Source organism: Dryobates pubescens, chromosome 12 (assembly GCF_014839835.1).
Source record: "Dryobates pubescens isolate bDryPub1 chromosome 12, bDryPub1.pri, whole genome shotgun sequence".
NCBI classification, from domain to species: Eukaryota; Metazoa; Chordata; class Aves; order Piciformes; family Picidae; genus Dryobates; species Dryobates pubescens.
Genome location: NC_071623.1, coordinates 169,858 through 240,641, shown reverse-complemented (window position 1 = coordinate 240,641; position 70,784 = coordinate 169,858). Strand labels below are relative to the sequence as shown.

The window sequence follows — 70,784 nt, the reverse complement described above, 5'->3', positions numbered from 1 at the left end:
GCATGTACACTAATGCACGAAGCATGGGAAACAAACAAGAGGAGCTGGAAGCCTTGTTGCAGCAGGAAAGTTATGACGTAGTTGCCATCACAGAGACGTGGTGGGATAGCTCACATGACTGGAGTGCTGCAATTGATGGCTACAGGCTTTTCAGGAGAGATAGACAAGGAAAAAGGGGTGGAGGGGTGGCCATGTACATCAGGGAGGCACTAGATGCCATTGAGCTAGAGATTAGGGACAATCAGGTTCAATGCTTGTGGGCAAGAATTAGAGGGAAGACCGGTAGGGCAGACATCCTGGTTGGAGTCTGTTATAGACCACCCAACCAGGAGGATGATGTCGACGAAGCATTCTATAGACAGCTTAAGGCTGTCTCAAGATCTCCTGACCTTGTCCTTATGGGCGACTTCAACCTGCCTGACATCTGCTGGGATCTCAACACAGCAGAGAGGAGGCAGTCTAGGAGGTTCTTAGACTGCATGGAGGACAGCTTCTTATCCCAGGTGCTGCGTGAGCCTACCAGGGGCAAGGCTTTGCTTGACCTTCTCTTCACCACCAGGGAAGGGCTGGTGGGTGATGTGGTGGTCGGAGGCCGTTTAGGGGCCAGTGACCATGAAATAATAGAATTTTCGGTATTTGGTCAAACTAAGAGGGGCAGCAAGAAGACCTCCACTCTGGACTTCCGGAGGGCGGACTGCAGGTTGCTCAAGGAAATAATTCAGAGGGTTCCTTGGGAGAAAGCCCTTAAAAATAAAGGGGTCCAGGAGGGCTGGACCTGCTTCAAGAAAGAACTGATGAAGGCTCAGGAGCAGGCTGTGCCAATGTGCCGGAAGAGGAGCCGCCGGGGCAGACGGCCAGCCTGGCTGTGTAATGAACTTTTAATAGAACTAAGGGAAAAAAAGAGGGTGTATCATCTTTGGAAGAAAGGGGAGGCAACCCATGGAATGTTCAAAGAGGTTGCTAGGGCATGTAGGAGGAAAATTAGGGAGGCAAAAGCACATTTGGAACTTGAACTGGCCTCTGATGTGAAGGACAAAAAAAAGTCCTTCTACAAATATATTAATAGCAAGAGGAAGGGCAGGGACAACCTCCACTCCTTGGTTGACATGGAGGGAAATGTTGTAACACAGGATGAGGAAAAGGCAAAGGTACCTCAATTTTTACTAGCTGGAAAGAACATCTACCAGACAGCTGGCCTGCAGAGCTGGCAGAGGGAGCCAGGGAGCTGCATGGTTTCCCTGTGTTCCATGAGCAAGTGATAGGAGCTCTCCTCAGCAGCTTAGACCCCCACAAGTCCATGGGACCAGATGGGATCCATCCTAGGGTGCTGAGAGAGCTGGTAGATGAGCTGGCCAAGCCACTCTCCATTATTTTTAATCAGTCCTGGCTCACTGGAGAGATCCCAGATGACTGGAAGCTGGCCAACGTAGTACCCATCCACAAGAAGGGCCGGTTGGATGAGCCAGGGAATTACAGGCCTGTCAGCCTGACCTCAGTGCCAGGAAAGATTATGGAGCAGGTCATCCTGAGTGCAATCACACAACACTTAGAGGATGGCCAAGGGATCAGGCCCAGCCAGCATGGGTTTAGGAAGGGCAGGTCCTGCCTGACCAACCTGATCTCCTTCTATGATCAGGTGACCCGCCTGGTGGATGTGGGGAGGCCTGTGGATGTAGTGTACCTGGACCTCAGCAAGGCCTTTGACACCGTTCCCCATAGCAAACTCCTGGCCAAGCTGTCAGCCCATGGCTTGGATGGGAGCACACTGCGATGGGTTAGGAACCGGCTGGAGGGCCGAGCCCAGAGAGTGGTGGTGAATGGTGCCACATCCAGCTGGCAGCCAGTCACCAGTGGTGTGCCCCAGGGATCAGTACTGGGCCCCATGCTCTTTAACATCTTTATTGATGATCTGGATGAGGGCATTGAGTCCATCATCAGTAAATTTGCTGACAACATCAAGCTGAGGGCAGGAGTTGATCTGCTGGAGGGTAGAGAGGCTCTGTAGAGGGACCTCGACAGGCTGGGCAGATGGGCAGAGTCCAACGGCATGAGATTTAACACATCCAAGTGCCGGGTTCTGCACATTGGCCTCAGCAACCCCATGCAGAGCTACAGGCTGGGGTCAGAGTGGCTGGAGAGCAGTCAGGCTGAGAGGGACCTGGGGGTGCTAGTCGACGGTAGACTGAACATGAGCCTGCAGTGTGCCCAGGCAGCTAAGAGGGCCAATGGCATCCTGGCCTGCATCAGGAACAGTGTGGCCAGCAGGAGCAGGGAGGTCATTCTGCCCCTGTACACTGCACTGGTTAGGCCACACCTTGAGTCCTGTGTCCAGTTCTGGGCCCCTCAGTTTAGGAAGGATGTTGACTTGCTGGAGCGTGTCCAGAAAAGGGCAACAAAGTTGGTGAGGGGTTTGGAACATAAGCCCTACGAGGAGAGGCTGAGGGAGCTGGGGTTGCTTAGCCTGGAGAAGAGGAGACTGAGGGGTGACCTTATTACTCTCTACAACTACCTGAAGGGAGGTTGTAGACAGACGGATGTTGGTCTCTTCTCCCAGGCAAGCAGTACCAGAACAAGAGGACACAGTCTCAGGCTGCGCCAGGGGAGGTTCAGGCTGGATGTTAGAAAAAAGTTCTATACAGAAAGAGTGATTGCCCATTGGAATGGGCTGCCTGGGGAGGTGGTGGAGTCGCCATCACTGGAGGTTTTTAGGAGAAGACTTGATGGGGTGCTTGGTGCCGTGGGTTAGTTGCTTGGGCCGTGTTGGATTGGTTGATGGGTTGGACGCGATGATCTTGAAGGTCTCTTCCAACCTGGTTTATTCTATGTATTCTATGTATTCTATGTTGTTGCGTCCAGCAGTCATGAGACAGTGGCATCTGTTGACCCTCTGCTTGCTGACATGGGTTGAAAGTCAGTCTTAGAATGTAGCTTTTTTGCAATCAGGATATCATCCATAGACTTACAGGTGTGAAAGTCACAATAAGGCTATCTAAATGAGAGCAAAAGCCAAACCAGAGAATTCTGGCATGCCTGGGGCTGTGCATTGATACCGGTGGGTGGAGTCTGCCTTAATCGATGACTTTGTAGGCGTAGGCTTTGTTGAAAGCTCCGGATGTAAGTGAATTGTAAGGAAACAATCTTTCAGATGAATAATAATCAGGTCCCAATTTGAGGGGACTGGAGTTGGAAGGCAAGGTTGCAAGGCACCCATCTCCTCCAGGATCGAGGTGATTGCTCTCAGACCATGTAATAAACACCATTCGCTAACAGAAGTGACAAAAGGGATTAACAAATGCGCTGGAAACAACTGATTGGTTACAGCAGTTGTGTATCCTGACTGTAACCCATAGGGAGCTATGGCTTGTCTAGCTTCCATTAGCATTTGTCAGTCCAGAGATTGTTACATTCATTGTTGACCTGTACCACAGGAAATGCATATACAGGCTGTGACTACATTTCCCACAATACCTTTCCACCAACGCAATGGGACAGTTCCCATCCCACCCACCCCCCGATGGTCCCATTGGGACTCGATTAGAACTGCTGTTGAAGTGCGGTTGAGAATGTCTCTTTGTTGAGAATGTCTGGAATGTAGGAGGCGGGGGGGTGTAGCACAGCTGAAACTGCTTGAGGGGAAGGGACCGCTGGTGCAGGCCGCTCCTTCTGGGGTCGCTGGCATGGGCGCTGGTGTTGATATGAAGCAGTCTGGGTCGCGTCGGTCGGTGCTGTCTTGTTCGTAGTCTCCAGTGGCCGCGGGGGCTTGCAGGAGTTGTTGCCAAGAGGACTGCCGGGACGGGGGGAGGGTGGGCCCCGCCGGGATGGGCCCCGCCAAGATAGGCGCTGCTGGAATGGGCACCGCTGGAATGGGCACCACTGGAATGGGCGCCACCGCTGCTGGTAGGAGCCACTGCCGGGGTGGCCGGGGCGCGGTGGTGAGTGGTGCAGTCGTGAGCCTGCAAGAGCTGCATATTTTTTTTTCTTTTCAGAGGAGTTGTAAACTCGGCAATGTCCGGTCTCCCGGTACCGGTCCTCCCATCTTCCAAGTCCAAGCCGTCGCTGGTGGCATTAGAGGAAGATGTTCATGATGAAGGGGAACGAAAACGCTGAACCACAAGCTTCGCTGCCTTTTTATGGCTTTTTCTCTGCTTGGGGCAGGCAGCAGTGGTGGCAGCTAATAAAGACGGCGTGGTCGCCAAGATGGCGGACATGGCATGCCGTGCAATTTGTGCTGTGTAGCAACCCCCATTTTGATTTCTCATGCCTTATTCGGCCAATCAGGATTCACTTCTGCCGCCATTGACGTGGCAGGAGCAGGTTTTTCCGTGCAAAAGAATGGTAGTAAGAGAGCCGCGATTCATGTAGAGAAGAGTAGCAGGCAATTGAAATTGTGCGGATGCTGGCGGACAGTATGCAGGGAGAGAGGAGGGGGGCGGAGGGCGGGGGATGCCTTCCGAATCTCCCTTGTTCGCCGCTGCAGCTGAGTCGAAAGTAAACTGCTCTGCTTTCATTGATTGCAATGTACGTGACAGTCCGTCACACGGTGCTATTGCGAAGAGCTTCTGTTTAAGTATTCAAGCACCTCATCCCACAGCTGGGCTGCAATCTCGTCCCGCGCTTCGGAAGTAAAAGCGTAATTGCCATGGGGTTCATTCCACGCACAGGCTAATAGCCCGTTAAAGATCCCAGAATCGCCAGTAATGCCTCTCACAGAGAGAATAAGTTGGAGGGTGTTTTTGCACAGCCTCTTCTGTTTCACAGAGTGCTTCCCCTTCCCCCCCCAGCCGCTCGCCGGACCCAGGCGAGATTCACTTCCATTGTGAGCACGCGCTCCTTATTTTTCAGCACCAGGGCAGTTCTGTGTGTGGCCAGACTTCCATATCACTTGGACGTACCTCTTTATGCTGAGTCATGCAGCATCAGGGGCCGAGGATCCCAATCCACGTTGGGCACCAGATTTAGCCAGATTTGGCGGCGACGGAGGTGATTGGAGTCAACACGGCTGACAATGTGATCGGGTATTGATCCTTTATTGTTCCAGTATTGCAGGCCTATGGCTCAGGCCTATGGTGAAAGCATGGCACAGTAAAGCATGGAAGGAGAGGAGATAGGACAGGCAGAAAAAGAAGAAGAAGTGCATAGCAAGGAAACTGCTACAATTTATATAAACTTGGTGTGCCTTGTTGGCATGGACTCATTGGTTCCCTATGAGTGACCACACATCACACTATTGTAGATTATTGGTCCAACTACTGATGACATGTGAGGTTTGTTGATGCAGGTGCATGTCCTGTTGTCCCGAGATAACTCACTATGTTTCTAGCTACCAGCGTCTTGTTTTAGTTACAGTGCTGCAGGCACAGCACTGTTTTGGCATACTGGTAGCTGCACTTATGCTGAGCATGGCCTACCACCATGTCAGGCTCTAGGCCTGCAATGCCAGATTGCTCACACTGCGCATACCTGGCATTCCCACAGCTAGCACCAAATTGCATGTTCCGAATGATCTGCCTTCTGGACTCAGTGAAAATGAGCATTTGAATTCTGGCCTACCTCTTTCCTGTGCTGAGAAACATGCTATAATGTGCAGTGGCAAACTGCACTTTTCTGAGAGAATTCGAATATAAGAAAAACATTGTTGGGGTAAAACCCAAAGGGAAAAGGCAAGCACCAAATTGCATGTTCCAAATCATCTGGCTTCTGGAGTCAGTGAAAATGAGCATTTGAATTCTGGCCTACCTCTTTCCTGTGCTGAGATACATGCTGTACTCTGCAAATGCAAAATGATTCGAGATTAATCGAAACTGATGAAAACAGTGTTGGGGCAATACCTAAAGGGAAAAGGGTAGCACCAAATTGCATGTTCCAAATGATTTGCCTTCTGGAGTCACTGAAAATGAGCATTTGAATTCTGGCCTACCTCTTTCCTGTGCTGAGATACATGCTGTATTCTGCACAGGCAAACTGCACTTTTCTGAGTCAATTGGAATATTACCAAAACATTGTTGGGGTAAAACCTAAAGGGAAAAGGCTAGCACCAAATTGCATGTTCCAAATGATTTGCCTTCTGGAGTCAGTGAAAATGAGCATTTGAATTCTGGCCTACCTCTTTCCTGTGCTGAGATACATACGGTACTCTGCAGTGGCAAACTGCACTTTTCTGAGACAATTCGAATATAAGCAAAACATTGTTGGGGTAAAACCTAAAGAGAAAAGACTCGCACCAAATTGCATGTTCTAGATGATCTGCCTTCTGGAGTCAGTGAAAATGAGCATTTGAATTCTGGCCTACCTCTTTCCTGTGCTGAGATACATGCTGTTCTCTGCAGAGGCAAAATGCGTGATTTCGAGATTAATCGAAACTAATGAAAACATTGCTGGGGTAAAACCTAAAGGGAAAAGGCTAGCACCAAATTGAATATGTTCCAAATGATTTGCCTTCTGGAGTCACTCAAAATGATCATTTGAATTCTGGCCTACCTCTTTCCTTTGCTGAGATACATGCTGTACTCTGTATTGGCAAATTGCACTTCTCTGAGCCAATTTGAATATAACCAAAGCATTGTTGGGGTAAAACCTAAAGGGAAAAGGGTAGCACCACATTGCATGCTCCAAATGATCTGGCTTCTGGAGTCAGTGAAAATGAGCATTTGAGTTCTGGCCTACCTCTTTCCTGTGCTGAGATACATGCTGTACTCTGTATTGGCAAATTGCATTTCTCTGAGCCAATTTGAATATAACCAAAGCATTGTTGGGGTAAAACATAAAGGGAAAAGGGTAGCACCACATTGCATGTTCCAAATGATCTGGCTTCTGGAGTCAGTGAAAATGAGCATTTGAGTTCTGGCCTACCTCTTTCCTGTGCTGAGATACATGCTGTAATCTACAGTGGCAAACTGCACTTTTCTGAGACAATTTGAATATAACCAAAACATTGTTGGGGTAAAACCTAAAGGGAAAAGGGTAGTACCAAATTGTATGTTCCAAATCATCTGGCTTCTGGAGTCAGTGAAACTGCGCATTTGAATTCTGGCCTACCTCTTTCCTGTGCTGAGATACATGCTGTACTCTGCAGATGCAAAATGCTTGATTTTAAGATTAATCGAAAGTAACGAAAATATTGTTGGGGTAAAACCTAAAGCGAAAAGGCTGGCACCAAATTGCATGTTCCAAATGATCTCCCATCTGGAATGAGTGAAAATGAGCATTTGAATTCTGGTCTACCTCTTTCCTATGCTGAGATACATGCTCCCTAGGGAGGTCCCAGCTCTGGATCCCAAGCAGATCCTGAGCTCTTGCCTCTGGGCAGTTTCTGACTGGCCTTCAGGCAGTTCCCCAGCTCTGGCTCCTCGGAATTCCCAGCTCTGGATTTCAGGCACTTTCTGAGCTCTGGATCCCAGACAGCACCGAAGCTCTGGTTCCTGGGCATTTCCCTGATCTGGGTCTCAAGCAGATCCCCACCTCTGAGTTCTGGCCAGAAAAAGAGTGAGGAAGAAAGTGTAGAAAGAAGTTGAATTCTGTAGGTCTTAGGAGGTACAGAAGGCTCTTAGGGTAAACTCTTCCCCACTAACAAACCCAGGAGGCCCTTTCACTGAAACCTTGGCCTAGGGCAGCTTGGACACAGGTTTACTCAGTGCGAGTGAGCCCTTGTAGGGCAGTCCTGGTTTGCCCACAGTGCCAGGAAAGGCTGCTGTGATATTTCCCTTAGTCACCCAGGGGACTGCTATTTATTCCCTTGTCATTTATGTGGAACAACCTGAATCTACTTGATTTTTCTCCCCTCCTCTCACTGCTAATGCTCTGAATGACCTTTATGAAGTTGTTTGTACTTCAAAACCACAAAGGTGCTGAAGTCAGAGGCACAAAACCACAAAGAACACTTCTCTCTGAGGAATGGAAGGGCGAGAGCAAGTGGGGAGCAAGGTGCTGCCAAATTCCACCAGCTGTTTGCTGAATTCCATGCCAAGTGATTTTCTTGCTGTGCAGAACAAGTTTTCCTCCCCTCCTTCAAAGGAATGCAGAGATGGGAAGTGGGCATTTGATGGAACTGGGTGGTGTGGTCGATGTGCTGGAGGGAAGGGAGCTCACCCAGAGGGACCTGGGCAGGCTGCAGATCTGGGTCATCAACTTCAGCAAAGTGCAAGGCTCTGCCCCTGGGTTGGGGGAATCCCAAGCATAAATCCAGGATGGACAGAGGATGGATGGAGAGCAGTCCTGTACAGAAGGACTTGGGGGTGCTTGGTGAAGAGCACTGAGCGCTGCCAGCCCAGCTCCAGCCTGTCCTGGGCTGATCCCCAGCAGTGTGGGCAGCGGGGGCAGGGAGGGGATTCTGCCCTTCTGCTGTGCTTTGCTGAGACCTCCCCCTGAAGTGCTGGAGCCAGCTCTGGAGTCCTCAACACAGCCAGGGACCTGTTGGAGCAGAGCCAGAGCCACAGCAATGCTGGCAGGGCTCGAAGCCCTCTGCTGTGAGGCCAGGCTGAGAGAGTTGGGGTTGTGCCGCCTGGAGAAGAGAAGGCTCCAGGGAAACCTTCTGGTGGCCTCTCAGTGCTGAAAGGAGCAGACTTCTGAGCAGTGCCTCTTGTGACAGGACAAGAAGTGATGGTTTGAACTGAGAGAGGGAGATTTAGGCTGGAGAGAAGAAGGAATTTTTTATGCCAAGGGTGGTGAGAGCCTGTCCCAGGTTGCCCAGAGAGGTGGGAGGTGCCCCATGGCTGGAACCATCCCAGGTCAGCTGGTTTGGGGCTGTGACCACCCTGGTCTAGTTGCAGCTGTCCCTGCTGGCTGCAGGGGGTTTGGACTGGGTGAGCTGGAGAGGTTCCTTCCAAGCCAAGGCATTCTGGGACTGTACAATTGGTGGGTGCATGCTGAAATCTTTCACATTAAACAAGAGTGGAAGTTGTTCTTGATCTCATTCAGTAGAACTCAGGACTTTTTATCACAGGGTGTGGAATCACAGCCATGTATCCAGAACATTCAGCAGCAGCAAAGATTTTCCCCCTTGCTCTTTTACAATACCTGCCACCCACCCCTTTCCTCCCACTCACTTCCCATCTTCATCCTGGATATGACCTTTCTGGTGCCTGGGGTTGTTCAGTCTGAAGAATAGAAGGCTCCAAGGATACCTTCTTGTGGCCTTCCAGTATCTGAAGAGGGCTACAAGAAAGCTGGGGAGGGACTGTTTAGGGTGTCAGGGAGTGATAGGACTGGGGGGGGATGGAACAAAACTAGAGGAGGGGAGATTTAGATTAGCCATTAGGAAGACATTTTTGCCCATGAGGGTGGTGAGAGCCTGGCACAGGTTGCTCAGGGAGGTAGTGGAAGCCTCATCCCTGGAGGTTTTGAAGGCCAGGCTGGATGTGGCTGTGAACAACCTGCTCTAGTGTGAGGTGTCCCTGCCCGTGGCAGGGGGTTGGGAACTGGCTGATCCTTGAGGTCCCTTCCAACCCTGACAGTTCTGTGATCCTGTGAAACTCAATGGCTCTCATGTGCCCTGTGAGTTCAGCCTCAGATGGCTCTCAGCTGCACTGCAGGTTAGGGTTTCTCACAGACAAATGCAGGAGATTGCTCTTTAACTCCTATTTGAGTGTTCATTAGAGATGCAGTTTCTGTCCTCACATCAGTCCTCTGCTACCAAAAGCTTTACCAGCACAGCATCGAGAGGGAGCTGGACACAGGGCTGAGGAGGGGCTATAAAGTCCTTCTGCTTGTGGCCTCACCTTTTTGTTTTGGCATTGCCCAGATCAGCCAAGTCCACTGAACACTCAGGACAGTGGATACTCACCTGAAACCACCCTCAGCCTCCAGAGTTTTCTGCTGAGTTATTACTGTCTCCTGGGAAGATGCTTCAAAGGCTGAAGAAAACTGCAGAGCTTTTAACAGGATTTCATTTCCTTCACCGTCAGTAGACTATTCCCCAGACTCTAGAAGAATAAACCTCCTGCATGCTTTGCCCCGGCATGCATTAATGACCTCTTCTGAAAGATCTGACACGTGCCAACACAGCTCCAGAGTCACTGAATGGTTTGGGGCTGACTGCAGGGGCATTGGACTAGATGAGCTTGAAAGGTCCCTTCCAACCCAGCCTAACCCATGCCATGACTTCTGGTTCTCCTGCTGGCACTAAGACCTCAGCAATAAAAGCCCTGGGACAGAACAAGTTGTGTGAGATGCATCAAACAAAACTCTGCACCAGCTTCCTCTTTTGGGGCCCTGCTTTTTAATTCATAGATTCACAGAATGGTTTGGGTTGGAAGGGACCTTAGAGATCATCCAGTTCCAGCCCCCTGCCACAGGCAGGGACACTTCCCACCAGCACAGGTTGCTCAAGGCCTCATCCAGCCTGGCCTTAAACACCTCCAGGGAGGGGGCATCCACAGCCTCCCTGGGCAGCCTATTCCAGAGTCTCCTCACCCTCACTGCAAAGAATTTCTTCCTACTCTCCCATCTCAATCTCCCCTCCTCAAGCTTCAATCCATTGCTTCTCATCCTGTCACTACAACTCCTTGTAAAGTCCCTTCCTGGCTTTCTTGTAGGCCCCCTTCAGGGACTGGAAGGCTGCTATAAGGTCTCCCCAGTATTTCTAAGCTCCTGTCAGTGACCTTAAACCATCTTGACCTCAGCCTTGCTGGCTGTGAATCCCTTCATGAGGTGAGGACTGTGTTATTCTAGAGCTCTCTGTGTCCTTGCCTTGCACACACTCTGCTCCAGACTCATTTCTGTAAACAGCTGGAAGAAAGGCTGAGGGAGAGACTTTTTTTCCCCATAAAACTCTCTAAGAGCAAAGCTCTTGTCCTGAGGAACCTCCTGAGGTTGGCAAGGATGCTCTGCCAAAGCAAAGGTCCCTCCACTCTCAGCTGAGGCAGACAACAAATCTCAGGGCTGTGAGCTTCTTGCTCCTTTTTCTGAGAGCACTCAGCAAGAAAGAATAATCCTAGTGGTCCCCAAAGCTCATTCAAACCTCTGGCTGTTCCATAAGGAAATGGGGGGCCAGGGGCTGCCTCTGCAGCCAAACTGCTCAGGTCATGTATAAAACACTGCCCACAGGGAGTGTAACAGAATCAGCAGTGTGTGACACACTGTGCCTCTGGACCGGGCCCTGGGGAGGCCACATCTCAAATCCTGGGCTCAGTTCTGGGCCCTCACTCCAGTAAGGACATTGAGGAGCTGGGGCAGGGCCAGAGAAGGGCAACCAAGCTGGGGAAGGGTCTGGAGAACAGGGCTGGGGAGGAGCAGCTGAAGGAGCTGGAGGTGTTCAGGCTGAAGAAAAGGAGGCTGAGGGAGACCTCATTGCTCTCTACAGCTCCCTGAGAGGAGGCTGGAGCCAGGTTGGTGTTGGTCTCTTCTCCCAAGGAACAAGTGACAGAATGAGATGCAGTGGCTGTAAGTTGCCCCAGGGGAGGTATATGTTGTGCATGAGGAAGAATTTCTTCCCCAGAAGGACTGTCAAGGCCTAGCCCAGGCTGCCCAAGGCAGTGGTGGAGTCCCCATCCCTGGAGGGGTTTCAAAGCTGTGCAGATGGGGTGCTGAGGGCCAGAGGTTGGTGGTGACCTGGCAGTGATGGGTTAAGGGTTGCACTGGACTTCACCATTCTGTGGTTCCATATTCCTGTGGCTGTCACCACAGTGCCAGTGTGTGCTAAGCTTTAACAAGCTCCAGGTTCCTTCAGGGGAAAAGTCTAAGTGCCTGAGAGACACCAGACCAAAGCATTTCCAGGAGAGTCCACCAGGGGAAAGATTCATTCTCCTGACATTTCCACACTTTGGAATCTCCACTGCTTCTTCCAGAGGGATGCACTTGAAACAGTTTGCAACCAAGCTCAGCAATGTGGGAAGGAAGCTTTGGTGTGGCCTACAGTGCCCAATGGTTGGTGTGACACACCAGCACTGCTTGCTGCCTGGGAATGGAGGAAGTTCACATCCTCGACAAGGACTTTGCTCCCCTCCCTCTGGCTGAAGACCAAGCGAAAGCTCTTTGGCACCAAGGCTGGGCTGTTCATTCTTCCAAGATGAAAGCATAGAGACAGGAATGGATTCAATTCAAGAAAGATGTTGAGATGCTGGAAGGTGTCCAGAGAAGGGCAACAAAGCTGGGGAGGGGTCTGGAGCACAGCCCTGGGAGGAGAGGCTGAGGGAGCTGGGGTTGCTTAGCCTGGAGAAGAAGAGGCTCAGGGGAGACCTTATTGCTGTCTACAGCTACCTGAAGGGAGGTTGTAGCCAGGTGGGGGTTGGTCTCTTCTCCCAGGCAACCAGCACCAGAACAAGAGGACACAGTCTCAACCTGTGCCAGGGGAAGTTTAGGCTTGATCTTAGAAGGAAGTTCTTCCCAGAAAGAGAGATTGTCTACTGGAATGTGCTGCCCAGGGAGGTGGGGGGGTCAGCGCCCCTGGAGGTGAGCAGAGATCAGCAGCAGCCTCTCCACAACCTCCTTTCAGGTAGCTGTAGAGAGCCAGGAGGTCTCCCCTCAGCCTCCTCTGTTTCACACTAACCATCCCCAGCTCCTTCAGCCACTCTCCATCAGATTTATTCTCCAGGCCCTTCACAGCTTCCTTGCCCTGCTCTGCCCTGGCTCCAGCACCTCCACATCTCTCTTATGCTGAGGTGCCCAAACTGGAGACAACCCTCAAGGTGTGGCATCCCCAGAGCTGAGTCCCAGGGCACAATCCCCTCCCTGCTGCTGCTTCCTCTTTGCTACAGCATTTATTTGAATTCTTCTTCTAGAATGAATTTTAGAATCCCAGCCTGCTTTGGGTGGAAGGGACCTCTCAAGGTCATTGAGTCCAAACCAGCTGCAGTAGGTCAGCAGGCACACCTGCAGCTAGGCCTGGAAAGGTACTGGGTGGTGTGACAGTGGTCTTCTGCAATAATTGGGCTAGCTAGCTGGGACAAAGACTATGCTGATCTTCTGTACACAAGCTTGGCTGGATACAATTTTGCTTTCCAAAGGCAGGTGAAGAGAACTGAAATGGGAGAACTATGAAATGTATAGTTAGGAGCAGATGGGGTGACTGGGAACAGAGAAGCTTCTCTTCCTGGCTAGTGAGGCCACAGCTGGAGTACTGAGCCCAGTTTTGGGCTCCCCAGTTGAAGAGAGACAGGGAACTGCTGGAGAGAGTCCAGAAGAGAGAGTCTCCAAAGCTGCTGAGGGGCCTGGAGCAGCTCTGTGAGGAACAAAGGCTGAGAGCCCTGGGGCTGACAGCCTGCAGAAGAGCAGCTCCAGAGGGCAGCTGAGCAATGCTCAGCAAGAGCTAAAGGACCTGTGGGGGGCAAGAGGCTGGGGCCAGGCTCTGCTCAGTGGTGCCCAGGGACAGCACAAGGGGCAAGGGGCACAAACTTGAACCCATGAGGAGAAAGTTGTTTGGTGTGAGGGTGCTGGAGGCCTGGAGCAGGCTGCCCAGAGAGGTTGTGGAGTCTCTTTCTCTGTAGAGATTCCAACCTCCCCCTGGCCATTGTGCTGCTGGACAAGGTGCCCTGCTTTAGCAGGTGGGGTTGGACTTGATGACTTCCAGAGGTCCCTTCCAACCCTCACCATGCTGGGGTTCTGTGTGATCTCTGTGTGTAACTGAACTCCCTTCTGCTAGGAAATCAGAGCTGATCTGCATGGCCACACTTTACCCTTGAGCTCGCTCAAGTGAGCACGAAGCCATCACATTTGTCACACCTGTGTGTTTGCAAGGAAGTCTTGAAGCTTTTGATGGTGATTTTAACACCAGCTATAACAGAGACTTTCTCTGATTTCTGATGATTGGAGGTTGAACTAGATGACCTTTAAAGGCCCCTCTCAACCCAAACCATTCCACAACTCTGTTGTAGTTTGAGCTGGGTGCCCCCCTGGTGCATTCACTTCCTGTGTCCAGAAGTCCAGCCCAGAGGGATGGACACAGGAAATTGTGTATTTCCTACCATAATTCTTTGCACCACTATAAGATCCAGTGCGGAGTCTGGCACTTTCTCTTTCCTTCCCTCTCCGAGACTTGGTAACTGGGGGAGAGATCTCCCGGCCATGGGCCTGATTGGGCCCAAGGCCACAGGGGGATGGGCAGTCTCAGGCCTGGCCAGCTGAGACTAGCCCAGCAGAGGGAGGGGGAAGAAGGAGCCCTGGGGGTTTTGGATGCACCCTCAGGTGGGGATGGGATCTTTCTTTGTCACTGCGCTTTGAGTTTTCTGTAACATTTACTGCTTTCTATTTAAACTTTCATCACTTTTGCAATCCGTTTGTCTGAGTCGTTATTTCTGCCTGTGGTGGGGAGGGGATCTGCACCAACCCATTACAAACTCTGATTTCAAGGAATCTCGACCAGTTTAGGGCACATCTGACAATGTGACCCCTGTCATAATTCTCCTTTGACACAGATAGATCAGTTAAAAGACACTTGCTGAGTGAAACCCAAGCATTTCAGCTGAGTTCCCAGCAGATGAGCTACAAGCAGCATGTTTTGGCATCGTGTTTTGGTTTTCTTGAAGTGTTTCTGATCAAACTAATGACAGAGAAGCTGGAAAGTGGGCAAAACTCAACACTCCTGGTTCTACCTGCAATGCTGGGCACAAAGCCAGCACCCAAGAGTGGCTGTCAATGGCCCATGGCCAAGTGGAGGCCAAGGACAAGTGGAGTCCCTCAGGGATCAGTCCTGGGACCAGTCTGGTTTAACATCTTTGTTGGTGCCAGGGACAGCGGCACTGAGTGCACCCTCAGCAGGTTTGCTGATGGCACCAAGCTGTGTGGTGCAGCAGACAGCTGAAGGGAAGGGATGCCATCCAGAGGGACCTGGACAGGCTGCAGAGTTGGGCCCAGGACAACCTCAGGAGGTTCCACAAAACCAAGGGCAAGGTCCTGCAGCTGGGTCAGGGCAATCCCAGGCACTGATATAGGCTGGGCAAGGACTGGCTTGAGAGCAGCCCTGAACAAAAGGCCTTGGAGGTGCTGGGGGAGGAGAAGCTCAACAGGAGCCAGCAGTGAGCACTTGCAGCCCAGAGAGCCAAGCAGAGCCTGGGCTGCAGCAGCAGAAGTATGGCCAGCAGGGCCAGGGAGGGGATTCTGCCCCTCTGCTCCACTCTGCTGAGACCACAGCTGCAGCTCTGGGTCCAGTTCTGGAGCTTCTGTTCCAGGAAGGATCTGGAGGGGCTGGAAGGTGTCCAGAGCAGGGCCAGGAGGTGGAGCAGAGGGCTGGAGCTGCTCTGCTGTGAGGACAGACTGAGAGGGTTCAGTCTGGAGAAGAGAAGTCTCCAAGGAGACCTAAGTGTGGCCTTCCAGGATCTGAAGAGGGCTACAAGAAAGCTGGGGAGGGACTTTTGAGGGTGTCAGGGAGGGATAGGACTGGGGGGATAGAGCAAAACTAGAAGTGGGAGATTGAGATTGGCTGTTAGGAAGAAGTTGTTTCCCAGGAGGGTGGTGAGAGCCTGGCACAGGTTGCCCAGGGAGGTGGTGGAAGCCTCCTGCCTGGAGGTGTTTGCAGCCAGGCTGGAGGTGGCTGTGAGCAACCTGCTGTGGTGTGAGGTGTCCCTGCCCATGGCAGGGGGGGTGGAACTGGCTGAGCCTTGAGGTCCCTTCCAACCCTGACAGCTCTGTTATTCTATGATTCTAAATAGAAAACCAAGCAGACTAGCTTTCATCTTTTAGATGAAAAGTGGAGACTTAATCTTTCCAACCCCTCAGTTTGCTTATTTTTAAAGTGCTGCAGGTTCTTGCTTATTTCCAGTGCTTCACAGAAGCTTCAAGAGAGCTTCCTGAAGAGGATGTGCAGAAGCAGAGACTTTCTGAAGCTGGTTTTTTTTCAGCCCTTTCACCACAAGAAGAATTGTGCCAATATCCAGACAAATGGCTCGAAAGGAGGGGCAGCAATGCAGCACCCCTTCTGCTCCAGCATTTTCTGTGCTCCTCCTCTCTACCAGAGGTGAGGTACAGAAGGAGCTGGATGTAGCTGTCACTGCCATGTGGGGCATGAGAACCTCTTGGCTTCCAGTTTTATGAGGAAGGTGAACATCTGCCACATCTCACTGCAGGCTGCCTTGGCTGGTGTCAGTGCTCTCAGCACGTGGCTCTGCGTGGCAGCTGCCTCAGATCCATCCCACCCAGTATCTGCCCTCCAACAGAGGGTAACATCAGACCTCCAGTGAAGACAGAGGTCTGGCTCTGGCCAGCTTCTGCTGCTTATGGACAGCTAAGGTCCAGACCCAGGGTGCTTGGTGTGGAGCATTGACTGTAATCCTTCTTTTGTATGGTTTGGAAGCCCTCTGAGAAGTGCTGAGCAGTTGCTTTTGTAGGAGAACAGTGTGTTGCCTTGCCCTGAGTGCAAAGGCTGCTCTGGGGGAATATTTTAGTGCCTACAGGATATGCCTCTGACTTGGGGACAAAACCAGAGCAGGTTTGTTCTGAAGTGCTTTGAAGTGTCACAAGATGCCAGTCCTTATTTCCAGAACAGGCCAAGGCCTCTTGGTGTGCAGCCTGCAGGCCAGCCACTTACAAGATGTTTACATTCTAAGTCCCAGACCACACAAAACCTTCTCTAATCCAAGCAAAGGCGAATCTTCCCCTGCGTTTCCCTCTTCCTCTCTCAGTTACTGATAAGGTGTGCTTTCCTAACTCAAGGGCAAAACATAGCTGTTCCAAAGCTATCAGAAAACAGCCCTTCTCCTACACACAACCCATAAGGACTCCTCTGCCAGCTCCTCACAGGGTGCATGATCCAGCAGGTGAAGTTCAAAGCCTGCCCCTGAGTGCTTCTCTTGCTCCTGCTCTAGTTTCTATGGTTCTCTAACACTTCAGAGACGTTGAGAGCTCCACCATAGCTGCTGGTGGCTGGGGAGCAGGGAGGGAGGAGGAAGCAGAGGATGGAGGCACTGGAAATGCTTGTCTGGGCCTGTGGGAGGGCTTGGATCCAGCAGCAGGATCTGAAAGGGAGGGGAAGTACAAAATGGGATCTAAATGCACAGAGAGCAGAGGAGGCAGGCAGGGGTTGTGTCTAGAGAGCAATTGGTGCCTTTATGTTTTAGAAAGAGTTTTCTTCACCTCCTGAAGCCCAGAGCTGGCCCCCACCTGTGGACATCTGTAGGAAAGCAGAAAGTATCTATGGAAGGTTTCAGGACAAGAAAGAACAACAGGCCACTGATACTGGAAGGATGGCTTGATGATAAAGAAGAGCTGACTGTGGTAAATAGCCTGAAGTGCGAGACAGGAGGACACTTGTCTCCATGCTGGAGAAGATCAACCTGATATGGGATGAAGATAACAATGGACAGCTGCATATCAAAGGAGAAAACTGGGTGCAAGAATGTCAGGGAATTGCTTACCCTGCTCGATTTTTCCTATCTAAGCTGCTTGTTCTGTACCAATAAAGGATTCCTGCCTCACCAGCAAGGGAGTCCCTGCCTGCTTTCCGACAGACATCACCCACAGCGGGGCCACCAGGTGCAAAATTTGGTTCTGGCCAGGTTCTTGTTGGCAATTTAGAATAAAGAGGTTCTTTGGCTCCCTTGGTGTTTTCAGAGACCTCTGCAGGGATTTGGTACCCTCTGGTTCTGTTGAGTAATGTCAGGGGGCAGGGCTGGGGAGGAGCAGCTGAGGGAGCTGGGAGTGTTTAGTGTGGAGGAGGCTGAGAGTAGATCTCATTGCAGTGAGGTGGAGCTTGGGCTCTGCTCCCTAGTCTCAGGTGCTAGAAGGAGAGGAAATGGCCTGAAACTGTGCCAGGGGAGGCTTAGGTTGGGTATCAGAAAACTTCTTCACTGAAAGGGCTCTCAAAGCCTGATACAGCTGCCCAGGGAGGTGGCTGAATGCCCATCCCTGGAGGGGTTTTGAAGAGACAGAGCTGTGGTGCTGAGGGCCGTGGTTTGGCACCAGGCTTGGGAGACTTAGAGAAGGGTTGGGCTGGGTGGCCTGAAAGGTCTTGTCCAGCCCAAGCCTTTCCATGCCTCCAGGCTGTGCAGTGCTGGAGCCTTCACCCCTCCCCAGAGGCTGGCTGTGTGCCCTGGCAGGAGCAGCCGCTGGGATGCAGGGAACCATCAGCCAGGGAGGGACTGGGGCAGTCCCTGCAGTGACTCTGCCCCAGCCCCAGGCTGGTGGCAGCTCAGCAGAGCCTCTTCTGGCCCCAGGGCTGCCCCCTGCCTGCTGGGGCCTGCTCGGAGCCAGCAGCCTGTGGCAGTGTGAGCAGAGAGCCCAGGGCAGAGCTGAGCTCTGCAGAGTTGTGTCTGGCACAGGGGGAGCACAGGAGGCAGCTTTGGCTTTGTGTCATGGCCTGAGCCCAGCCAGCAGCTGAGCACCTCCTGCACTGCTCCTGGCTGCTGGAGGGCTGGGGAGGGGAGCTGAGAGGAGGGAAAGCTGGTGGGGTAGGGTGGAGTGGAGTGGGGTGGAATGAGAGCAGGTTAATCAATGAGGCACAGGAATCATACATCAGTGATTACAGCAAGGAGAGGAACACACCAAGGGGAGGGGGAACTAAACCCCAGAGGCAAAAGAGGCACAGAGCAGTTGCTCAGCAGCTGCCCCAGCAGTGATCCCACCCTGGCCAGGGTGCTCTGTGCTGTGAATTCAGCTCTCCTGGCCATGCCCCTCCCAGCTCCTTCTGCTGCTTCTTGCTGGCAGAGGAGGAGACCTGGAACCTCCTGTGCCTAGGACAAGTGCTGCTGAGCCTCGGTGTGAGACCACCTGGAGCAGAGGGGATCCCAGGATCTTCAGAGTCCCTGAGAGTTTCCACAGGGCTCTTCCCACCTGCCCCTGCCTGGCCATAGCCTCCCTGCCCATCAGGAGGGCGTGGACCAAGCCTGGAGATCCTGTGATGGTCAAGGGCAGCAGCAGCCCTTGGCTGTGTACAGCACAGAGCTAACCCCAGGTTGTGTCTGACACCACCTTGGGTCCAGCTGGGTCATCCTTGCCACTGTCCATCTCTAGCCCCCTATGCTCTGGGCCCTGTCTCTCTTTTATTCCCCTCTTCCCCCACCCTCTGCTCTCATCTTTTCTCCTCCCTCAGCCAAGGTGCAAAGACCCCCAGGGGTGTTCCAACAGGAGCCAGGAGGGCGGGACCCCACCAGGACTGCAGCAGCTGCTGGCTGCTGGGAGCAGTGGCGGGTGTTGGGGGGCTGGGACAGGCTTCAGCAGCTTCAGGCTCTGGGCAAGAGGAGAGCAGGAGCAGCTTCTGCAGAGCAGCTGCCCAGCTGGTACTGACACAGCTGCTGTGGAACCCCAGAGCACCTCTGGCTGCTGTTAGAGCTCAGGAGAAGGATTCCTCCCACAGCTGAGATGTTCAGCACTCCCTGCACTCCTGGGCAGCATCACCTCTGGGGTTTGGCTTTTATCAGCTCCAGGCTGTCAGCTGCAGCTCCACAGGGACAGCCTCCAGGAACAGAAAGCAAGCTGGGCTGGTGGAGGTGTCCCTGCCCATGGCTGGGGATTGGAGCTGGATGAGCTTTACAGAATCACAGAATGTTAGGGGTTTGGAAGGCACCTCCAGAGCTCATCCAGGCCAACCCAGGGCAGGGACAGCCAGGGCAGGGCACACAGCAACACATCCCGGTGGGTTTGGAAAGTCTGCAGACACCACAACCTCTCTGGGCAGCCTGCTCTAGGCTTCCAGCACCCTCACAGCAAAGAATTTTCTCCTTCTGCTCAGATGGAACCGCCTGGGTTCCAGTTTGTGCCCCTTGCCCCTTGTGCTGTCCCTGGGCACCACTGAGCAGTGTCTGGCCCCAGCCTCTTGCCCCCCACAGCTCCTTTATCTCTTGCTGAGCACTGCTCCAGGCCCCTCAGCATCTCCTCTCTTTGCAGCCCCAGAGCATCCTTCAGGCCCTCTGAGCAGCTGATGAGCAGAATATTCTTATTTTTAACAGAGTCAATAAGGAAGTTGCCATTGTTAGCTGGAATGCTGGAATGCAGGAAGGGGGAGAGGAACAGACAGATAGCATTTGCATAGATAAGGAATAACAGGATTTTTCAGTAGTTTACTTCTGTTAGTCTTAGATGATCTTTTGTATAGATAGAAGACATCTGGATATTAGGTATACTTCTGTTGTTTATAGATAGATGACCTTTTGTACAGAAAGAGGATATCTGGGCTTTTCTGTGAAATAGTTAACATGCCTTTGTCATTTTTTGATGGACAACTTTTTGTATAAAAGCCTGCGCAAAACCCTCTGAAGGCACACAAGGAAAGATCCAACTTGTGTCGGGCGCCAAAATAGAAGCATAACACAAGAAACTTACTGAGTCTCTTGTCTTGCTCTAAGTCAATGCTGTGCTGTCTTGGAGCAGCAGAGCAAGGTGCAGTCAGATGTAGAATTTATTTCTTTGAGGCTGTTGGGTGTGCCAGGTATGTGTGTGGATGCTGCACTGCCGCTTGAGGAGCCGCAGCTGCCTGCCCAGGGCTTTAGTGGGGTTAAGGTAGAGTGTCCTCTCCACATATGCACAGCAGGTCTTGGGAGGGCGAGGTGGGCTGCACCAGGCCCTCTGCCCTTGCTGGGGCTGCTTCTGCTGGGGGCCCTGCTGGGGCTCTGGACACTGCTGCTGCGGCAGGAAATGGCAGTGCTGCTGGAGCGGGAGCTGTGCCTGCCAGGGGCTCGGTGGGTCTGGAGCTGCCTCCTGGAGGAATGGGGTTGTTGAGAAATGTTAACATTAGAAATGTTTTGTAATCTGAACACTTAATCAAGACTGTGAAACCAGAACACTTAGTTATTTATGATTGATGCATAACTATCTGCACTTAGCTTTGCAGTACTTGGTACGTACTGTAACCTCTATGTACCAATATTCAAAGACATGGCAACTTCTAATGCCAGATAAGAAATTGTGCTTAGCACCAAGTATCTGTAGAATTTCATGTAATCCTATGGAATGTGTTTTGAAGATACCTATCCCATGATCTTAAAGGTTACTGCTGAGAATGAAAATTTTTATGGTAATAACTTGTATCCAAAACTGTATAAATGCTGCTTAAAATTGATGGTTCAGTGGAACAGTGCTTTGGACACTAGTCCCCTGTTCCCTGGCGGCAGAATAAAGCACCTTTGCATTATCCTGTACGTTGGCGTGATCCGTCTGCTTATAGGTTGCCCCCCGTGTAACATTCACGGGACCGTCTCCTCCAGCCCCGGTGCCGCTTCTCGATCGCACACCGCGCAGATCGGCTGGTTGTAGTCTGTGTAGTGTAGGGTGTGTGCCCCGGGCCGCGTCTCTGGCTAGGCGCTCGCCGCTGCCCCTCCTGTCCCCACTGTTGCCTGCCCCCGCCCGCCGCCGCTGCTGCCCGCGGCGCCTCACCGCTGTCCCGCCCCCCGCGCCCCAACTTGCCGCTTCCCACGTTGTACCCTGGAGGGGAGAGGTTGCAGTCCGCTCCCGCCGGAGCCGGGGCACGAGCAAGGGCGCCGTTAGTCCACCGGCTCGGTCGCAGGAGTTAGAGACCTCCTGGCAGCCCGAGAGGGATCGGGGACCCGGGGTCGCGGTCCGGAGGAGCGGACTGCAATCTCCCCTCATCTAGGGTAAAATGTGGGAAGCGGCAAGTTTGGGGCGGGGGGGGGGACGGCGGCAGCGGAGGGGAAGCGGCAGCGGGGACCGGCAGCGGCAAACAGAGCGGGTGGTGGGGCAGAGCCCAGCAGCGGCAGCGGGGCGGGCAGTTGCTAGCGGTAACGGGGGGGGGGGGGGGGGTTAGCAGCACGGAGGGGAAGCGGCACCGTGGCCGGGTACCGGAGACGAGAAGTGGCAAGCCTCAAGAACCCCCAGGACCCCTAACATTCCTCAATCACCCCCACTATTTTCCCATTCCAGTCCATCCCAGTTGCTCCCAGTCCCTCCCAGACCTCCCTAGGACGCCCCAAGACCCCCTCATGACCCCCCAATGCCCCCCAGGACCCTCAACCCCCCTAAAATCCTCACCATTCCCCCCCTATTGCCCCTTCCCAGTCCTTCTCAGTTCCTCCCAGTCTCTCCTAGTCCGTCCCAGTCCCCCTTAGGACCCCCCAAGACCCCCTCATGAGCCCTTCCAAATCCCTTCCACGAGTCTGGGGATTCACTTCTCCAAGGTTCCTTCCCTCACCTTGGAATTCTGGGAGCCTGAACTGGTGAAAGTAAACTGGGAAGGACTGGCAGGGCACTGGGAAGGGACTGGGAAGGATTGGGAGGGGATTGGGAGACACTGAGAGGGGACTGGGAGGGACTGTCAGGGGGTGCCCACGGCGTCCGACGCTGCGTGTGAGAGGTCCTAAAGGGCTGGAGCTTGTAGTGAGTGGGCGGGGCTTGGGCTGAAAGAGGGCGGAGCTTGTCAAAGGCTTTACTACGCGGTGGGCGTGGTTTAGCTGACTGGGCCGTGGCTTGGGGACCAATAGGACCCCAGTAAAGATTGGGGCTGGGTGGGGGGAGGGAGGGCTGGGCGTGACGTTATGGGTTGGGTGTGGCCTGAGCTGGGTGGGCATCGTCTAGGCTTGGTGGGTGTGGCTTTCTCGGACCGTGAGCGTGGCCTGCGGGCCAATAGTGGCCCCAGTAGGGACTGGGATTGGTGGTTAGGGAGTAGGGGGGAATGGGGATGGGCGTGGCCTGAGCTGGCTGGGTGTGGCCTGGGGTTGTGGGCATGGTCTGTCAGACCGGTGGGCGTGGTTTATGGGCCAACAGTGCTCCCACTAGAGATTGGGCTTGGTGGTTTGGGTGGGTGGAGTGGGCAGGTCCTGGGGGGGCAGGTTTGGGGGAGGTGGATCTAGGGGGGTTTCCCCATCCTCTAAAGGACACTTTGGGGACCTCCACCCATAAATTAAACCCCATTGGACCCCCGCTGCCCCACCATCTTCCCCCCGCTGATGCGTGAGCTGGGGAGCTGCAGCTTCAATGGCATCTATGAGGCCAGGCTGGAGGAGATGGGGGGCAAGAGACCCCTCTCCAAATGCTCCCAGTGAGAGACACCCCCCCAAATTAATCCCCCCTCCCCCAAGAACCCCCCCACAAAAAAAAACTCCTAAATGAAACCCATAACAACTAACCCCCCTCCCAAGAACCTCCTCCAAGCTCCTCAGTCCCCCCCCAAGACCCCTCCCCAAATTAAAGCCCCCCCAAATTAACTGCCCCGAAGACCTCCTCCAAGCCACCCAGGATTCCCCCCAGGACCTCCCCAAATTAAACCCCGCCCAAGACCCCTCCTAAAATTAACCCCTCCAAGACCACCTAGGACCCCTCCCAGTGCCTCCCACACCCTCCCAATCCCCCCCCACCAGGACTCTTCCCAGTCCCCATAGGACCCTTCCCAGCCCCTCCCAGTGCCTCCCAGTCTCTTCCAATCCTTCCTAGTCACTCCCAGTCCCTCCCAATCCCATCCCAGGCCCTCCCAGTCCCCTCCCACTCCCTTCCAGTCCCTCCCAATCCCCTCCCAGTTACTCCCAGTCCCCTCCAGGTGCTGTGTGCCGCAGGCTGACTTCGACTTTGGTGGCCAGCAGAGAGTGTGGCTGAACACCCTCCAGACCTGCATCGCTTCAGCCTTCACCCAGCACCCCCTCCAAGACCTCCCCAGCCTAGTAGGTACCCCAAAACTTCAACCTGCCCCTCTGGCCCCCCCAAAAGTAGTCTAGGAAAAGGTTGGGGACCCCAAAATCATCTTGAGAGACCTCAGAAGGCTTGAGGGGACCACAACAATCTTTTTTTATCCTATTATTAGGATATCAGTCAGCTAGAGTTTGCACATCCTAATTAAGTCAGTTATATTTAAAATCCCGACAACCAAATTTTGCTTCCAAATTTCTGTTAGTAGCTCATGGCAACGCTAAGATTCCTCACCATGCTCATACCCTCGGCACCATCTCTGCTTAAAACATTCAACTGGTACTAGAATAACTGCTGAAAATATTACAAAATTGTATTAATTCTGTAAATTGAGGCTTTGTACTCAGACTGCTCTATAAGTAGAGTAAGCTTTGGTTAAACAAAGTGTTCCAATATTGTTTTGCTTTATTGAAAATTTCTGGGTTTCTTTTTGCAATAGAAGTTGTTGAAGTTGCTAACTTGTTTTTGTGGAAAACCATCTAAGTGAAAGTAGATTGAATTTGTTTCCGTTTTCAAAAGCCTGTTTAATGTTTCCATTAAGCTTTCCAAAATGTCTGTCAGTTGGCCAGTCAAGAGAAACACATACAGCATTGAATCCTATCTAAAATGGTTACAGGGTGGAGCCTGTTAGCAAGAACTGAGCTAATTAGCCCAAATTCAAACCTCTTCATCATAACTTCTGCTCTAGATGCTTTGGTTTAATGGGAGTCTGTTTTCTCAGTGCTCTGCTGGTTTCTAAAATAGCATACAAAAGGTTAGAAAATTGAAAAACAAAAGCCAGGATGTTGTTCCACTGTAATGAAGCAGCATCTGTAACAGACCACTTTGGATTATTTGTCAGGACAAAGACACCTTTCACTTGTCTTAAGGAGATTTTTACATCTAGTCCAAGGCAGTTGGTGATCTGAAGCTACTGCCAATCTCGTGCAATAGCAAGTGAGATCTTGGAAGGCAAGCTTTGGTATGTATGGTTAGAGAAAAAAGAAATTACTGCTGTTCTGTCTGAAGTTCTAAACCAGCAACCAATAGAATTGGCAGGATTGCTGTGACTGGAGTTCTGCAAGCTTCAACAGGGACTAAAGGTGCAGCAGTGCACTGAGTACCTGTGTACTGGTACACAAGGACAAGCAGCTACCTGCTATTTAATTTTGTCTGTTTATTCAAATAGGGCTCATAGCAGGTGGCTACAAGACAGGGTTGTAACGTAACAGAAGTGCGTTTCTGGAGAAGCTAATTGCACAAACATCAGTTGTTGCTAAGTATCTGTCTCTCTCAATCCAGCAATAGCTAGGGAAACAGCTACAGAAACAAAATTGGCAGGTTACTTTTGTCTCTTTTTAGCAATTATGTAGTATTACTGTAAATATCTGGATTAAAAGAAATACTGAGAAAGAGATACTGTCAAACTCTGCCTGTGAAAGGAAGCCGAACTGAATTGGCTCCACTAGAAGTAGTTAAAGCATGCTTACACTATTGCACCCACTGAGTGAAGGATTTCTGGGCTGCTAGAAGATGCTTGGCACCTGCCTGAACCTAGGGCATCTCAAGAAATTCTAGAGCACCTAAGGGCTGGTCATGTTCCAATACTTTGTAAAATGCTCCCTCATTCCATTAAAAATCCTTATAAAGCACTTACATCAAGTGAGCCATTTGGCATAATAATTTGGAATAGCTCAGTAATAGTTCACTACATTTGGGAGAGCATTAGCACAGAGTAAGAAATGCAGCATAGCTTCAAAATATACATGCACTTACAGGCATTGACCAGCTTTTTGATTACTATTTTGATTACTATTTTGATCACTTTACATCCTTTGTCTAAAAGGCTTAGACATGTAGAGGACTTTCAAGGAAAGATGGAGAAGGCTCTTCTTCTGTGCACCATATAAAAGCTTTTTCAACTTTGTAATTCAGTGCCTTCCTCACCCCAATTTAGATTTAGCATCCTTTGCCCTGCTAGTAAGAAAAAGGCATTCATGCTCTCTACTAAGATCGTGGTCCAGTATAAGTTCCGCTTGCCGGTAGCTGTACTGCGAGTCACTCCCAAGTAACTGGTTTGTCTACTCAACTTCCAAAGATTGGCACTGAAACCGAAGAGGACATTTTAAACTAAGACAATGAACCTTTTTTTTTCTTTAAAGCATGCATGACAAACCTGCAGAACTCCTACCTTCCTGAGAACAGTGGAGTTCAGAGGTCAGTATTGGCTATTTAAGTTATAAATTAATACATCCACAGTTGTACCAAACAGGATAAAAGAGTATTACAGAAAAAAAAGGTTTCCCGTTTTAGGATGTAAACCAAACTTGAATAGGAATTTGTAATAATCCTCTCCCAACAGAGCAGTTGTATTTTAACTAACCATTCTTGCATTTCAAATGTGCAGCACTTCTTCTCATTGACAGGATAATGGACAAAGCTATCCACTGACTAGATTAACAATCCCTATTGCGTTGTCTTCCTTGTGTATTTAGATGCACCATTTAAGTAGGTGAAATCCTCTACTGAAGTGCCTTTTTCTTAGCGTCAGTTACAGATTGACTGAACATAGACAAGGTGTATGCCTGGTATGTTCCCTACATTCATTGTGAGTTCTATGACAACGTATCTCTGAAGTCTACAGCAGGGTTAACAACAGTCCATGACATACCACTAAGTTCACAAATCGATTGTCATTTTTACAAGAATACAAAATAGCTGTAAACCCAATATGTAACACTGTATATATGCATGAATATAAAAATAAACCACACCATCAATACATAAAACTTCACAATGATGATAACAGTTTTCTTCTCAACCGTCTTCAGTATTGATGAGTTGGTTCTCATTGTCATACCCATCAGGCAGGTATGCTTTCCTTAGCTGGTCTGACTTAGGTATTGAGCCACCGTTCTTGACGTAGCGGGACAGGAAGGCTCGCACAGATGGATGATCCGCCTTCTCAAGTGGAATATTAGCTTCCAGGCACATTTTCACAAAGTCCTGGATGACGCTGTTTTTCTCTGTCTGGGCAGTACTGTTGCATTGAAGGGAGGCAGTCAGAGTCCTTTGCTTCTTCCTGACATTCTGTTCTTCAAACTCTGCCTTTCGCTTTGTGTGTGTTTTAGACTTGAGGTGGTCATTGATTGCAGACTTGCGAACATGATTCAGAACCACATTGCAGGAAGTACAGAAAAGTTTTCCTCCATCTTCATGCAGCTCGCTGCCAAACTCAGTTACACGATCCTGAGGAGTTACATACAAAGCAGTCTTCGAGCGGTTACGTGATGGAGCAGACTTCACTCCAAATCGTTCCATTGTTGCCTTCAGTGAACTTTACCTGAAAATTAAAAGAAAAAAGGTAAGTTGCAAAAGGGTGCAAGTAACTTCAACCAAATAGTTCCAGATGCAGTCCTTTCAATAGCCAACAAAACCTACAAGTATGAAACTGTTTTTGAAAAGGAGACTGAAGTTCCTCATGGATCACAGCAAAATACTTTTTTAGTTTCTACACCTACAAAGCTCAACCCTCAAATCTCAAACTGTTCATCACTGAAAGCAAAATATAAAAGCTTTTTGGTTTTTCTTGAAGACAACTTTTATTCTTTACTCTTTAGAGTAAAAGGTTCTTAGTATTTTCAACATATTTGACCATTTATTCGTTATGCAGAGTCCATATTTTTCTGTTTACTTCCTGAAAAATGTGTATTTATTCTGACAGCAAAAGCTCAGCTGTCCAAATATCAGGCAACAAATCACAAAAGCCAGTAAGAAAACAAAGCATCAAAGAACTCAAACCAAATAGAAAAAACAAGCCTAAACGTAGATTGCATTTCTTGGGGAACACCCCACTTTTGCTCCAGCTCAAGTCACAACTATTAGATTGAATCTTTGGTTCAAAAGCAAATCATTTTGTCATTGCAACTAGAGACTGCTGAAACAGAAAACTACAGACATTTTCAAGTCAAATAGGAACCCGTATTTTCAAAGACAACTTTTATAAGAAAACCAATGAGACACTTTCTAATTGCCATGGGTTTAGCCAGTTAAATCTACTGCTGAGTATCTGATACCCTGCTAACATCACGCCAGCTTTAAAACTAGAGTACTGGCAGGACCAAAGCATCATGGGGCTCGTAGTTCAGATTGTAATAAGAGGCCGCTTCTTTCTGGTTGCTGCTTCCAGTTTCTAGTTTTGGGATGATGGTCTTTTCTGCTGGACTGGCCATGGGTTTGGGGGGTGGAGTAGTGGTTTTATCACTGGCTTCTGTTGCTGCTTCTGTACTTGCTGTGCTTTTCTGCAAAACAGGTTAAAGTAATTGTATGTTGTATCAGTTCACTAAACACTCCTTATCTCAACCCAGGGTTTTTTTGCATTACTTTTCCTCCCAATCTGGGGAGGGAGGGCAGAACTGGGAATAGACTGCTAAAACCAGGGACAGTCTATTTGGGTACCCAGTGTGGAGCAAAGGGATCAGAGAGTGAGACAAGACAATGAGAGGATTCAGTTAAGGCTCAATAAAAGACTTTTGTATACTTTTCCACAGTATTTGCTGTGTTGATGTATCTGCTTTCTGGGAGTGGCTGTAGCTGAAGTGCCGGGGCAAATGCGCTGGGTCCTGACTCTCATTACCTTACAACACATTCTTATGCACCTGTGCTTGATGTACTTTTTCTAGTGGTGCTTATCATCTCATGGAAATGGCTTAATGCTATGGTGTTGCTCTGCTGGTTACTGGTATATTGTGATATGGCTATTCCACTTGGTGTAGATGTAATGTCACCCAACTGGTGGTCAGACTGATGCAGGTTTTTCCCAAGAATACCACCTGGAGATCTGCCTTGCACCTGGATAGTTATGAGGGGCAGTGTGTGCAGGACAGTGTGCGCAACTGCCTAGGATGGTAGTCACCTCCAATGTCCTGAAATTTCACCCCTGAACAAGAGCAAAATCCTGACAAACTGTTAAAATATTTGGAAAAAATATGCTGTCAGTCTGGAAAGTCCTGAGAGACAGAAGTCACTGTGATGTGTTTGGGCCTGGCCCATACTTATTGAACCATTCTCATCACTGTTCAAAGCGCTTATGGGCAGACCAGCAGGCACCATGGCTACTCTGACCCCAACAGCAGGCATGGCAGCTGCACCAGAGAACCAGCCTGTGCCAGCGTCAGTCACCTCTGTATGGAAAAAGAAACCTACAAGGAAAACAGTTTATCTTGCAAATGATGAGGATGAATGAGGGTCATCAGGAAAATAAGAGGAAGAAACAGATGTAGTCATTCAATCTTTATCCCTGACCCTGAAAGATGGCCCAACAGTGGATGGAATGGCTAACAGGCTTCTGCAATACAAGGCAATTTTCTCTTCCTCTGTACAGGCCTGCGTTTCAGCTATGAAAGAACGGTCCCAGAAGGTCATAAACTTCAGAAAGAGCATGTCCTAGTTCCCACCTGCATGGTCCCATTACAGCAGGCACTTCCATGTCTGAGAATCTGGGAGGTACACACCATCGTGTGCCCTATGATTGTATCACAGTCTCACAATATAACTAAGGTTGGAAGAGACCCCAAGGATCATCGAGTCCAACCTGTCCCAACAGACCTCACGACTAGACCATGGCACCAAGTGCCACATCCAGTCTCCCCTTGAACACCTCCAGGGACGGTGACTCCACCACCTCCCTGGGCAGCCCATTCCAATGATGAACGACTCGCTCAGTAAAGAACTTTTTCCTCACCTCAAGTCTAAACCTCCCCTGGCACAGCTTGAGACTGTGTCCCCTTGTTCTGGTGCTGGTTACTTGTACTTACGTGACCATGGGGAAGTGGAATGGAAAACCCACAGCAGTCCTAGCTGCATGAGTCTGTGAATTACGAAGCTCTCCCTAGAAGAATGCTGCCCCAATTTCCAGTGGAAAATTACCAAAATCCCAGAACTACTGATGCTGCTTCTGATTCTCCTGAAAGGACTTCCAAAGAATCTTTACAGGACTCAAGTGATTCCAGTCAGAATTAGAGGAGCCCAGCCTCCAATCAGGTGGAGTAGAGAGATGATTTGGTCTACTGGACTGTGTGGATCAGATGCCTTGACAAGTTGAACCCAGGAGAGTATAAAGCTTTAGTAGATACAGGTGCACAGTGTATTCCAATGCAAACAAACTACAAGGGGTGGAACCCATCTATATTTCTGGTGTGACAAGGGGATCCCAACAGCTGAGCGTGCTGGCAGCTGAGCACTGGAATGCAGGCCAGAGTTGGCTTTCACTTGGACAGGTGGCTAGAATTGACTGCCCCAGGCGTGGAAACACAGCCCCACCATTGGGACTGATCACAGATTGATTGAGACTGTACTGGAACAGGGTGGAGTTCCAGAGCATCTACGGTCTGTTGCGTACCACAAGGAAATCTCATTTCAAGTGAGAAAGGATAGTGAATGGTGTATATGTTGTATGATAATTGCTACTGAGCATGATGCAGATGGTATAAGGGGTGGAAAATGTCATGGGTTGAGCCAATTTAATCTACTGATGGAGTATTTGATACCATGCTAATGTTATGACAGCTTTAAAATGAAAGTGTGAGTAAAGTGAGTAAAGCATCATGGGGCTTGAAGTTCACATTGTTAGATGACAGGCTTCCTGTTTCCGGTTTTGGGGTGTTGGGTCTTTTCCGCTAGGCTGGCTGTGGGGTTGGCAGGGGGTGAGGAAGTCACGTCATCACTGGCTTCTGCTGCTGATTCTGCTTGTACTGTGCTTCTCTGCAAAATAGGTTAAGGTAATTGCATGTTGTATCAGTTCCTTATCTCAGCCCAGATATTTTGGTGTTACTTTTCCTCCCAGTCTTGGTTTGTGAGAGCAGACTGTTGGAACCAGGACACTAATATCACTCTAAATTACACTATATTACCAGAACTGGCAATAAACTATGTACTAAAATGAAACAGGATCTGTTTTGGGGGGTTTTTTGGTGGTTGAGAAATTGAGCTGGTGTAAATCTTAACCAAGATAATTTAAGTCCTTTTCAAAGTTGAAGTCAAGAACCAGCTCTGTTTAGGTTTAAGGTTTTCTGAGCAAACTACATTAAAATCCTACTTCCTTAACAAAACAAATTTGGAAAGTATTTTGAGGAAATGTAACGGGGTGCCTGGGCATTTACTGATGGGTATGAATGACTTTGAAGAATTTTGTACTGACTCTGCTTACAAGACAGACTGAGATGTGAATACTTTTACATGTATTAGTCTCTACACCTATTGTGTTACACAGAGAGCTTGCTGTTGGAATGTTTTAAAAGATCTGCCTTTGAAAGACCAGAACTTCCAAACTAACCATAAGTTGAGCTTGTCCAGCTCTAAGGAATGGAGTTCCTGCTGTCCAGAATGCCTTTCGCTTGCTCTGGAAGTAAAGGAACAGAGAATTCAGTTTTCAAAACAGTCTTGGTTCTTAAACCATTGCTATGCTAAGAAATGACAATCTTTTTTTTGGGGGGAAAAAAAAAAGGTAACAATGACTTTGCTATTAGCTACTTTTCTAGTTAAAATTTTGTACTCTCTGCTACTTTCTAGAATTGTAAGTCTTGACCCATATGGCAGAACACTAGACCAGGATAAACCACCTTTTTTTGGAATCAAAGGAACTTTCAGCATACTGGTTTTTGCTTTATGCAATTTATCACCATGAGTTTCCTAAGTAACTGCTTCCTGAAATCACACAGAAAACAAGTCTTAACATAAACTTGTTATTTAGGGTTCTGAAACATCAAAACAAATCCCTCACCAAAGTAGTTGTTTGCACTTAAGCTGTATCAAAATCCACAGGAATTCTGTGAACAGTACAACTACTGAAACTGGATTTTTGGTGGGTTTTGTTTATTTTTGTTGGTTTTCTTTTTTTCTCCTCAAGCTCTGACATGGATTCTTTGATACTTTCTAATACCTGAACTACCTTCTGGGTTCCCAAATGCAGGGGAAGGTGTGCTTGAGGACAGCGCATCCAGGACAGGCACCAGTTACACCTTCCAATGAGGCAAGCTTTTCCAAAGTGGTGGGAGTCCTGAGGAAGGCAGATGAGCACGCCTTGGCTGAACAGTCACCGGAGACAGAACCACGACGTGCGCACGGTACCTCTTGGTGACCCCGCGAAGTCCTTCACGTGAAGGAGAAAACAACTCTGGCTTTCCAACCGCCAAACAGGGCTCCCTCACCCTAACCAGCATCCAAAACTCGAGTCACTTATTCATTGGCGTTTGGTCACTGGATTGATAGCGGCATTTAACTCGTAAGGGCTTATGAGAAGGGGCAGGGTCCGCGCTCCATCGGCTGTCTCTCTCCTCCCCCTCCCCATAGGGCTCAGGGCCCGGCCCAGTCCCAGACGGTGCAGCAGGTACCCCAGCCCTCCATTCCCCCTCCAGTTTCGAAGCGGCAGGAGACGGGCGCCCCGGGCCCACTCCCCTCCCTCCCCCGCCCGGCACGGCGATTGCTTTCATGGCAAAGCCAGAAGGCGCTGCCGGCCCCACAGCCTCCTGCCCTCGACGACCAGCCCCGGACACTCCACAGCCGGGGCTTCGAAGGAGCGCGGGCGCGGACGGGCCCCGCCGAGGCAGTACCGTCCACCGACCCCCGCCCGCCCCCTGCCGGTCCCCATTACCCGCTCCAGCCGCGCAGTTTTCCCCCACCGCGCCACCGCGGGGCTGCCGCAGCTCCTCCGGGGGTCTCTGCGCCGTGGGTCGGACTCGCTCTTCCACTGACGGCTACCGCGCCGCAGCCAGACGGACCTGGAGTCCGCGGTAGGCGGGACTAGGAACCCGCCTAGCAACCGCCGCGCGCGCGCCCACCTCATACCCGCCGCCGCAAAGCAGCCAAATGGGAGGAATCCCTCAGCGATTGGTTTCCCTTGGCCCAGCGTGCAGAGATGGACGGCAGTTTAGCCCAATTAGAAGGGGGGGGCGGGTATCAGCGTTGCGATGGAGAAGTACTCAGACCAGTCAGGGTAAGCGAGGACGACAGCGACTTCCAGCGGAACGGGGCTTTGGCCAATCGGAGACGGCAGGAAGCAGCGGAGGGAGGTGTAATAGGCAGGATGAGAAACCAATGGTAGAGGGAGGTAAAGTAACGAAAAGTCTTTTTCTCCAATCGAAGGACGTTTCGGAGGAGCCGGGTGGAAGGGAGGAGACAGAGGTCAGAGGTTATCAGCGAGTCCTCTTGTCGTCGGCCGTTGATCGGCACGGTTGCTGGCCCAATAGGATCGCTGCGGGTGGGTGTGGCCGGACATGAGGTGGCGCGGAGTGAGGCGTCCCTTCCGTTGTGGCGGGGTGGGGGTGCGGGGGTATTCGGTACGCGCAAGGCGGCTGGAGCAGCATGGCGGAAGACGAGAGTGATCAGGAGTCAGAGCGGCTGAGTGAAGAGCTGGAGGCGCTAGTAACGCCAGGACTTCCCACCGGTCTGCCGGCCTTTCTCAACAGCCAGTATTACTGCCGCCGCTTCTGCCAGGTGAGTGCCGACCCGAGGCCCCCGCCCCCCCCCCCCCGGCTTGCTCCTTGCCCCTCCCCCACTGAGGCGAAGATGGGGTGCAGCGGGGGTTGAGGGCCTCCTTGTTATCTTGGGGTTGCGGGGGCAGCATGGTGCTGTGGCTGCTTCCTGGTGGCCTAGGGTGAGTGTAGGGGCAGGGTTAGGGGATTAGCGGGGCAGAGGGCCTGATCCGGCCCGGCCGGCTCCCGGGCCTTGAAGCGGAGAAAGGGAGCGAAGGAGACGCCTGTCCGTCCACGCGGAGTGGCCGGGGTACTGGCTCTAAGTTCTCCCGGCCCGGGGGGAGGGTGGAGGCTGAGGCAGGCGCAGGGCTGGCTGGGACTGGCATGGGGGAGGGGAGGAGAGGGAAGGCAGTTCTGAGCTCGGCGGGGTGGGAGCGTCTGAGGGTGGCGAGGCCCCGCCGCTGTTGAGAGTCTTTGGTGTTTTCCGTGGCCGGCGAATTGAAACATGTTTGGTGGTGGTGCGGACAAAACAATTCCCTCTGGGTTCACCTGAGCTGGGGAGTTGGGCAGGTGGCGGAAGGAGGGCCTCGGAAACGGTTCCCGTAATGGTGGTTAAGTTAGACCGGGGTGTGTCTGTGTATATGCATATGTATTTATTATTATTTGCATGTTTTTATATACATGTATGCATTATTACTTGAAAAGCAGTATTTCTTTATGCGGACCTAGAATTCTTGTGCTTTTTGTAGCCTCTTTATGCATGTCTTGCAGAGTAACAGGCAACAACAGGTTGTTTTCCTTGTTGCTTTCATCAGCAGGTGTTGATTAAACATTGGTTATGCTGGGTATATTTCAGCCCGCAGTACTTGATATTTTCGAAACACAGTCTAGAAGTTACTTTGTATGAGATAAATTCATGCTGTCGATTTCTTGTCTGCTTCCATTTAAATGCCTGCACTTCTTCATTCTTTCTTTGTTCTCATTTTAATATTCAATAAAACAATGAAACATCTGTTTGAAATCTCGGGTAACATGCTGCTCAGTAAGCACACAGGCTGCTTTTTGGGCTTATCAGTCTTTGTATTTTCCTTTCTTAGTGGTTTCTTTAAAATGTATAAAAAAAAATTGTGAGCCAATAAAAGAAGTGTAGTGCATAGTACAATGGTGAGAATTTACAACTCTATTTAATTAAGTTGGAAGGTTGGAAAGATGTTTGCTTCTGCTGAGCACAGAGGTATATCTTACATTTTTCTATCTATACGTACCTTGTGTCGAATTTATTATATTAGGAGGAGGTGTGGGCAGAGTGGTAGCTTCATATACTAATGCCATTACTGTTTCTCAGCTAGGAATTAGTAGGGAACAGAAGAGGATAAGACCTGGAAAGGAATTTGCCTGTAAAATAGTTTATCATAGTTATTACTGGTAGAATATCTGAATAACTTGACCTTGACTTCCCCATAATTTCTTTTGTGTAGAAAAATTGCAAAACCCTCTCCCCTGCTTTGGTTTTCTTTGAGTTTAACAACTCTACACATGGGCATCCAGTGTCCTGAGTATATAAAAGGCTCTATTTCTTTCTAACTTTTTGAATAACTCAGATTATTTAAGGCTAAGTATGAGTTATATATTAACACGTTGCCTCTAGGGATACGTTTTTTGGTTTAAATTTGGTCTAGTGTGATCAGCATTCATGCTCACTCAAAATACAATGTTCCTTTTTTCATTTAGGCATTTTTAAACTGATTTAACTGTATAAATACAGGATCTTAATTGCTGCAGTGTACTGGTACAAAACCTTGCGTGATACCTGTATTGATGGATGTGTGCACTACATATTAGCTTGTTTATCCTCATTAAAATGACAGCAGTGTAATTACATTGGTCTGTCTGTATGTATGCATATAGAGGGCTAAAAGGCCCTCAGTCTGTTTAATAAGTGGTGAAGTATCTTTATCCTTCTTCAGAAAGTATCCTGAAGTTTTGGTCACCTCTTATAGTAAAATAAAACTTCTGTAAATGATGCATCACTTCACTAGATTCAGCTGCCTTTTTTTTTCTTTTTTGTCCCCCTATATGTATTTATTTTTTTAAATTTGTTTTCCCTTTAGCTCTAGATTTTGTCAGGGGTTTGTGCTTTTCTATCAAGATCTACTGAAGTTCATATTTGGCTATAGTGCACATCAGACATCTCCAACTTACTCCACTCGTCACTGATAACACATTTTACCTTGTCTTAGTGGTTACGTGGTACTTCTGAATGTTCTATTTTGCTTCCTGTGTTCCTGCTGCTGTTGAGCAGCAGTTGTAGAAATACTTACTATTAAAACTGTAAGTTTGAACTACCTAAACAAAGCATTTTTATTTTCAGAATTACTATCCATTAAGATATATGGCTGTGCTTAAGCCATAGAGAAGAAGCTTGTTGTCAGCTGAAAATAATACTCTTTAGATTGCTTATAGTTATGCTGCTGTGTGAAGTATGCGCACATCCACACTGTCAGGAACAGCCACAGAAGAACTAAGCAAGCCTTTTCAGTCTTAAGAGCCATTTTCTGTAAACAGAAGCAAAGACCTCTTCAATGATCTTGAGTGAGGGAGTGGCTTAGACCTTGGCATGCACATGTCTTTCATTCTTGAAATATGTTTAAAAAGTAAAATATTGCTGTAAACAGACAGATTAAGTACCAAACTGAACTTCATTTTCCAATAACCTTTGCAAAAGTTGACTGGATTATCACTGTATTTTCCTTATATACGTGTAGTCACAATTTAATGATACAAGATGAAGTCAGAATGTGAAGTCTCTAAACCCATGTGTAGTTTCTGGGATCTGTTTTCATATTGAAGGTGTGCATGGTGATACAGAGTCATTACAGCCTGAATCTTCCAAGGCAAAGTGGAGTAAAATTATTTCATAGATTGTTATGAGATTGACAGCACAGGGAAAACAAAACAAAAAAAATGTGTGGTTAGGAGTGAAAAGAGACAGTTGGAAGATAAGTGCCCAGATTATGCATTTCACCAGCTGTTTCTATGTAACTTTCTAAAACTGTTGATCTGGTATTTCTTTTTGTTTGTGAAGTTTGCTGCATAGTAAAACCACTTAGACCTTGGTGAAAAGCTAGTCTACTGTTTCCAACTTCAGCAAGCAGAAGAAGAAAGTGTCTGTAACTGGTTTGTAGGTTTAAAGAAATTTGAGAGGTGCTATCTAGCAAAAAGCTCCTCACTGAACACTGGGAAAAAGTTTCAACTTGTAGAGTTTGAAATTCATTAATGAGATTTCCCAGGGACCAGAGCCATAGAAACGTTCCTGTGTGAATGAAATGCAACCAATGAAGAGCAGAGAAAATAGAGTAGATGGTTACTTTTTGGTATGGAGGAGGTACTTTTATAATTAGAAGGATGAATTTTCAAATGTACTTGGTTTGAAAACATCTTTACAGTGAGCTGGCAAAGGGATATAGCTTACTTTGTTGCACTTAAAGTAGGTACAGTTTCACACACTATCAAAATGTTACAAGTTACTCTCATCTTTTGTGTAAGTGTCCACATGGCTGTAACTGCCTATTGCACGTTGCTTGGCACTGACCGGGATAAACACAAGATGAATCTCATACGATGTAGCAAGGTAATACTGTGAGAAGTAAACACTACTTGATCTGCTCTTACTGTGGCATCAGCTTACTGCCCTCCGGTATGATCTGACTTCCAGAAACAGGTTACCTAGTTTGCTTACATTAATTGGTAGTATCTTGAGTCACTGTTGGAAAATAATTATTAAGCTTGTTAACTCGAAAGCTAAGAAGGAAAAACTTGTAATGGAGTGGCGAAGGTAGTGTTTTCTCCATTTATTTTAGTAGATAAAAATATACAGTGGTATATGACTCAGCAGCTGTCTTAGTTTGTGGGAGCGAAGGCAGATGATATGTCTTTGAATGTTTGTACTTCATTGAGATTAATACATTTTCATGCTATTATGATGTGCTTAAATTTGAAAGTACTTGCTTTTGACTCTAAGCTTCAAGTCAATAGTTAAGGTGCTTTTAAATAATAAATTTTTTTAAAAAGGGAAAGGAAAGGAATCCCCAAACCCTCAACCAAACCTTTAGATTGTGCCAGACTTGGGTTTTATTATGTTTTGGACCTTTGGGATCCATGTTTGATCTCCGTACACTATTTCAAAATTTAGCTACAGAAATCTTGCTCACGTGAGTGATAGTAGTGGAAAGTAATCTCTTCAATGTGTTTGAAGTTTTCGCTGTAATTTTTAAGCACCTATTTTTTTTCTTGTAATGTTTTATATTATTCTAGGGGTTATTTGTATCTTCTGAATAAATTGAGAGCACTGTTTAAAGTCGTGTCATTTATTTAACTGATGGTCTTCAGGTTGTTTTCAATGTGTGATGTTGCTAGCTATGTGAAAGCTTGTAAAGGACAAACCATACATTACAGTAACTAAGTTTACTTGATATCCTTTGGTATATCAAAGAATACCAAAACTGCTTAAACTGGTTTAAATTTAAAAATTAATCTATCTTTGTGTTTTCTATTTTTCCACACTGGGCTGGAGCCAAGCGTGTTCAATTTGCCTCTTAGCAGTTCAGTATTGTGCTGCTTGAGATTCAACTGAAGTTCTGGTTTAAAAGGATATCCTTCAAAATAGCTGTGGCAGGCGCCGGGTTGTTTATTCACAAGCCGAATGCCAAGTATGAGCATTCAGTTCTGTAGGGGATTATTTGTCTGCAAAGAAGAATGTCCTGCGTTAGGTGTTGGCACTGTCCTTCGACACCTGATAAGCCACGATCACGCAGGACTATACGGTATGTGGTATTTTCAGGCAGCTTCTTGGGAGAATTCATGGTCGTAGTTAATTTGCAACCTCTTTATTTGCAGATAGGCTCCAGGTATTCAGTGTTCTTGTCTTGTCATTAACATTATAAAAGCTTTTCTCACGTAGCTCCTCTTTTTGTAGCGGCTTCTTGGGGTTTGTGCCTGCTCTCTTAGCTTTACCAGGATAAATTACCTGCCTGTTTTAAAGTGGGTTTAAGAAGTTAATGTTTGAAAAAGGAAACATTGCCCAAGTGTAGAATACATTGTATACTTTCCTTGATTTGTAGCGTTGTCTTCTTCTGCATCTTTGAAACTTTCCTGTTTCACACTTAAACTTACTGAAATCAATTTGTTGTTGTTACCTTTCCAGTTTTTAACTCCTGATCTCGAATTTTAGCTTTTGTATGAAAGTAAGCTTTTGCCTTTTGCTTGGAAAAATGCATAGACATCTTGCAAAGGAGTCACAGATTTTTATGCCTAAAAAGAAGGCTCTCCATTGAATGATGTATCTCTAGCATAGTCTGTCTGATAGCCTTGCAATATGGCCTTTTTGAAGTTAGAAAAGACACTTGCTGCAGTAGGTAATGCAAAAATCAAAAACCCTCAACTTCTTCTGAGTAGCAGTTCAGATGAGGGAAAGAAGTAATTGTGCTTTGTAATCAAAAGATCTCGAGTTGCGTTTTACTGATATCATTGATCTGGGCATCTGCATTCACGTATGTTTCTTTTCCATATATTATAGAAACAGTTCTTTAAATTGGTTGACTCACTTGGGGAGCAGGGGGACTGCTAATCATACAGTAAAGGGAAATGTAACTTCTTTTCATATGAGTAATATGACAAATAATGGAAAGCTAAATATTTATAAATATTTAATTTTCAGTCATACAATCTTACACATTTATGTGTTTACTACATTGTTACAAGGAGCCAAAACTGCTTTTCTAGGATTAATGTAAAGTTTTCACTGTTGTGCGAGTGACAGACTGTACAAATGTGTGGAAACTGGATCTTTGGTCATCTAAGTGTGATGGGTGTATGCAGCCTGGTTTTAAATAGGATTCTTTTACCTTGATTGGGCTGAGGAAATGGATAAGATTCTGGTGTTTAAGGAGTGGGGGGAAGCATTAAAGTTAGAGCAGTGCCAGAAACCTGTCTCTTAGGATGTGTCATGCTGTTTTTTCTTTTGCCAGAAGTGTGATTTTTTTGGTTAATCCTTATACAATATTAACATGGGAATTGCAGTAAAACCATTGCTAATAGCCTTTAAAAATTATTTTCCATATAAAACTGTTACACTTGTATCTGATAAGTAATGTTTTATGTTACGTTAAGATTTTAAATGCCTTTTGTACTCTCAATTTGGATAATGGATTTTATTTTTTTTAATGAAGAAACAACAGAATTCACTAAATGGCCTAAAAAGACAGTAAAAAAGGGCGTGATTATTTTGTCTGTATTTCCTGGTAGAGCAAATTCAGTGTACTCAAGTTCTCCTATAGAACTGAACTTTGGTATCCCAGCTGCTCTGGTATTTCTGGTGAACAGGCAACTATGGTAGATGTGCTTTTAATTATGGGGTTTAATTTTTAGCAAGCCTTTTTAAGCATGTCCCTTTTCTGCTGGGGATTTAAAATTCTTCTATTTTGTGGCAACTATATTTGCTCAATATAGCAAATGACAACCACTGTATGTGCCTTCTAGCTTTCTTTTTCTGAAAACAGAAGTACTTGCCGAGCTGTTGTGGCTTTAATCCTGTGTTGACTTCCTTTACTGCAAAATATCACAAAATGTTACGGGAATTGATTATTTGAAATCCTGGTAATGACAAAACTTTTTACTTGGTTTGTTTGTTGTAGTGGGAAAGGGCAGAAGAAGCTGTAGCAACTTCAGGCATAGCATTTTGTGAAACATTTTTTTTCTTGTCTCCTACTTATTTGCAACTGCAGTTACTTGCAATGGTATTTCTCCTTCATGTGCTTGGAATACAGTCAGATCACTTTAAATGTATATCTGTTACGTTTAATCACCTAAAATATGTGTGTATTTTTTACATTGGTTCAGGTCTTTAACTACTAACTTGTTACTTTACAGTTTAGCTGCTTTTGCTCTGTACTTAGAAACTTCTTACAGGGCATTGTTAAGGCTGATCTTGATTTTTATACTTCATAGGACACATCTGAACCATGGATTTTCCTCTGAGTTAGCCAAACTAAGATGGGGAAATAGTCTACTGGACTGGGATAAAGGTGGAGTTGAACTTCAGGGGAGGTAGGAGGTCAGAAAGATGCTTTAGGCTCCCTGCTGGTATTTGTATCTACACTGAAAGAGAAAGGGAAAACAAGGCCCTTTAGTTTCTTCATGGTTCGTAGAAATGTAAAAAGTAAAGATTAACTGGGAAACAATGCATGGAGAATCTTTAAGTACATAAAAATTGCACCCTAACAGAGTTGTTGAAGGGAATTGTTGCAGGAAGTAATGCAAAAATGTGATTTCCTTTTAATGCACTGTGTATTGGATAAAGAACAGGCCTCTTTGTTTTGACAATATCATGTGCTGCTGATTTGTCTGACTTCGTTATATTGAAATTAGCATGGTTGTTAATGTACTGATAAGCTTTAAATAAAGCTTGTAGTACTTAAGCAGCATAATCAGATTTTCAGAAGTGCTCTCATGACACAATATGGCAGTGAACATATGCATGCCCTTTGACTTCTGCTTTCCTTAAAATCAGTGTCAGAAGCAGTCAAGTTTGGTTTAGTCTTTTATTAAAAAAAATAAATGTGTAGCTATGTTCTCCTTTACAGTCAGGCTTCACAGCGTGGCTGGGGAGTGGTTTGAATGGAGGAGGAGTTAGTTTCTGTTACAGAAAAAGCTCTTCCGGGGTTTACTTAAAAAGAGTCATTGATACAGACATAGGTTTATAAAACACACATACACATTATTTCCCCCCCACACACATTATTCCCACATAGAATGTGTGTGGAGTGTGGTTTGGAATTTTAGTACTTAGTTGATTTTCTTCCCTCCCTGCCTCATCTTTCATTTGTGATTATTGCAAGTCCACAGAGAATTTACCAATTTTTATCCCTGAGACTGATGAATGTGTGGTTTCAAGTATCCTTACTAAAAGGGAAAAAAAAAAAAGTTACCCATTTTCTTCCTGATCAAAGCTGTTGCTGTGAAAATTTTGCAGATGAACTACCTAAATAAGGGAATGTTGTTCCTCTGGTATTTCTGTTGCAGGTTGACAGGCCACAGAGAAATGATGTGGTGACTGATGGCTTTTTTGCAGAGAGATGTCTGTTTTCTGCCAATTAGCTCCTGAATTAGATTGCTTTGGGTTCAGATAGGTGCTGTAGGTGTAGCAAGAGCAATTAGTAGGACTTGTTTTAAAGTGTGAGTGCTAGGACCTTCCAGAAACTACAGTGCTGTCCTGGGTTAACACAGCCTGCTTTCACAAGCCCTGCCACCTTCTCTTCACAAATGGGAAAGTTAAAAAAAACCCATCCCACCCACACACAAAACAACAAAACCAACCAACCAAAAGCACACAAAAAAGGCAAAACAAACAAATGAAAACCCCAAACACTGGGTTGAAATAAGGATTTTCTGCTTAGCAAAAGCAGCAGCAGAAGTCAGTGAGAAAGGTTCCCTCCACCCAGGCATGCAGTGACCACCCCAGCAGAAGACCAACACCCCAAAAGTGGAAACTGGAGGCAGCAACTGGAACAGGAAGCTTCTTGTGTTACAATCTGCCCCACAATACTTTGCTCCAGCAGCACTTTCACTTTGAAGCTGGCATGATGGCAGCATGGTAATGAGTATCATCAACAGATTCAACTCAACCCATGAAAATGTCTCATTTTCAGCATGAGCTTTTGTTGTATTCCTTTTGAATGCTCATTATTTGCAGAAGGAATACAATAACATCAGGACCAGGATCTTATCAAAATTTGTATATGCCTAACTAAAGAGGGGAACAAGCAAATGCAGTAACTTTTCCCTGTCTAACAAATGGGACACTGGCCTGTTTGTGTTGCAGAGCCTTAAACACCGTTCAGCATGCAACTTTGGAACTACAGATGTGGGCCTCTTCACCTGACTTGTAAGCCCTTTATTTAGTTCATGGGGAATTAGACAAAGCTAAGTGGAATTCAGGCTTTTAAGTCCAAAAGAAATCCTGAAGTGGGATATATATGATTTAATTTTTTTATTTTTTTTTAATTATATAGTCCATGCCAAGGCTTTTGAGACAGGTAGCCAGGTATAACTAAGATGGGCACTTAATACCTTTTTTGGAGTCAGTTACTTGTCTCTTCCCTATGCTGTAGAGTCTCTTTACAACATAGCTGATGACATTGTGCTTCCTTTCCTGCTTCTTGCTTTCTCAGGATGTAGATCTCAGTTAGGTTTCTTCACCTGGAGAAGTGCTCTAGGCTCTGAAATGCAGCCAATCCATCCTTCTGATTATATTGAAGCTGTGCTGTTATGATGGGGAAAAAAAAAGCAAGAGTAGGTGAGCATAGGGAGCCTGACTGTAGCACAATTCTTTGCCTCAATGTTTAACAGCAAGGCACGAGTAGTTCGGGATGAGTGGCCTCCTGAGCTGGGTGATGGGGTCAGGGAGCAGTGTAATGCCCCAGAAATCCACGAGGAATTAGTTCGGGACCTGCTGGGCCACTTGGACACCCACAAGTCCATGGGACCGGATGGGATCCATCCTAGGGTGCTGAGAGAGCTGGCAGATGAGCTGCCAAGCCGCTCTCCATCATTTTCCTCCAGTCCTGGCTCACTGGAGAGGTCTCAGATGACTGGAAACTGGCCACTGTGGTCCCCATCCACAAGAAGGGACGGATGGAGGAACCTGGAAACTCCAGGCCAGTCAGCCTGACCTCAGTGCCAGGGAAAGTGATGGAGCAGGTTATCCAGGAGGCAATAACTGTGTACCTGAAGGATGGCCAAGGGTTTAGGCCCAGCCAACATGGATTTAGGAAGGGCAGGTCCTGCCTCTCCAACCTGATCTCCTTCTATGATCAGGTGACCTGTCTGGTGGATGTGGGGCAGGCTGTGGATGTGGTCTACCTGGACTTCAGCAAGGCCTTTGACACTAAATGCTAATCCTAAAGCTCACACTTGAGTGAAATAATTTCAATTATGAGACTCAAAATACTTAACATGCAAGTAATTGAAAAATTATTAAATCCATGGAAGACATGCTTTAGATCTCTATTATAGAAGTCCACACAGATTCTAGCGTCTCTTAGGATTAAAAGTAAAAATAACATTCATGGGTATAAAATGCAATAATGTTGCTTTGAATATATCAAGTGCACTCAGAGGTGTTCACAGCATATTGACATTAAAGTAATATACTGGACAATGGGGCCTGATTTTCCTCTAACATTCTCAATAGCTGCCTTTTAATCCAGTTTCTAATGAAACCACCAAGCAGAAGACAACTGCTAACTCTAGTAGTATTTCGCCAAGTCTGATGGGGGGGACCATTGGGCTCAGTTGGTAGTACATAAGCCTTTTATTGGGAAGGTTGTGAGTTCAAGCCTGCAGTGGGCAGGAGCGTTCACACTGGGCAGCAGTGTCCTCCCTACCTTGCAGAGGGACCTCGACTTCAGCAAGGCCTTTGACACCATCCCCCACAGCAAACTGCTGGCTAAGCTGTCAGCTCGTGGCTTGGACAGCAACACTCTGTGCTGGGTTAGGAACTGGCTGGAGGCTGAGCCCAGAGAGTGGTGGTGAATGGTGCCACATCCGGCTGGCGGCCAGGCACCAGTGGTGTCCCCCAGGGATCAGTGCTGGGCCCCATCCTCTTTAACATCTTCATTGATGATCTGGATGAGGGGATTGAGTCACTCATCAGCAAGTTTGCAGATGACACCAAGTTGGGAGATGTTGGGTCAGTTAGAGGGCAGAAGGGCTCTGCAGAGGGACCTTGACCGACTGGACAGATGGGCAGAGTCCAGTGGGATGGCATTCAAAAGTCCAAGTGCCAGGTGCTGCACTTTGGCCACAGCAACCCCATGCAGAGCTACAGGCTGGGGTCAGAGTGGCTGGAGAGCTGCCAAACAGAGAGGGACCTGGGGGTGCTGATTGACAGCTGCCTAAACATGAGCCAGCAGTGTGCCCAGGTGGCCAAGAAGGCCAACAGCATCCTGGCCTGTATCAGCAATAGTGTGGCCAACAGGAGCAGGGAAGTCATTGTGCCCCTGTACTCTGCATTGCTTAGGCCATACCTTGAGTCCTGTGTCCAGTTCTGGGCTCCTCAGTTTAAGAAGGACATTGAGACACTTGAAGGTGTCCAGAGAAGGGCAACAAGGCTGGGGAGAGGCCTTGAGCACAGCCCTGTGAGGAGCGGCTGAGGGAGCTGGGGTTGCTTAGCCTGGAGAAGAGAAGGCTCAGGGGTGACCTCATTGCTCTCTTCAACTCCCTGAAAGGTGGTTGTAGCCAGGTGGGGGTTGGTCTCTTCTCCCAGGCAGCCAGCACCAGAACAAGAGGACGCAGTCTCAGGCTGTGCCAGGGGAAGTTTAGACTCGAGGTGAGGAGAAAGTTCTTCACTGTGAGTCGTTTGCCATTGGAACGTGCTGCCCAGGGAGGTGGTGGAGTCCCCATCCCTGGACGTATTCAAGAGGAGATTGGATGTGGCACTTGGTGCCATGGTCTAGTCATGAGGTCTGTGGAGACAGGTTGGACTTGATGATCTTTGAGGTCTCTTCCAACCTTGGTGATACTGTGATACAATAAGAAAAGTTATGTTTCAGTGTGTGGAAGATACATGATTTTCAGCTTACAATACTGTGTGAGTCTGGCTGTTGGTAAAAGGAGGAGAGACAACCCAAAACTCTCAGCCTTCTATTTGCTGAGGGATTGCAGCATAGTGACTAGTCTGTCACAGAACTGGTAGGTGCCTTACAGACATCAGTTTTATTGCTGTGCTTCAGGTAGAACTTGGTTCTATGTGTTATACATAGAGTGCTCTGAATGAACTAGACCTTTCAGAGGGCTTCAGTGTAGAGATACCTAGATGGTGCTGGGTTATTGAGCTTCCCAATGTGGGCATAGGTAGTGCCAGAAATACGTGTTTATTGATACAATAAGATTGAGCAGATGACCAAGCAAGGATTTTTCTTCATTTTTTTCCATTAAAACACCTATATTTCAACCTCCTGTTTCTCTATAAATAACAATGCAGTTTATAACTGTAGAACAGGGCATAACTAACCTGAGTTTCATGAAAGACCAAATCTACTTGTTTGGTCAGATCAGAAAGCGTTAGCAGCATGTTCATGCCTTTTACTGCTGACATACAGGTTAGAAGAGTACAGGCTACTTGCTTCCTTCTTCAAAAGTTTTAGAATGGAATGTCTGGATATTGTTATAGACCTTAATTTCTGTCCTCTTGCAAAATGAAAACTTGTGTTTAAATGTAGAGCATAATATCTACTGTGATATTATGTACGTTTTTCCTGCCTTAACCTCTGAGAAGGACTTTTGGTGGTATAGCTTCCCTAATGTAGGTCAAAGTTGTGATTTATTTTTCCAGTTTGTAATACAAAATAGGTTGTTTTGGTCACAAGTCCTGCTTCTGAGGGAGAAAGAGGACAGATAAAGAGGGTGAAGTATTAACTATGTACTGTTTCTGACTAAAGTTGGTGTTTTCTATTGTAATATATATTTCAATGTTTTCATTGTTAGGTTGTTGAAGACTATGCTGGAAGGTGGCAGGTTCCTTTGCCTCAGCTTCAGGTGCTTCAGACAGCGCTCTGTTGTTTCACGTCTGCCTGCGTGTCATTCCCAGCTGAATGTGAGCACGTACAATATGTATTGAGTAGCCTAGCTTTGTAAGTACTTACTTAATTTTATTACTTCCTTTAAAATATGGACTCTGTGTTACTTTATAATAGCAAAAGGGTCTCCAAAATTCTCAGTGCTTTTAAAGAAGTGGGTTAATAGGTGACACAGGTATGTGGAACCAAGAATCGCTAACTGAGGATATAAAATCAAGAACTTGGTCCTTTTTGTGTGTGTGTGTCCTTGTTAAATATTGAAGTTGGGTGTTATAATGGTGTGTCATAAGGGTTTACTGGCAAAATTAATAATCTTAAGAAGCAAATGATCACTATGCAACTTCTTTTGGGAAGATTTTGTATTATTTGAAGAGCAGCCTTTGGTAGTACGTAATTGTAAATTATCTAGAGTGTCTTACTGTTCTACCTCCAGTGATGGTAACAGGTTAAGTATTTGTTAAGAGAAATTTCTTGTAGGGCTGAAGGAATGAGTCAATTTCAAAGTAAATTTTAATGTTTGAGTCACCAAAAGGCTTATGAGAATTACTTGTTACATAGTGAACTGACCAAAAGCCATATTTAACTTCAAGAACTGCAGAATGTTAGCTCAGAAATCTTGCTATAATATCTTTTCTTTTTTTTTTTTATGATGCAGCAATGTTTTTCCCACATGAAAGCTGAAAGTGTCAGGATAGTGATCAGTAGATAAGTAGGAGTGTTGTTTTATTGAGGTTTTCTCTTGTTCTGAAAACCTGCTTTTCAGTTTTCAGAACCTCAGCATGGAATGGAAGCAGAAAAAATAGATACACTGAGCTGGGCTGCAGCGTGCTTGATTTTCTGTCAGCATATGGGGACAACCTCCCAAAAACTAGCTCGGTTGTGAGTTCAGTGTGAATGAATTAGATTTATTTGTCCAGCTGGTTAAACTTCTTGTTGAGTGGTGACTGGTTAAGTATTTTTGTGGAAGCTCCTGCCTCATCTAGTCATCAGAAGCAAATACTCTCATAGTCTTCCTCTCCTAGTTTACTTTTTCAGGAGAACTGGGTTGCTTATCCTTTCCACTGTTCCTGAGCTATTAGCCCGAATTCAAGGCTTTATTCTGTAATCTTACAGGGTATATGCTGCCTTTAAGTGTTGGTGAAACATTACCAGAGAGACTTACTGTTTTGTGTGTGCACATGCAGCTATTTGACTTGGGACTACTTAATTCAGTCATAAGACCACCATTTTTTACAACTGGCATGCGCAAGTATTGGAGAGTAAGCAGCAGTTACAGCAAAACTTGGTGGCCTTTTTTTTTTCCTTTCTTTTTTTTCCCTCCTAGACTTTCAGAAAAAAAGTTCAAAGTTTAAACCACACTTTTATATACTTTGGAATATCAAAGCTTGGGAGAAAAAATGTAGGACTTCAGGTACTTGTGTGTAGGGTGGTCACTTTCTGATAATCTCAAAGTGGGTTGGTTGTTGAGTTCCTGTCATAGTTGTCTCTCTTGACTTTTGGAGCTGGGTTTACTCACTGAGTTTTTCCTTCATTCCAAAATGGCAGCTTATTTCCCCTTCTGATTCTGCTTGAATGTTTTGTAGTTTTGCATGTGATATAAAGGAATCCTTGGGCTTACTAGTTGCAGTTACCTGGGAAACCTTCAATCTCATTTGAAAATGTCATGTACATTAAGCCTTAGTTCTTTGAGAGGAAAAAATATGCCTGACTGTATTGTCATAATTAAGTAAGATTTCCATGGTAAACAGATGAACTAGTGATAGTAAAGACTGTTGCATTTCCTATTCACACTAGCCTTGTTATTTATCACAAATGAAGCAGTATCTGTATTGCAGTTAATATCAGGAGGTTTTAATAATGGTGCCAGCATGCTCTAGTGTTCTTAGGCAATGTTCTGGTGCCAGTAATAGCAAAGTAGTCACGTGACGAATCTAGAGAGACCGTAATTATAGATGGATGGATGCAAACGGGGGTGTGCAATGCTGTAGACTGGTTTAAGATGACAGGGCACAGCTGGAACAGAATATAGTAATTTTAACTGAATGGAGATTGGTCATTAGGAAATAAAAACATTTTGGTAGCTTCCTTTTATTAATCTGATGAGAGTATGGAGCAGATGATAGGAAAAAACATGCATTCACACTTTTTCACTATCAGTTTCCAGTCTTTTTTTTTTCCCCCCAAGGTACTATTCTCTTCAAATCTGTCCAAGCAAATTAAAATGGATGCATGCATCATTTGCTAGTTTTGTCTTATTTAAGTTCCAGTTTGGCTGCTTTCCAGATCATGATGTGTCTCATGCTTGACCTTTCCTGAGAGTCAAGTATACTTAAGATTTGTTAATCGGCATGAAATGAGCCAATGTTTTTCAGAAAAAAAGTATTTACTTGGGTGCTTGTTGTGGTTTTTAAATTTTTATTTCATTCCATATTTGAGTTGAGATTCAAGGGCCTAATCTGGAGAAAATTTGTACTTTGGGTGTTCAGATATCTTGGAGTTAGACTATAAATTTGGGGACAACTGCAATGAATTTAGTTGTTTGGCAAAAGAGTTCCTTGTTCATAAAATAAAAGGCAGCTGTCACAACATTTCTAAACTCTCTAGTCAGGAAATAAATTGCCATCAATAAGAAAAACCTACAGGTTGGAAGAGTACTGGAAGCTCTTTCATGAGTCATCTTCTACTTTCTCCTTCTCTTCCTTATTATTCTCCTTCTTAATTTAGAAAAAAATGTCTCACATAATCTTACAATTATTAATATTTTCCTTTGTTGCAAGCCTTTGCTGCTGAGTCCTGTTTCAAAAATGCCTTAGATGCTGTTTTTCAGACTTCTTCCAGTGCTGTCTTCCCTTCTGAAATACACTGTTGCTCATGACTTTTGCAAGCAACAACTGCAGACTGTTAGTGCAGTACCTGATAGTTACTTTTTTCCAAGTAGAAATTAAAGTTCTTAGAATCTTAAGGCAGAGCAGTGTTAGGTGTGCTGGTGCTATCTGCAGATCCATGAGATCTAACTACCTAGTTTTTGATTGAAATGACTGAATTGCAAATACTACTTGGAAGTATGCTTCACTAAGTGAAGCCCTAAATTGGCCTCTGCTCTGGAAAGCAACGTCTTACCAAGTTTTCCCATTCTGATTTTAGGATCATAGAATGCTAGGGGCTTGAAGAGACCTCTGGAGATTGAGTCCAAGACCCCTGCCAAAGCAGGATCTCCTAGGGCATGCCACACAAGAACACATCCAGACAGGTTTTGAAAGTCTCTAGAGAACGACTTTCTGGGCAGCCTGTTTGAGTGCTCTGTCAACCTCACAGAAAAGACTTTTTTTCATGTTGAGGTGGAACTTCCTGTCTTCCAGTTTGTGTCTGTTGCCCCTCATCCTATCTCAGAACATCACTGAAAAGAGACTGGTCCCTTCTTGACACCCACCCTTCAGATATTTGTGAACATTTACAAGTTCCTTTCTCAGCCTTCTCTTCCCCAGACTAAACAGCCCCCAGGTCTCACAGCCTTTCCTCATAAGACAAATGTTCCAGTCCCTTAATCATTCTCATGTCCCTCTGAGGACTTTATAGTATTTTCCTGTCCCTTTTGAACTGATGAACCTAGAACTGGACACTACTCTACATGTGGTCTCACTAGGGCAGAGTAGAGGGGGAGAGGAAACTCCCTCAACCCTCTTGACACATTTTTTTAAATTCATCCCAGGAGACCCCTGGCCGCCTTGGCCACAAAGGTATATTGCTGTTCCATGGATAACTTACTGTCCTCCAAGACTTCAAGGTCCTTCTCCATGAAACTGCTTTCCAGCAGGTCAGCCCCTAATCTGTACTGGTACGTGGTGATGTTCCTCCCCAGGTGCAGTACTCCACACTCATCCTTGTTAAACATCATGAGGTTCCCCTTTGCCTACCTCTCCAGTCTATCCATTTCTTGCTGAATGGCAGCATAGCCTTGTGGTGTATCAGCCAATCTTCCCAGTTTTGTACTGTCAGCAAACATTCTGTCCCTTTATCCAGATTGTTGATGAAGATGTGAAACTAGACTGGGCCCAGCACGGACCCCTGGGAAATACCACTACCTACAGGTCTCCAACTGTGCTGTTCATTGGTCATGACCCTCTGAACTCCATTGTTTAGCCATTACTCAATCCATCTCAGTATCCACTTTTCTAACCCACACTTCCTGAGTTTGTCATTGAGGATGTAATGGAAGGCAGTGTCAAAAGCCTTGATGAAGTCAAGGTAGACAGCATCCACTTCACCTACCCATTCAGTCACACCATCATAGAAGGGTATCAGATTAGTCAAATGTTATGTCCCCTTGGTGAATCTGTGCTGGCTGCTCCTGATAACCACCTTCCATGTGCTTGCAGATGACTTCCAAAATGAGCTGCTCCATCACCTTTCCAGGGATGGAGGTGAGACTATGAGGTCTGTAGTTTCCTGGGTCTTCCTTCTTGCTCTTTTTGAAGAGTGGCATGACATTGGTTTTCCTCCAGTCCTCAGACATGTCTCCTGTTTTCCATGATCTTTTGAAAGTGAGGGAGAGTAGTAGAGCAACAACAGCGCTCTCAGTACTTGTGGCTGTATCCCATCAGGACTCATGGATTTGTGTGTTCAATTTACCCAAATGTTCTCTAACCTCATTCTCACTGACTGGTGAGAGTTTGGGATTCTGGAGGGCTTGTCTTACCAGTGGAGACTGAAGCAAAGAATGCACTTGCCTTCTCTATATCTTCTGTTAACAGGGATCCCACCTCATTCAGCAGTGAGCCTGCATTTTACCTTGCTGATGTGTTTGAAGAAGCTCTCCTTGTTCTTTTCATTTCTTTGCCAGATTTAATTCTGAGGGGGCCTTTGTTGCATCCCTATGTAGCCTGATGATGTTTCTATAATGCCTGTCTCTGTTGCTGTATTAAAAATAAATAAAATGCTAGGCAAATATTCTAGGATGATGGAAAATAAGAAGGCCAACTAAATTTGAGTTAGCTGGTGCTGGAAGGGTGAGTCCTATTTAGTTCTTTATCTGCCATTTCTTTTGAGGTAATGCTTGCAAATTCATGCTGCTGCACGTACACTCAATTTTCTTCAAAAACTTGGTGGTGGTAAAATCTAAGTTTTGCAGTTTAGTTTGACTGCCACATGGAGGATGGGTTAGTTCTATTTGCACAAAAGTTGTCCCTTTGAAAATAATCTTCAAAGGCATTTTTGGAAATACGAAATTAATAGCAAAAGGCTTTTATTTGGAAATTTGAAATGAAGGGCACCATTTAAGCCTGCATCTCCGTAGACAAACCTCACCAGGTCTTGCTGCAAGACAGGCTGAATTGGCATAAAATGTGTTAGAAAGTGCTTATCATACTTCAAAATATGAATTGTTTGGAATCTGCATTCATGTGAAGCTACTGTTCCTTGAATGTAACTCCTTTTGCTTGGTGCATACTATAGTAATTTTACAGTTTTTCCTTTCTTCTTCAAACTTGCTGGATCTCTGACAAAAGTTTTGGCTTTTGAGAAAGGCTTGCTTTCATAATGGTGAATGGGGAGCAGCAGTGTGGAGGACATGAATGTTTGAAGGGAGATGATCAAGCAGGTACTGTGAATCTAAATGTCACAAACTTAAAAACAAGTATGACAGAAGGGATTTTAAGTTGTGCTTAAGTATACTCTGTTCTATAACCGTTTTGGTAGTTTATCTATAGCTGTACTGTATTTGTGACTTGATGCCTGATGAAAAATGTGTTAGGCGTATGTATGCAAGCCACAATCCAGCACAAAGTATCAGACCAATATAAAACTTTTGAAATATGAGTTGCATTTGGAGAGTGTGGGTGTTAGCCAAAATTTTGGAGTGACTCTGGCATGGGCCTAGAACTTACGGTAGTCTTAATTTTGTGTTTAGTGCTGTAACAACAACAGACATAAGTAGTTTCATTTTTTGAATTGACATTTTTAGTTTGACTTAATCACTACTTCTGTGCTTTTTTTCAGGAGTTTTTTTGAATTGCTGCTGTTCTTTGGAAAGGATGAGTTCTATGAAGATCCTTTGAAAGATATTTTAGCTTCAATCCAGGTAGTGTTGCCTAGTTTCATATAAAACTAATATTATTTTAGTACATACGAAGGCAGTTTTTTGTTGATACATAATCGGGAGGAAACGTGCTTGTATAGTGAAAGAGTGTAGCCACTTTGCTTACGTTTGTACTCAAAGGAGATTTAAAAAAAGGATTTTTGAAGGGAAATCCATTTATTCTAACATTGCTAATTGAATAAATGTGCTTCTCTTGTAATACCAGTCTTAAAGACATAATTTGTGCATTCCCCATACAGAAGAGGAAAGCTTCACCTGTTTGTCTAATTAGAACTTAATGTCATCCAGTGTTGCATATCAGTTCATGACATGAAACCTCATTTCCTTCTGCAGTTTTGAACAGTTAGGAAATTCAAGCTCTATCTTAATAAACAAGTCAGTATAAACTCACATTGTTTAATACTGTTGTGCTCCTGGCTAGACTGGGACATAGTTTTGTATGGCTATATGCAACCATAAGATAAACTTTTTTTTTTCCTCAGGTAAGTGTCTTTTGACCTGAACTTCTTTTGATAGTGGCTTTCACTGTATTTGTGTTACCATGAGAGGAAACTTTGTAGGGAAAGAAAGGATGAAAACCAGGGTTGTTTCTTCTATTAATGCTGATCATGAAACTGCAGTTTGAAAAATAGCTATCCTTTTGTTGTTTTGATGTTTATACCTGTTTGTTACTGTGGCTACAAATTTAATGTGTCAGCACTACTTAATTGTCAAACCAGCAGTAATTACATGTTTGATTAGAATTGGTGGAAGAATGGGGTCAAGGAGTGCCTTATCAGCCTCAGGAACGAGTAGGGTCTCTTGCACACAGAGCACTGGGACACTTTGGCAGTCTGCGATAAATGTTCATAGACTGCTTTTTGAATTAAAAGAAAATCTAGGAAACTTCTTTGTGCTTTTGTATTTTAGTTCTCAAATGCATTGACTTCTAAACAATGAAAGTATCAAAACATATCTTTACCCTTTTTTTTTTCTAAATTTCTGAATCAGGTGTGTAATCAAGCTGGTAATGATATTTGCTTCTGTCTCAAGTTGCTCCTTAGTTTCCATTTTTTTCATGTTCATTCAAATCTCTACAGCTCGTCTCTTCACTCATTTCATTCTGCTCTTCAAGTTTCATTTTCTTGGGAGATGTCCTTTTCACTGCTGTGGCAGGGCTAGGCATTTTTGTTGCAACATTTCCTGAAGTTCTTGGTGATGGATTTAATAGACTGGGGAAACAACTCTAGAGATGGTAGGCTTTGGTGATGGAGAAATGGCTGGTTGTGTGGCAGTTTGATGAATGCTTTCATTTGAAGTACCCCCTGAGCTTTCACTGGCACTTCTTGTGGCACAGTGACTTCAGAAGCCTGTATGTTGGTCACAGATGGTGCTGTTACAGCTGGCACAGGACTGCTTCTGCCCTGACACCTTCCAGAACTGTTCAATGCACTTGCGTTCATAGCACTTGTAGGCAAAGGCACAGACGTACTGTTATTACTGTCCATAGGCAAGTCTAGGCTGCTGTCATTCAGAGCATTCAGCCTGATCCCTTCTGTCAAATGCTTTTTCTGAAGCACATGATTAGGTAGTAGTTGAAGTTGCTTACATTTCACATGCTTTGCAGCAATCTGGGGGTACTGGTTGACAGGCTGAACATGAGCCAGCAGTGTGCCCAGGTGGCCAAGAGGGACAATGGCACCTGGCCTGTATCAGCAATAGTGTGGCCAGCAGAGGCAGGGAAGTCATTCTGCCCCTGTACTTTAGCACTGGTTAGGCCACACCTTGAGTCCTGTGTCCAGTTCTGGGCCTCTCCGTTTAAGAAAGATGTTGAATTGCTCAAATGCGTCCAGAGAAGGGCAATGAGACTGGTGAGGGGGTTGAATCACTAGCCCTTTGAGGAGTGGCTGAGGGAGCTGGGGTTGTTTAGCCTGGAGAAGAGGAGGCTCAGGGGAGACCTTACTGCTGTCTACAACTACCTGATGGATGGTTGTAGCCAGGTGGGGATTGGTCTCTTCTCCCAGGCAACTAGCACCAGAACAAGAGGACACAGTCTCAAGCTGTGCCAGGGGAAGTTTAGGCTGGATGTTAGGAAGAAATTCTTCCCAGAAGGAGAGATTGGCCATTGGAATGTGCTGCCCAGGGAGGTGGTGGAGTTGCCATCCCTGGAAGTGTTTCAAATAAGACTGGATGGGGCGCTTGGTGCCATGGTTTAGTTGATTAGATGGTGTTGGGTGATAGGCTGAACTTGATGATCTTGAAGGTCTTTTCCACCCTGGTTAATTCTGTGACCATTATTTCAGTTACTTAAGTATTTTTTTTAATAGCAAACATATTAATCTGAATATAAAAGAAAAAATTAATTGTAGCAAAGAATTTGCAGGAAAAAAGTGTAGAAGTTTGTGCATAGAAGCCATTCTTCAGTTATCTAATTTTGAAACAAAAAGACACACCTTTTTCTTGTGATTAAAAGTCTGCCGTTGATTACCATTAATGTTAACACTTACCAGCAAACAGCAAGAGAGTTGGACCTTGGCACACATGGAAATCATGGGTGGCTAAAATACTATACTCGTGTTGATTTCAGGCAGGCCTCGTTTCTGTTGCATAGAGATTTGGAGGAAAAAAAGACTGCTTGAGGGCTGGTGACTCAAATTCAGACACCATCACTGGATCACAAACCTAGCATCAGCTTGTCTGAATCTGCAGACTGGCATGAAGTGAAGTCGTCTTCTGCAGAATATGCCAGTAATACCTCCTCACTCAAGGAAAGATGTTTTTACCTTGTTAGGAAAATGACAGGCTCTTGCTGCATGCTTCTAGAAGACATCAGCAGTCTGGCTTCCACAATTCATTATTCCTGTTTTTAGGGAATATATGTATTTGCTCTAAGGCTTTGTGTAGGACTGGTGAATAAAAGACTTTGTAGCTTGAATTTTGACTGAAGAAATATTTAAACATGCCTGGGGTTTCTTGTTTCATAACTTGTGGATGGCCTAACTCTCTTTTTACATAACATTTTGTTATTCTTTCTCATTGTTGCTTTTTTTGCACTTAGGAATGTCAGAACCTTCTAAATCGATACAGAAATACAAACTTGGAACTAGTGACTCGCATCATTCGAGATGGTGGCCCATGGGAGAATCCAGTATTGCAAGCAATTCTTAAAACAAAGCCTGTGTCACAAGAATTAGGTATTCATTTTACCACATTAATTTTTTTAAGTACTGAAAATTATGATAGTAGGATCAAATATTGTCGGATGGCTCTGCATAACACTTGACTGTTGTTCTGTTGTAAAGTGTACCTGTCCCTTTTTTTTTTTAATGAAACCTACATTTCTAGTAGTTTAAGTCTACTTTTATAGTGTAAAGATCGCATTAATTCAGATACAAGAGACTACTGAGCAGTTGTTTATTACATGAACATACTGTATCCAGGTGCTGAACCCCTGAAAGAGCATGGAGAGTGACTTGACTTTAGGTACACTACTGAAGTAAAAATACACATTGGTCTTCCCCATTATCATATTATCTCTTGGTATTCTGACTAATTTTATTTTTATTTTCTTTAATTGTAAATACTCTGGCTTGTGTCTTGTCTTGGGTCTGTTTGGAATGAGGCCTATGACTGTTCCTGATAGCTGCTTTATGTATATGTAATTTCTAGAGGTGGGAGAAGGAGAAATATTTCTGTTCAGGCTGCAGAGTAAAACAGCATTTTAGTGCATGGAAACAAACATCACCAGAATGTTAATGCAAGATCTTGAGGAGAAGATACCCAATCTATAGTAAAGTCTTAAATAACATCTTATGCTACATACTTGTTGGCAGAGTTCACAGAGGACCTCTTAAAAATTGTTTTGTTTTGATGGTGGTAGAAAATAGTAGTTCTTCTCCAGCTGTTATGGTGTAATGCATGACTCAAATTCATTACTCTGTTTATGACAGTGTGTTCATTCTATAGATAGAGGAAGAGAGTTATAAAGTCAGAAGAGAGTGCTGAGTGAGCTGCCTCCTTAGCCAGAGAATTTTGATAGCAAATATAAGAAGTTGTAGTCTCTTTCATCTGTTGTGAAGCCACTTAAGTAACATAGTTTACCCATGATTTTCATTGTATATTTGATAAACTTCTAGTCAAATACCTACAGCAACAAAATGAAATCCTTGTTGTTCTGCATCACATGGCAAAGTGTTCAAGTTTTGGTGGTTATGATCTGAAGTTAGGCTTCAAATCTACATCTCTCCTTCAAAGAATTAGTTTAATCTTTGCCTTAATGATCATCATGAAGCCTCTACATGATGGGTAACAGAATTTTTACATAGTTTCAGCCTGACAGAGTAGGAATGAGATTGCATGTTGTTACTAGATGATCATGTTGTTTCAGGTCTTATCTCCTTCCCCTCTGCTGAGGTATTCTTCCTCCTTTTATCTTCTGACATCCCCACACATCTGTTTGGCATATCTCATCTATGATGACAGACATTTATTTCAGATAATGCCTTTTGGAAGCTTTTTTCTTTCTTGTCTCGCTTCTAAAGTCTGATTCTTGTGAAGTCTTACACAGCAAACATTTTGTTCTGCTTTATAGGCTGGCAGTGTTTGGTGTCTATTTTGAAACTTCTTGTTCCCTCCAAGATCACTATTTTAAATGTTCAAAACTGCATATTATTGCTGAGTCACTGACTTGCAAAAGTCAGTTTGATAAATATGTACTGTGTGAACTACAAAATCCTGTCTTCAGTTCATTAATTACATGGAGAAGCCTAGGCCAACATACACACACACCTTGGTGTGTCTCTTTTTACATAGAATATAGCATACTTGGAGATGTTGCAGTCTATTTTGAAATGGCTGGAAAGGCAGTCTTTAGGTTTAAAGAGAAACATAGAAGCAATACAATTTTAGTACATTAGGGAGAATAAGGCAGCCTTCTGTGAACTTCTAGAAGAGCATTGTAGACTGATACAGAGAAATAGAAAAACTCAACAGCTAAGACTTAAGTATTCTTTAATAATTTATGTACAATGCTAGACATAGCACTGGACACATGGGGAGTTTCCCCTCCAAATGTGTGCATCTGAGTGCAAGCTTTACAGAGTTAATATACAGTTAGATACTACATATTCATGCTATTTTCTATTCATTTGCATTTGGTTCCTCTTATCCATGCATGGCAATGTCTTTTGGTAGTGGGCAGGGGAGGGTTTTCCTCTCAGTTACATTTTTCCTCTCCACATCGGCTCTTTTGGTTATGTGGTGTTGGTGGTTTTTTCCCCCTGTTCTTCTGCTCATGTCTGCAGGAACATCTGGTCTGTTCCTGGCTGTTTTCCCATTATCCATACATTTTCTTAGATAAGCATTCCACAGATTGACGTTCTTTGAAGCATAACATAGGTATGTGACAGCTTCTGTCTTGCACGATAAGTAGGCCTTGAGGTTTTTCAACACAGAGTCCAAGATTCATGTCTTCCCCTGTTTCACCTCATACATGGGCATTCTGTCCCTCAAACTCTCTGGTTTCCATACATGCATTTAGTCAATGTAAATGTATAATTATTCTAAACAGATTAATATAAAAACTCTTCTTCATGGCAGAGGTAAACTCATATGTAAGCACCTAATAGATTTCCAAGGTGATGGAAAGCACCACACATGCTGCTTGAACAAGAAGAGATGTTGTTTTCCCCAAGCCATTTTGATGTATCACAGTATCACCAAGGTTGGAAGAGACCTTGAGGATCATCGCGTCCAACCTGTCACCGCAAACCCCATGACCAGACCATGGCACCAAGTGCCACAGCCAATCTCCTCTTGAACACCTCCAGGGACGGTGACTCCACCACCTCCCTGGGCAGCACATTCCAATGACGAACGACTCGCTCGGTGAAGAACTTTCTCCTCACCTCAAGTCTAAACTTCCCCTGGCACAGCTTGAGAATATGTCCTCTTGTTCTGGTGCTGGCTGCCTGGGAGAAAAGACCAACCCCTTCCTGGCTACAACCACCTTTCAGGGAGTTGAAGAGGGCAATGAGGTCACCCCTCATCCTCCTCTTCTCCAGGCTAAACAATCCCAGCTCCCTCAGCCTCTCCTCACAGGGCTGTGCTCAAGGCCTCTCCCCAGCCTTGTTGCCCTTCTCTGGACACCTTCAAGTGTCTCAATGTCCTTCTTAAACTGAGGAGCCCAGAACTGGACACAGGACTCAAGGTATGGCCTAAGCAATGCAGAGTACAGGGGCACAATGACTTCCCTGCTCCTGTTGGCCACACTATTGCTGATACAGGCCAGGATGCTGTTGGCCTTCTTGGCCACCTGGGCACACTGCTGGCTCATGTTTAGGCAGCTGTCAATCAGCACCCCCAGGTCCCTCTCTGTTTGGCAGCTCTCCAGCCACTCTGACCCCAGCCTGTAGCTCTGCATGGGGTTGCTGTGGCCAAAGTGCAGCACCTGGCACTTGGACTTTTGAATGCCATCCCACTGGACTCTGCCCATCTGTCCAGTCGGTCAAGGTCCCTCTGCAGAGCCCTTCTGCCCTCTAACTGACCCAACATCTCCCAACTTGGTGTCATCTGCAAACTTGCTGATGAGTGACTCAATCCCCTCATCCAGATCATCAATGAAGATGTTAAAGAGGATGGGGCCCAGCACTGATCCCTGGGGGATGCCACTGGTGCCTGGCCGCCAGCTGGCTGTGGCACCATTCACCACCATTCTCTGGGCTCAGCCTCCAGCCAGTTCCTAACCCAGCACAGAGTGTTGCTGTCCAAGCCACGAGCTGACAGCTTAGCCAGCAGTTTGCTGTGGGGGATGGTGTCATAGGCCTTGCTGAAGTCGAGGTCCCTCTGCAAGGTAGGGAGGACACTGCTGCCCAGTGTGAACGCTCCTGCCCACTGCAGGCTTGAACTCACAACCTTCCCAATAAAAGGCTTATGTACTACCAACTGAGCCCAATGGTCCCCCCCATCAGACTTGGCGAAATACTACTAGAGTTAGCAGTTGTCTTCTGCTTGGTGGTTTCATTAGAAACTGGATTAAAAGGCAGCTATTGAGAATGTTAGAGGAAAATCAGGCCCCATTGTCCAGTATATTACTTTAATGTCAATATGCTGTGAACACCTCTGAGTGCACTTGATATATTCAAAGCAACATTATTGCATTTTATACCCATGAATGTTATTTTTACTTTTAATCCTAAGAGACGCTAGAATCTGTGTGGACTTCTATAATAGAGATCTAAAGCATGTCTTCCATGGATTTAATAATTTTTCAATTACTTGCATGTTAAGTATTTTGAGTCTCATAATTGAAATTATTTCACTCAAGTGTGAGCTTTAGCATAAGCATTTAGATCAGAAAAACAGAATTTAAAGGTATTTAGGGATTTAGAATTGTGCCCAGTAGCACGTTTTTTAGAGGAAGATAAAGCATGTTTTCCACTCGTCCAAAGAAAAGCAAGGTTTTCAAAGCTACTTAAAGCAAAAGCTAGTTTCCTCTGTTTTAATGGAGTATCCTTATTTCTATTTAAAATATTTATAATTTTTTATTATATTTACATATGTTAATAATATTTATAATTACAGCAGTTGAAGTGAAGGTGGTCCTGTACTTACAACAGTCACCCAGATTCCAGTGCCGAGAGACAGATTACTTTTTTGTTCTTGATGATGTTCGTATCTGCTGCCATATAGTGTCTATTTTACTAAGACTTTGCAGCACCTTGCCTTAGAAATACAGTACAGAATTGTATTCCTGGTGTAGGAAAAACAACTCCAAGCACAAGGACAGACTCTTGGTGGTGTTTAATATATAGTAGGTTTTTTAGCAGGGCCCTCTTTAGTATTTTTTTTGTTGACGTTGTGCTATAAAAAAACCATTACATTTAAATCTGTTGTTTGGACTTCATATTCTAATTACCTTTAAATCTTTCTTTTCTGTACAGTTAACAAATATTTAAGCTCTGAAAATCCACTGTTCTTTGAACTACGTGCCAGATACCTTATTGCCTGTGAACGCATCCCTGAGGCAATGGCTCTGATCAAATCTTGCATAAATCATCCCGATATCAGTCGAGATCTATATTTCCATCAAGCGCTTTTCACCTGTCTTTATATGTCACCATTAGAAGATCAGCTGTTCCAGGAGGTACTGTTTGTCGGTATACATTTATTTATTGATTGATTTTTAATGAAGTGGTGCATTATGCTTATTGTGCACAAATTGTCAAGAGGAGCATATGGAGCTTTTTTTTTTGTACAACTAAATGCTGTAAAATCAGCCAATTATGTCAGTGTTGATGATCTAGTGCTGGATTAAACTTTGGAAAGTTAAATGTTGAGCACTACAAATCTTGTTGACCTAATGCAAGTTTTAGGTCAAGTTTACATGTAGATATATTCTCTAAAATATCTTATGTCAATAATATTTTGTAACTTCAGTGTATTGACTATTGACTGTTGACTATTATTTTAGCAAAATCACTTAAACTTAATTGATGTTGGTCCAGTGCTTGGTACACTAAAGTTTCATTAGAGTTTTTTTTGGTGATAAAATGACATTCCAATTGAACACAACCCTACTTTCATCACAAATAGCACTTAAAAGATAACCATGCTTTTCTTAACCTTAAGAACAAGCTGCTGTAGTGCAACAAAATGCTTTTGTGTAGTCTTAATTTCTCAGACAATTATTCTGATTGCCATTACTCTAAAAATATGAATGAACTCTAAATACATCCAAATCTTATTTACAGACATACACAAAAGCTGTTCCAAAAAAATTCTATGTGAATTCCTGCAGTTTTCAGTAGCTTCTTTAATATAGTGAGGTCTGATAGGTTTTTATTTCACATTAGCAAATTTATCTAAATTGATTTTATTTTAATTGTATAGCACTTAATGAGGACTGATTGCAAGAGCGGAATTGAGATCATCTGCAACACTGAAAAAGAAGGGAAGACTACCTTAGCCTTACATCTATGTGAATCGTTCCTAGTCCCGCAGCTTCAAAATGGGGACATGTATTGTATATGGTAAATACTTTATTTCTGGCAAAGCATCTTAGCAGATAATCTTATTGCTAAAAAGAAACTCATCTAAACTTTGAGATGTAGTTTAAGTTTAAAATACCAGATAAAAACATTCTAACATGATTTTAAAACATTCTTAGTGCATCTCTTATGCCTGTTGCCTTTAACACAATCATGTATGGTGGTACCCTCCATAGTGCTTAACACTTATTAGCTGCTTCACAGTAACAGAAGGGTGAACCTTTATATACTTTCAGCTGCCGATGCGTATAAATATTTGTTGTTAACAATGCGTAACAGGATGTAGTCTGTAGATGGACAAACCAGGTATTTTGCTGTTCTGCTACTTGAATGATGCTTCATGTAATAACCAAACTGCAATGTCACCAATGTGTCTAGGAAAAAAAAAATGTTCTGAAAATGTTATGAATTCTGCAGATTTTACTGCACAAACAAAGCCATAACATGAATGATGGCCCTCTAAAAAACAAGGAAGAATGCGTTCATACACACTGAATCAGGTTGATAGTTGTGTATCTTTATGGCTAAGAATTGTTTTCTGAAGAGTTCTCAAAAGTCAACTGTCAACTGAAAGATTGCTAAGGAAGATAATCCTTCTCTTCATTCTGTGTAATTTCTGCACTTAAAGTAACATCTGCATTCCTTGGTAAAGTGTGCTTAGTTTGTTTACTTTATTATGTAGTTGTTGGAAAAAGGCCTAGTCACACAGATTTGTTTATCTCTTTTCACTGAAAACTAAAAAACTAATCTGCATAACTACTTCTAATACGGTGTTTAGAATCTATGAAGGATTTCCCTCTTCCCAGAAGGCAGGAAATTGAAAAGTATGATGTCTCTGTCTTTCTTTTTTTTTCCCCCTTGAGAAAGTAATGAAGGCCAGACATTATAATGCTTGGTTCACTAATAAAAATTTTCCTGAGTAATTATATGACATATTGCCAACACCTTGTAGTATTATAGACACACCTAGTGGTATTTTTCATTCAGTCTGTTTAGAAAAAGTTGGGCCCCACTGTCCCCATAGAACAGATGAAGAAGTTCAGGTATAAAGTTTGTGTGAGCCCAATGACTAACTTTGGAATGGAATTCAACTTCACTGATTCCTTCCCAAATGCTACATCTCCTGACTTGTTACTTACCAGGAAATTTGCAGATGTTACTTACATGTAAGTAATTTCAAATATTGGAATTAAACCTACTTTTTTATATTTTTTGTTTTAGTAACACCTTAGCTTTGCTCTTACCCAGCTGATCCTCTTCAATCGCCCTTTTTGAAAACTGTTCCACAGAACAAGACGTCTGTCCTTATGTTCTGACAAAGTCAATGTCAAAATGGAATTTCAGAAGAGACAAAAGTACTGTCTAGCATATAGATATCTGTCTATCAAGAAAAACATTTAGTTATCTCAGTGTTTTTAGTCTTTCATTCAGAATATGGAACTTGAGTGTCTTTAGAGTTCAGAGCAGTTATATCTGTGCAGGTAGAGTAGCTTTACAGATGCCAAGCTGTAACAACTTCATATCCCAAAAGATCTATGTAATTCTTAACAGATTATGAAGGCATGACTGTACTTGAACTCAAATTTTTTTAAGAGGTAGGAGCTAGGTTAAATTACTTCACATTATGTATTTGCCTCTAGAGGATATTTTAATGTCTTCAGCACAGCATAAATCAATCACGTCTTGTCTGGAATTGAGGACCTTGCAGATCTAGCAAGAATCTAGCAGGAAATTTTCACACCGAAACCATTTCTGTCCCAAAACTCTTACTGTTTCTATTGACAGTAAGAATAAAGTCTAGATCCAGATGATGTGAATGGTTTTTCTGAAGTGAAAAGCCACTTAAAAATTATAAGCAAGCTGTGCTTAGTCTTACAAGAAATATTTGTGTACAAGCTATTTGTACGGGATCAGTATTAAAATGTGATGTCCCTTCAGGAAGGTAGCCAAAATTCTGATAGAACAAGCATAGCAGAATGGCTTGCATTCTTTTTCCAGGCAATTTTAAAATGCAGTTTTGGCTGTTTTCAAGTGGTTCCTATGCAATAAGCTTAGTAAGTCAAGGCTTCCCCCCCCCCCATGTTCAGTCTTTGGTCTTTACATAATTTTGTGAACTGGGTAACTTTTTGGTTAAGTGTGATATCTGTACCTAAGAAAAGGTAGACTTTCTAGCTGTAGCTGAGGTTTTGGTATTTTGCAGGGGGTTAACAGGCTGGATTACCTGATTGCCTCTAGTAAAGATAGCATATCTTTGCTGGAGTGCTGTGGTCTCACTTTAAATTGCCTCAGGGCCTGTCTCTAGTTCACACTGAGGCCTGTGTTTAAAATACTAAGTTCTACTATGCAAGAAGTAAATGTCATTAAGGTCTACTGTGCCATAATAATTGACCAAATAGAAGGCTACTCCTGCCTACATTATCTCAGGTTTGTAATCTGTGGTTAATGGCACAGAAATATCTCAAGTACTGCTGATTTCAGCATTAAAATTGGATTCAATAGCATTTAAGTAGTTGAAACTGTCCAATCAGCTCTTCAGGAATACTTTAATCCGTAATGATTATCAAAGTGTAAAATGTGCTTGAGAAGGAGAAGCCTACATGGAAGAGTAAGACTAAAATACTATTTCACATCAGAGTATCGTCAAGTGGTTAAACTGATCTAGCAGCTTGCTCTTCATCACTGAAGCTGCTGCTTCTACATTGATTTTTCTCCATTTTGACTCTTCTCTTGTGTCAGCTGTCACACTTGTCTGAACACATGGTAGACTACTTAAAACTCTAATCTTAGAAAAATAAGTTTTTCCTGAAACTCTCTGGGATTAGTGTTGAAGTGGCTTGCTCTGAAATAGTGTGAGGCAAAACAGAGAATAAGTTGTATTCTTTAACTGCTGTAACATTTTACAGCAAAAATGTTGTTTCTTCTTTTACTTCAGGTTGAGAATTTTGGTGAGCTTTCTGAATGGCTTGGTGCACAAACACACTAGCTAGTTTCAGATTTTGAGAGGCTTATCTGATTTGCATCCAGCAGATACTAGAGGCTCTAGAAGATCAGCCAAATATTTTGTCAGTAACTGGGCTTGGTTTTTCTGAGGGAGGGAGGCTGGTGGAATAAAAAAGTGTCTTCCTTCAGAGAGCTGAAGTCAATTGGTCGTCTGTTTTCATTCCAGTTAGTCCTAACTATATCTACTTCTGTGTAAAATCTTTGTGCTTGCAAACTTTCTTATAACAGAACTTGAAGTCAAATTACTTTTCCAAGTCTCTAAATTAATGTTCATAGACCTTATAGGCTGTAAATTTCAATTAGCTGTGAAGGTGCTCACAGGTGCATTACCTGCAAAAGAGTTCTGCTGCAATCTGTTCTTGTGTTGCCTTGTATCAGTCAAGTGCTGTTTAATTGCAGATTGAAATATATGTCTAGCTGTAGCACCTGATACATTCTTGGAACTGCTGTTGGCCAGTAAACTGGTGATGACAGCAGCAAAAGACAATTTTGTTGTAATGTGCATAACATGAGACTGTCAATATTTCCTGTCAATGGGCTGTATCAGAAGCTAGTTTTCTACAAGGCTTTCCACTTTCCACATTCAGATATTTTCCTGCAAGATTTTTCATGCTTGCACTAGAAGTAACTTTTTTTATTAACTAATCCCAAGAGCATGTTTAGCATGACATTTGTTGCTTGGTGGTGGTAAGGGCTAGATGCTGTGGCATCTGATTTTATTATGCAAGTTGATACCAAGTTGAATATATGAATACTTTGTTGAACATTGAATTGACTCGGTGATAGGAGATACCCTGAATGCCTAAAATAAAGTCCTAAAGTGCATTTTCTGTTGTGCCCTGTATACAGTCGTGGTCTTAGATTGATAGCATGCTCTCAAATACGATTTTAGCTACAGAATATACAAATAGTTGTTCTTAGTAATGCATCATGCTTAGTGATAGAGTTCTAAAAATCTAATAAAAATACTTTATTCTGTCCTTTATAGGGACTTAATCTTCATTTGGAGTAAACTGCAGCTTAAATCTAACCCGTCAAAACAAGTATTTGTCGACCAGTGCTACCAGCTTTTAAGAATTGCTACAAATGTCAGAGTAATTTTCCCTTTCATGAAGGTGATTAAGGATGAAGTAAGTTCTGTATAACTCCACCTGACTCCCCCATCCCTCTTGTTTGTTGTTGTTTGGTTTTTTTACTAGTTAAAGAGAACCTGTGTTTACATTGTGTAATGGTGTGCTGGTTTTTGAATTAGAACAGAACAAATGATGCTTTTCAGCTGATCCTGCTGGAGGCATAGTGAGTGAGCAGCCGTGTGGTAGTTAGTTGCCGACTGGGGTTAAACCACTACAAAAGGCCACCTTTGTGCAAAGTTAAGAGAGAACAGGGAAGGACACACTATCAACTTAATGTTGTCAAGTTCCAGAATATGCTTCAATATTATGATTGCCCTTGGCCTGTTTGTGGTTTGAAATGCTTGGGTTTGGTTGTGTTCTTTTTATGGACTGCTGAGTTTTTCTTTATGTCAGCAGTAAGTTTAAGGAAGGTCATCCTCTATAAATAAATGAGGAAGTTAATAATATGTGAAATAAATGTGAAAGATGCATTGAGCAGTTGTTTTGGTTTGTGTTTTGGTTTCTGGTAGGGTTTTTTTGTGTTTGGTTTGGGGTATTTGTTGCTGTTTTTGGTGGTTGTGGGTTTTTTTGTGGGATTTTGTTGTGTGTATGTGGTTTTTTGTTTTGTTTTTTGGTTGGTTGCTTTTTTTCCTTCCTCCTGGCTCATTAAAGAAATAGGCCTTCTGTGATGCCATTGTGTCTGCCTTATAATCTTACTAAGTTTTGAATCTTTCTACCTGTTCTAAATAAATCTGAAGAAGTGCTTAATGTAACATTAAGGAAAAGCTGTTTGAGGATTATTTTAAAATGTATATGCATCCTGCTGGTGAACTTCACTTGAGGGCTTTCTGAACTCTTTATTTGCAAATGGATAAATATAAATACATAGGATGCTGATGACTGGATATTTGGACATTGCTTATACTAGTTGTGTTTTTCTTTGTTGGTCTTTGTTAGGTGTTTTTGGCGTTTTGTTATTTTTCTGTGGAACTGATTTCTATTTTACTTTTAACCATTATCCATACCATATAATTACGTACCCTGCAATTTCCATTCTTCAGGTTGGTGAAGATGGCCTTCAGATATGTGTTGAGATATGTGGATGTGCCCTACAGTTGGACCTTCGTGAAGATCCCAACATGAAAAGTCTTATTTATAAAACAATTGCTCATTTTCTGCCAAATGACTTAGAGATCCTCAGAATATGTGCCCTTTCAATCTTTTTTCTTGAGCGCACATTGGAATCTTACTACACTGTTGAACACTTATATAAATGTGCAGATGAAGAATACAATGAGTGCACTAGTTCTGTTCAAAACCGTGTGCGTTTTGAATTGCTCCCAATTCTGAAAAAAGGTTTGTTTTTTGATCCTGAATTTTGGAATTTCTTGATGATCAAGCAGAATTGTTTAGCATTATTAGGGGATAAAGCCTTTATCGGTTTATGTGAAAGTACACTGGAAAACTCTATTGCAAGTACAGAGACGATAGAGTATAGGGCTCTGAGCGAGGAATGTGTCTGTTCAACAGATGTAAGCAACAGGGAGCGTGACCCCGAAGACCTCTCTGAAGCCCAGTCCAAATGTAATGCCAGAAAGAACCATGAAGTTCTTGAGGCTTCTGAAATGTTAGATCAAACTGTATTGAGGCATTGCTGTGTGATATGCAACAAGGAATTTCTTGGTGGTCACATCGTGAAACATGCACAAGCTCACCAAAAAAAAGGCAGTTTTTCCTGTGTACTTTGCACTAGGAAGTTCAGACAAAAAGGACTTATGCTGAAGCACTTAAAGAATCATGTCAGGAAGATAGAAAGGCAACATCTTGCTGCAGTTCTTGAGGCTGGCCAGCAGGCTCCTGTGCTTAATGAACTAGAATGTTCTGGTGTTTCTCCGTCTCTTGAAAATGGGAATTCAGATAGCTCCAAAGATAATGAACCAGAGACTGCAATAGCTCCAAGTGCTGACCAGCTGGTCCAAGTGGAAAAGGAGCACGCAGAACAGGTATTCAATACAGTGGAAAACCATCTAAATGACCAGGATGATGCTACTGAAAATAGCAGTGACAGTTGTTTCAATAATGTTGTTGATGCTTTAAGTACAGAAAGTTTGCCTGAAGATGAAGAGAGTTCCAACAGAGAGTTGCCTATTATGCACAAAGTGAATGGAGCTTTTTGCCCTCAAAAAGACATCGATCCTATGGATGAGGAAGGCACCTTTAAGTGCCCTGCTAGTGGTTGTGCTAGAGTGTTTAAAAAGATAAGATTCCTCAATAAACATGCAAGAAAAGCTCATCCAACTGATTTGAAGGTGCAGGAGCATATAATGAAATGGAATAATGGAAAATGTCGGTTCTGCCAGAGAAAATTTGCTGATTCCCAACATTTTATAGATCACCTGAAGAGACATGTATATCCAAATGTTTATTTTTGTTTACACTTTAATTGTAATCAGAGATTTAAGCTGTCAGCTGAACTTGCAGAACATACAAAAAGTCACAGTGTTTTTAAAGCTCAGTGTAATTTTGCGGAATGCTGTGAGCTCTTTGAGGAGCTCCCTTTGCTGTATGATCACGAGGCTCAGCATTATCTGAATAAAACACTAGAATGTTCAGAAGATGCAAGTGAAAAAGAATCTTCAGATGATCCTTCAGAACTGTGTAGTTACCAAGATGATGATGAACCAGTTAATGAAAAAGAAACTGTAGATTTACCAATTCCAACTTGGAAGTCAAGGAAGGATTCTGCAGAACCAAAGACTTACATTCAAAGTGTTGAGAAGAAAGCGAATAATGTAATTCACAATGGAAGTGAAAGTTTACCTGAGGGTAGCACTGCAGTTTTAAGTTCGGTAGACCAAAAAACACCTGTGTTGCACGCAAAGCCGGAAAACTGTAATGTTGTCAGAGACCAGCTAGTCAATGGGCACAATGAACTAGATCAGACATCGTCAAAATCGTCAGAAATACCTTTGAACAGCAGAATGGCAGATGAAACAAGGACAGAAAATGGGTCAGTGTTACCAGTTTTACAGAATTGTCATGATGTACCACAAAATAATGCTGTTGCTGTGCAAGTACCTTCTAAACCAAATCAGGCAACCGAGAATACTTCCTATGGTGTAATTTTAACAAAACCCTATTTTAGACCGTTGCCTCCAAGTTATCTTGATGAACGATACATTAGCATGCCAAAACGTAGAAAAATTTTGACTGATGAAGTAAATACTCATTCTGAACAAGATACATTTTGTAGTAAATCAACAGAAAGGTTTAGATGTGGCAACTGCTTGACCATCTACTGTAATTCAGAAGCACTTGAGGCTCACCTTGCACAAAAGAAGTGTCAGACGCTCTTTGGATTCGATTCAGATGATGAAAGTAAGTCTTGCATTTCTGCTGGTTTGGTTTGTTTGGAGGTTAATAGCCACCAAAAAGGATTTTGAAAACAGGTGACCTGATGAAATAAGACAGACATGACTTCTTGGCAAGTGTAGTATGCTAGAACTTAGATAATTAAATCACAATACTGTGCTAAATTGGCAGTTCAAACTGGGCACGTTTAAAATGAGAAAGAGGTGGTGAGAATTGTTAGGCATTTCTAATGGAAAAGGCTTATCATAAAACAGAAGGGGCTAATTCAGTCTGTCTATCCCTGCGTTTGTGAAGCAATGTGTTGAAAAACACAAGCAGTGATCTAGATGAAAGTGATTTACAGTGGTTAGGCTTCATTCTGATCCCAGTGCATTCTCTTTTACAGGTGCCTGATTCACTATTGTGGGAAAATCCTACCAAACAAGAAGTGGTGTAAGAAAACACTACATGAAGAAGCATCAGTCCGTTTCCCAGTTGGCCTTAATCATAAAGCAGTTTTGAATTACTTAAAAAAAAAAGCAAACAACAAAAACCAAACCACAACCAAACAAAAAACCCATCCAACAACCAAAAAAAAAACCCCAACCCAAACAAACCATGACCTTGATAAAAAGCACATTTTTCTAGACAAAACTCACAGAGGAACAAGAGGACCTCTGCAGATCCTGAGTCCAGAAAGGTTACTATGAACTCCCCAAAGTACCAGTTACCTGAAAAGCCACATCCATTCCAAATGTGTGATTGAAGCTTAGCAGGCACAGTTTTTCTAGTACGAAAGCTTAGGGAAAATCAGGCATATAGTTAAGAATGCAGAGGTGTAAACCCAGTCAATTCTGAAAGCTGCTTCAGTTGGAAAATGTGTGGTTGATGAACATCCATTCACACAGCTGGGGAGGAATCGTACAAGAAGGTGTTGCATTATTGCAATATGCAGAACAAATCTATAGAGCAACCATGCATTCTGTTAAAAAAGTTTGAGTATGTGATTCCATTATCTGCTAAAAAAAAAGGAGCTCATTTAATAAAATTAAAAGCCAAAAAGAGGGATGTAGAAAGAAATCTTAGGTGGATGGAATGCTCAGAGAGACTTAACACTTGGAAGTACAGAGCATACCAGGAAAAGTAAGTGTAAAATTTATACACAGTGGAAATGAGATGTGTGCAAGTGAAGCCCTTTTCAAGGATAAATGCGTATGTTAAGTGTTCTGTAAAACATCTGCTGTAGATGCAGGACATGCACAGATTGTGTGGCTATAAACAGAAGCAGGTTGAAGCAAATACAGAATGTGAAGAAGGTTAAGCTTGCATTACAGGACAGAGTTAAAACAATTTTATGCTAATAACAAAGGTCCTTCAATTGTTGGTGTGACTGAAAAGAGATGGCTTTCTTTTTGGAGGGAAAAAAAAGGGGGGAGAGCAACAAAAGCATAGCATATGTCAGGTTGGAAAAAAAATCAGGAAGAGCCTATTTAACACATGTTGATTAATGGCAGTACATTAAGTACTTATTTTCTCCTTTTCTCTAGACAGTAAATATGTATTGACTCAACACAGATTACAACCTTGTCTAGGTAGCATCTCTTAAAAATGTCCTTCCCAGACGTTAGTGAAGGAGTTAGACTTAAAATGTTAAGCACTTTATCTCAAATTCACTATTCATAGAAACAATCAGAATGGGAAGGCAGGAAATTGGAGTTACTAAGATGTATATATAAACATGGAAATTCCAGACATTCAGAAACCAAAAAGATACTGTTCTAGATTTTGGTCTTCCCATCCCAAACAGATGTGTGGCAGCATGCGTGTTGTCCACTTACTGTGCTAATTTAATCTCTACTTTATCTTACACTGTCTTGTCACCTCAAAATGCTTTACTTGCGATCCTGTTCTATGCTGATAGCTGAAACTTTTAACAGGATTATAGGCATGGAAGATACAGTGCTGAAAACAGTAGTGTACAGAGGAGTCATCACAGAAATGTACAAAAGCTGAGCTCCTACTCAGTTCTTTTGCCTACTGAATAGGTCATCGCTATGCATGTATGGCATAGTACAATCAACTTGCTTAAAGCAAGGGACATAAAGATCTGTTCATGAAGCAATAGCTCACACTTGCAGACCTAAAGTTTTCTTTGTAAAATAGGCTGTTTAATAGTTCTGGAATTTAATAATTCTGCAATGCCTAGGATAATAATCCTGTGTGAAATTAAACAGATATTTGCCTTAATTCTGCTACCTTTTCCTCTTCCTGGGAGGTTAAAAACACAAATTCCAAATCATGCTCTCTTGAATTCAGAAAGGTTTTTTTTCTTAACTGTGAGTTGATTAGCATAAAAGGTTATAAAATTATGATCACAGGTATGTGTGCATTATGTCAGTACTGATGACTAGCCCACATTTAGGGCACCAAATAAAGTTTCTTTGCAGTTGCAAAGCCCCCTGATTTAAGTACATCATTGATTATATGTGCATATATATTTATACATAGCTTAATACATTTAAATTTAAAAACCCCATGAATTGGGACCTTTTCAGCATTATCACTTTTTTGCAGTTATCAGCTGGGATGTTCCCACACTCCCCTTTCTTTGCATTGTTAATCTAGTT

The 70,784-nt window shown here is 44.6% G+C and overlaps 2 protein-coding genes across 5 annotated transcripts; one reads left to right on the top strand and one right to left on the bottom strand.

The window, feature by feature from the left end:
• Window positions 1-25,324: 25,324 nt before the first annotated feature.
• On the bottom strand, window positions 25,325-32,404 carry CGGBP1 (CGG triplet repeat binding protein 1). Of its 4 annotated transcripts, none has more exons than XM_054166019.1 (4): window positions 32,120-32,404; window positions 31,409-31,618; window positions 30,803-30,868; window positions 25,325-26,812 (listed from the first exon to the last, which is right to left on the bottom strand). In XM_054166019.1, exon 4 carries the CDS (start codon window positions 26,788-26,790, stop codon window positions 26,287-26,289), a length of 504 nt encoding a protein of 167 aa, XP_054021994.1. In that variant the 5' UTR covers window positions 26,791-26,812; window positions 30,803-30,868; window positions 31,409-31,618; window positions 32,120-32,404; the 3' UTR covers window positions 25,325-26,286. The 4 variants fall into 4 exon arrangements, with proteins under 4 accessions (XP_054021994.1, XP_054021996.1, XP_054021997.1 ...); XM_054166021.1 differs by having other exon boundaries at window positions 31,418-31,618; XM_054166022.1 differs by having other exon boundaries at window positions 31,409-31,525.
• Window positions 32,405-32,759: 355 nt separating this feature from the next.
• On the top strand, window positions 32,760-69,722 carry ZNF654 (zinc finger protein 654). The gene is made up of 9 exons (XM_054165878.1): window positions 32,760-32,961; window positions 45,483-45,628; window positions 51,569-51,650; window positions 54,706-54,841; window positions 59,588-59,790; window positions 60,537-60,676; window positions 64,683-64,824; window positions 65,868-68,184; window positions 68,564-69,722. The coding sequence occupies exons 1-9, from the start codon at window positions 32,830-32,832 to the stop codon at window positions 68,569-68,571; spliced, it is 3,306 nt and encodes a 1,101-aa protein (XP_054021853.1). The 5' UTR covers window positions 32,760-32,829; the 3' UTR covers window positions 68,572-69,722.
• Window positions 69,723-70,784: the final 1,062 nt, after the last annotated feature.

Excerpts from the sequence above, each read along its gene's own strand:
- CGGBP1 (XM_054166019.1), bottom strand. The coding sequence starts at position 26,790 with ATGGAACGATTTGGAGTGAAGTCTGCTCCATCACGTAACCGCTCGAAG.
- ZNF654 (XM_054165878.1), top strand. The coding sequence starts at position 32,830 with ATGGCGGAAGACGAGAGTGATCAGGAGTCAGAGCGGCTGAGTGAAGAG. Across the intron at positions 45,629-51,568 it reads GTATTGAGTAGCCTAGCTTT|GAGTTTTTTTGAATTGCTGC; the intron begins GTAAGTACTTAC and ends GCTTTTTTTCAG. Across the intron at positions 64,825-65,867 it reads TGAAGGTGATTAAGGATGAA|GTTGGTGAAGATGGCCTTCA; the intron begins GTAAGTTCTGTA and ends TCCATTCTTCAG.